The 71,508-nt window shown below is 51.2% G+C and overlaps 1 protein-coding gene across 1 annotated transcript; it reads right to left on the minus strand.

The window, feature by feature from the left end:
• Window positions 1-15,911: 15,911 nt before the first annotated feature.
• LOC139703202 (cAMP-dependent protein kinase catalytic subunit PRKX) lies at window positions 15,912-51,260 on the minus strand. The gene is made up of 9 exons (XM_071606143.1): window positions 51,095-51,260; window positions 37,096-37,264; window positions 28,136-28,399; window positions 24,488-24,607; window positions 23,158-23,253; window positions 22,343-22,400; window positions 21,362-21,439; window positions 20,570-20,720; window positions 15,912-18,684 (listed from the first exon to the last, which is right to left on the minus strand). The coding sequence occupies exons 1-8, from the start codon at window positions 51,258-51,260 to the stop codon at window positions 20,595-20,597; spliced, it is 1,077 nt and encodes a 358-aa protein (XP_071462244.1). The 3' UTR covers window positions 15,912-18,684; window positions 20,570-20,594.
• Window positions 51,261-71,508: the final 20,248 nt, after the last annotated feature.

Below are 71,508 nucleotides of genomic sequence, written 5' to 3' on the forward strand. Positions count from 1 at the left end.
CGTGCAGTTGCACGAAGGTCCTGGGCCAGCTTTGATGGGCTGCCATCGCAAAGCATGTGGATCTGTTTTGGGACCAAAGGAAGTCAAGGGTCTGATTATCATGCTTCCTGTGTGCATATGTTTCTACGGGGGCTGTGGTGCTACGGGGTGATTTTACTGATATTTTTCTGGGGTGGTTGGAGCAATTTGTGTGTCTGATCCAATTGCTTTTTCCTCTGGCTGCGTAGAAAAATCAAAATAAAGTGACTTTCCCCGTCTCTGCCAATGCTCCTTGTGATGGGGAGCAACCTCCGATTTCCTAAAAAAAAAAAAAAAAAAAAAATTATCAACAGAAATAAATCCTATTTTTTAAGCATCTCACATTGGGATAAGGGGGAGTCAAATACTCATTTCATAATTTGCCTATTTTTAAAAAATTTGAATATGATGAAATACAATTGGTAAGAAAAAAATCATAACATTGAATCTTAGGTGAATTGAAGAAAAAAATCAAAAAAATAAAATAAAATAAAATAAGGACATTTTGTGCAATGCCGGGAAGTCCAAATCTGATTTTTCTCTTAAAAGAAAGAAGGCTCGATGATTTTTTTTTTCTAAGTTTAGAAACCATTCAGAATTCATGAGTTTGCTGTTTTGATCATAATTTTAAATCTCTTCCAGATTTCTATTCTTAGGCAAAAGAAAAAAAAAAGTACAGCTTTATGCTTTTAGGGAGGAAAGATCAAAATAGTATATTAAATGGTCTCAGAAGAGTTCTTGTACATGTAAAAAAAAAATTTTTTTTCGAGTGAGTTAATAGAAAATAAATCAGAAACAGACAGCATCTCCCCGAGCTTATGTAAGCTTCTCGGCTCGAGGAAATACACGGAGATAAAAGATGAATGATCAAGGGGAAAAAATAACCATCCACCAGAGGGAAATGTTTAAAAGACCTCAGCGTCGAGATTTGCTCGTCCGGACAAAAGTCAAAACGTGGTGTTCAGAGAAATTATGCAATTACTTATTTTTTTATTATTATTATTATTATTATTATTATTTGCAGTGGACTATGTCAATTTTGGGTGCTTGGTTGGAGAATCCAATCAGGGAGACGGAGACGGTGCAGCCACCATCATGAACTAGTGAGAAAACACCATTTAGTCACTCAAAACTCCAGGAATCCAAAGAGGAAATCGTGTCTGAAACAGATAAATCCCCTTCACGGGGCAGGATCTCCCTTTATTTTATGGGAAATCCCGACACATGCTCAAGATAACCGCTGCCCGGTCCCTCGAGGTACCACATAAAAGGAGGACGTCATCTGCTAAAACTGGGAACCACACACCTTTGGACTTGAGGTCACCTTGGCATAACTCTTGGTACCTCAGAGGGGATGGTTTTGGTGCTCTTCGATGTCGGGATCGATGATAAAAAGGAGGACTGAGGGTTTACAGCATTTCACGGAAATCACCTGTCAGCGAAGGACCATTTTCTGTTATCGACAGCTGCGTAACAAACATCCCCAAAATATGAGCAAGTGTCGGAGCTCAATCTGATTGAAAGGAATCTGAGAGGTCGGAAAAGCGGATTCGAAATCAAGTCCCTTCCAACGGTGTCTTTCTCCGGTTCCCTGATCTCTCTCCAGAAATTGGTTCCCCTGATGATCAAATGTGGCTGCTCAAAAAAAAAAAAAAAAAAAATGTCCACTTTCTCATTGTCCCCGTCACCTACAGGAAAGTGGTAAATGAGCTCAGGCATCCCGTTGTGACAGTGAGTTATTGCATTATGCAATTGCCTCTCTGCGCGTGATAAATATGCGTGTGTTTCCTGCAATTAAATTAGATTATTTTAATTAATATTTACAGAATGAAAAGAAAACCAGTTTGCTCAGCTTGCTCCCCAACATGCGGTAGTTTGGGGGTTTCCTTCTCTGAGCTCCCAAAAAAAGGAAGTGTCCCTCGTGATTGTGGGGAATTGGCCATTCAGGCTGGGCTCAGCAAGGTGGTTCTTCCGTAGGCCGGGTCGAGGATTTCTCCTATGCCATGATGGCTTGCATGGGGAAGGGGGAGTCCAAGCTGGCCTCACCACCCCCCCGTGCCTTCCCATCAGGAATAATTGTCACCTGGGTTTCTCCTTGGTGGCTGTGCATCTCAAGGAAGCTACCTTGGCTTGTGCATGTGGTGATCTCAGGACTCTGGGCTGACGTGTCCATAAATACACATTAGACCCTCGAATCTCACAGATTAGAGAAAGCTATAGGACCATGAGAGTATCACAAAAGGCATCACCTTGGAGGGGAGAAGCAGCCCTTGCAAGAAAGCAAATCTGCGACACCATTATCTTTGGATAAAACCAGCCACAGGGCAAAAATATTTGAAAGACAATTGTGTCTATGATATATGCATTTATTTAATCCTATATTTTGGCCACATGACAATTTTTACATTGCTTGGGTATTACAGAGGGTCTAGGGAGAATTGGAAGAACACAGGTGGATGTGCGCAGATTACGTTCTAGCCACCATTTTCATCTCTGGGACCAAAAGACCTGAAAAGAACAAATTTAGAGGACAAAAATTTTATTTGGGGCTCATGGTTTCTGAGGTTCAGTCCATGGTGGGCTGACTCCATGGCTCTGGCCCAAGGGGAGCAGAACAAGATGGCGGCAGGGCCTGGAGGAGGAGAGCAGCTCAGGACAGGGCACCAGGGAGCAGAGAGAGCTCTGCTCACCAGGGACAGGACAGAGACCCCAAAGGCACAGCCCAGGGACCCCCTCCTCCAGCCACAGCCCACCTGCTGCAGTCACCACCCAGTGAGTCCATCCAAGTGGATTAATCCACCAATGTGGTTTCACCTCTGATAATCTAATCCTTTCACATCCTTGCATTGTCTCACACGTGAGGTTTTGGGGGACACCTTATATCCAAATCTTTACAGAATATACCAAATGCTGCACTATTCTGTGCAAGCTACTTCAGCCTGCCTGGGTTTTGGAATTATGCCACGGTCTTGAAACCAGCCTCCTCATCTGGGAAAGGCTGACCACATACGACCGTCTCCCTTTAAATATATGTTTCCGTCCATTTCCAAAAGCAGAGAGAAAAAAAAAAATCCACAAGACAGAGAAAAGTCCCAAGAATAAACCCAGCACAAGATCCAGAGGGCTCTTGATAGAGAAAAAAAAAAAATGGGAATTTTTTCATTTTGCTTAGATCATCCTACATTTTTAAAAATAGATCAGTCAGAGGAGGTTAAAGAAGAGGCTCTGTGGAGCCCAGGGAGGTTGGTCTGGGTGCATGCAGAAGAGAATCTCCTCTCTGGGCTGCGGAGTCTGCAGATTGGGGTCTGGTGATGAGTGAGCTCATCCCTCCACCCCTCGGAACCCACATTGCTGGCTCCGAGCCGGCTCCCCCCTCCACCTCGAGCTGCAGATGTTGGAAGGCTGATTTCCGCCGTGGTAGCAGATTTTAAAAATGGAAGCTCCGCTGCACATCTGGGCGCCGGGTGTGCAGCCTGACCCTTCTTAAAGAAGGGGTGCGTCAGGAATGGCTGCTGCTGATTTTTGCAAAGACTCTCCTGGTTGCCCCACGACTCGTGTTCACGTGGAGTTCGGGGTGTGTCCGGGGGTAAGGCAGAGACGAGTCCTTCATGGTTTTTTGTTTTTTTTTGTTTTTCATGATGGTGCAAAATGGTACCCGGACTCCGACTCTGTTTTGCCTTCCAGGAGAGGATCCAGTCGATTTCAGTCCTAGTGGACACTTTGGGACAAAGAAGTCTTCCTATCCAAACTCCTGGGTTAATGCAGGAAAGTCCAGAGGTGGAATGAGTGGGTTGTGAGAGGTGTAGACTCATAGTGGATTAATCCACTTGGATGGACTCACTGGGTGTAGACTCATAGTGGATTAATCCACTTGGATGGACTCACTGGGTGTAGACTCATAGTGGATTAATCCACTTGGATGGACTCACTGGGTGTAGACTCATAGTGGATTAATCCACTTGGATGGACTCACTGGGTGGTGACTGCAGCAGGTGGGGTGTGGCTGGAGGAGGGGGTCCCTGGGCTGTGCCTTTGGGGTCTCTGTCCTGTCCCTGGTGAGCAGAGCTCTCTCTGCTCCCTGGTGCCCTGTCCTGAGCTGCTCTCCTCCTCCAGGCCCTGCCGCCATCTTGTTCTGCCTCCCCTTGGGCCAGAGCCATGGAGTCGGCCACCAGGGACTGGACCTCGGACACCATGAGCCCCAGATCGACTTCTCCTCTAATTGTTCTTGACAGGTCAGTGGAGATCCTTTCTACAAAGCTGTGCACATGGAGTCCATGGTGTCATTGGAGAGCAAGGGACATTTCCACTGAGCCGTGCTGGGCTCGGGGAGCACTTCTAACAGAACCGGGAGGAGGCTTGGGGATGTGGGTGGTGAGGGCTGGTTCCGATCCTTGGGTCTACGAGTCTGTGGGACAGAAAACGGGTCGGGAAACTCACAAGGGTCCACACCACCGTGTGTCCTCCATCCGACTAGGAGTCTTGCTCTAGTTAGCTGACCCTTTGGAACGTGTGTCCCAGTTTTCTTACGTCAATTCCGCCAGTTGATCATTCCAACTTCCCAAAGTTGGGTTTCTAGGTGGGACAGGGCGGATTGACACTGGCATGGAGAAGGGGCTCCCTGCTCTACCCTGGATCTGGAGCATCCTCCAAAGAGCATTGTGTTCGCAGGCCCGTTCCCAGCATGGCCCTATTGGTAGGTGGTGAGACCTTTAAAAGGAGGAGCCTAGTGAGGGAGGAAGTGAGGTCATTAGGGGTGTGGCTGGGATGGGAACATTATGACCCCCGTCTCTTCTTCTTCCTCTCTTTCTCCTCCCAGTCGTTAGGTGAGTGTTTTACCCCACCACCCACTGTGATATGTCATCACGAGTCCAATCCAAGGGGACGCACCAGTCATAGGTCACTGGCTCTACAACCGAGAGCTCAAACCAACCTGTGGTATATGTACACAATGGAATATTACTCAGCCATGAAGAAGGATGGCATTATGGCATCCGCAGGTAAATGGATGCAGGGTGCAGACTGGAGACTGTCGTGCTAAGTGTAATAAGCCAATCCCCCCAAAAACCTGACACAGTCTCCGTGTGTTGCAGGGACAGCTGCTGGAACCAGGTGCCTGTGGTTAAGGGCACCGACCACATTGGCACGGGGCTTCGACTTTTTCTGAGGGCATCTGTCCTCGGAGCTGCGTCCTCCCGTTGGACGGGCCCCACTGCCCACGCTCTCCGGCTCCCCGGGGAGGGCGAAGGGGGACAGGGTGTCCATCCAAGGACGATTTCCGACTCCTTCTTTCTTTACAGACGGCATTAGCTGGAGTCATGTCTGCCCGGGTTCTCAGGAGGATCAGCCACTTTTGTCCCAGATGGGGCTGGTCACAAGGGAGAAATGAGAGACCTCGTCGGTAGCCTGATAGGAGGGTAGGCAGAGGGCTCAAAAGTGCCCAGGACCAGGAAGGAGTTGTGGCAGAACGCGGCTCCGTTATTATTATTATTATTATTATTATTATTATTATTATTATTATTATTTTCTAAGTTCAGCAGAGCAGCCTCTCTGGAGGGTAATTTAGGAGGCCCATGCTTTGCAAGAATAATGAGACCGTCGTCCCAGGTAGGTGGGCATTGAGGGTTCAAATAGGATAGTCACCTTGGAAATAGGGAAAAATAAATATAGGTTTTGCATAGTTTTATAGATGACATAGAAATATATTATATTTGAAATATATGTCATATTTAAAATACATTTAATTAGATGTACTTCATTAAATATATTTTTAAAAAGCGCAATTCTTGGCAAAGGGAGCAGGTGGCTGGCCACTGTGGGGTGCTGCTATAGCCCCAGTGATATGGGAGGCTGAGGCAGGAGGATTTGCAAGTTGGAGGCCAGCCTCAGCCACTTAGTCAGACCTGAGGCAACTTCAGGAGACCCTGTCTCTAGATAAAAAATAAATTTTAAAAGGGGGGGTTTAGGGATGTGGCTCAGTGGTTAAGCACCCCCTGGGTTCAATCCCTGGTACCAAAAAAAGAAAAGAGCAGATAAAGTTAAGAAAAATTAAAATTCCAATGGGTGGCCCTGTTTTTTGAGGTTGCAGGACAGTTAAACAGGAAATGTGTCCCCCACCACCGTTTTGCAAGGCAGAGACGAGATGCCAGCTCTTCCCTGGGAACAGTCAACACTTAAAATACTGTGACATCGGATAGAGGCTTGTCCCCTTGAGCGGGACTGAAATGGAGGCTAGGGAGGACGGGGTGATTGACAGGAGGCATGGCTGACGCCGTGGGCTTCCCACTCTGCCTAGTGCTGAAGTCTCCACGACCTGGGAAGGATTCAGACATGCAGGGCCCCGAGACGTCCACTAAAGAAACAGAGGACGGGATTCTCCGCTTTCCAAGGAAATACTGGAAACTCTCAAAGTCCAAGACTCACTATATATATTTTTTCGGTACCAGGGATTGAACTGAGGGGCACCCGACCCCTGAGCCCCGTCCCCAGCCCTATTTTGCATTTTATTTAGAGACAGGGTCTCCCTGAGTTGCTTAGGGCCTCGCTTTGGCAGAGGCTGGCCTCCAACTCAGGATCCTCCTACCTCAGCCTCCCCAGCCCCTGGGAGGACAGGGCACCTGTCACCGTGCTGAAAGCCCCTTCTCCCAGCTCTGGACATCTGGCTTCCCGCCTGTGGCCAATTTAGCTTTCACTGTCCCCCCGGGGGGGACCCTGTCTGGGAAACCGCTGGCCCAGAGCCGGTTCCTCATCAGGAGTCGGGATGTGCCCAGAGGAGGCTGCTTCAAAACCACAGGAAAAAAAGAAAGAAAATTCACCAAAGGCTCAGTTTGGAAAGTGATGTCATTGCACTGAGCGGCCAAAGGTTGACGGAAGTCTGGGTTTTTTGCAATTATCGGATGCTGGGCTGATTTTCTCTGTCCAAGGGCAGGGGAACAAGACAGGCCCCCAACATATATAAAAGCCAAGCCAATGCCCCGGGGCTCTGTGCATTTGTGTCTGCATGGAAATTTATTTAGGAAACTTATTTTTTTTTCTTCTGCATTTTTTTTTCTTCTCAACTGCCCCCCACCCATTTTTCCAGAGGAACGAGCTGTTCACAAGCTGATTTTTTTATGCCGATCTTTAGTCGGGGGGGGGGACACTGACAAATGCAAGTGGCGTATTTTGCAAAAAGACCCTGAAATACACATGCACACACACCCCACAGCTAAAGTTGAGCAAGCACAGGAAGAATCATTGCAAATCGTCGGGAGCAATCATCCGGGTGCAAATAGTGATGTTGCGAGTGAATTCAGGATTCAGCAAGACACTATCATGTCAGCAAAAATAGACACACAGTTGCTTTTCTTTCTTGCAAAACTCGGGCTGCAATTCAGACTCCCCTTGCAAGAGAAGCCTGCGTGCTCCTCTGAGTTCCCAGCCCCTGTCCAGTCGGTTGTAGTTTGAGTGACAGCTGAGCCTCCGCAGCCCCCTGGTTCCCAGATCCTGTCAATTTCTCCTCTGGCAAAAACTTGTTCCCGTTATTTTTACGGGTTGGGGTTTGGGGGGGGGGCGGTTGATTGATTCAGGAAGGCCCGTGACCTTGCACACGGCCCTTGTTGGGTTGCCAGCCGGATGGAGCCCCCTCCCTCGTGGTCCAGGAACCCCCCCCCCCCCCGGGTACCTCCTGGCAGCCGGGGAACCACGCACCAGACCCTTTGCAAGACATTTCCAACTCTGCTGAGGCTGGGGGTGGGCGTGGGAGTTCCTGAGGCTGCTCTTTTTTGGAGGAGAAACCTCATTTTGGGGGCTCAGCTCCGTATCCGAGTCTCAATATCTGTGGCTGAAGAATTCAGGATCTCAGCGGGGCTCCGTGGTGCAGGCCTGTGAGCCCAGTGGCTCGGGAGGCTGAGGCAGGAGGATGGCAAGTTGGAGGCCAGCCTCTGCCAAAGTGAGGCCCTAAGCAGCTCAGTGAAAACCCTGGATAAATGTCTAAGTGCATTGACCGTTCTTAAAAATGAATTTCAAAGGTCATTTTTAAAGGGGTGTGGTCCACCCCCTCAAATTTATAATAGCCAGCATTTAGATTATTCAATCAATTTGCAATTTTAATTTTAGCATTGCAATTTTAATATCGTTAGATATGGTGACATATTTACTTGCAATGAAAAAAAATAATTCAAGTAGAGCTTGCAAAGAAAACCTCCTTCGTGTGCACGTAGAGACTGAGAGATCGGGGACAGGGAGGAAGAGAAGAGACCCTTCCGCCCCTAAGACCCCTTGATGGTCTCTGTGACCGCCACGGTCCTGAGAGGCTGCGGCTGAGGTCCGGTCTCACTTGCACGTTTGCAGAGGATCCTGCTGAAGCCCAGGCTCTGGCCACCCCAGGAGCTGGCCTCGTCCCTCAGGTCCACCGACCACTGAGCCTCCCGGGGTCAGCACCTGTGCTCCTGTGCGGATCTTCCTGCCGCCAAGACACCCACTCTGTGGTCCCCTGGGTCCCCTTCAACACAGGAAAGTGCGCCCAGGGCACAGCAAGCTCCACCCGCAGGAGGACAGAGCTCAGGTCAGCCATGGCGTGTGCAGAGGGGCACAGCGGGGACAGCAGGGGTCCAGTTCTTCCTCAAAGCAAGAGCTCAGTCCTCATCCGTGTGGACGCAGAGGGCTGGGGGTGCTCTGGGGTGGGCTGTGCTGTGTGCTGCAGGAGGTGGAGCAGCCTCTCTGGGCCCCACACACCAGGAGCCAGGAGCAGCCCCACCCAGGGTGTGAGAGCCACCTGGACAGACAGGATGGGTCGATGACAGAGAGATAGATAGACTGATAGACAGGATCGGTAGATGATAGATGATAGATAGATAGACAGGATGGGTAGATGATAGACAGATGCATACAGATAAGACAGAATTGGTAGATAACAGAGAGATAGATAGATGATTGACAGATGACGCTGGATGCACCCATAGGTAGGTAGATCTAAAGAGATGACAGATGAATGAATAGTCACAGGTAGATGATGGACGGATAGCAGGCGGAGGTGGGTGACACATGGGTGGGTGACGATGGGTGGACACACCATGGAGATACATAGGAAGGTACGTAATGGGTGGGTATATATCCAGATATGACATGAATGACCATATAAATGGGTGACAGACGGATAGATGGCTGATATAGATGAATGATGGTGAATGGAGAGATCAGCCACCCCCCTCCAGCCACACCCACTTGCCTGCAGTCACCACCCAGTTAATCCACTCAAGTGGATTAATCCACTTGAGTGGATTAATCCACTTGCTTGGCTACACTCCTCGTCATCTCATCATTCCACCTCCGAACCCTCTCTCAGGGTCCCACGCATGAGCTTTGGGGGTCACCTGCCTTGGGTTAGGCTGGGGATGGAGTGGTCGGTGGTGTGCCGAGAAGGAATAGATGGTGCACGCGCGCACACACACACACACACGCACATGCGCACACACACAGGCACACGCACGCACACGCACATGCCATCATAAAATCAGTGTTCTGTGAAGAATCGGGTCCAGATGATCACACAATGCAAAGAAGAGCTCAAGACGGGTAACAGCAGGAGAATAAGAACGGATCAGCCTCGACTCTTGGCTCACAAAAGGCTGAATGGTTATTTTTTTTTTTTTTTGCTGTGGTTTCGTGATTTCTTTCCTTAAACAGGGCCCAGCAGATGCGAGGTCTGTTTATCATTTCGTCGAGGATCCGGGGCGTCGTTTCACAACCCATTTCAGGTCCTGCTGAGGTGTTTCTGACCTGCCGTAAGCGGAAGGGCTTCCATTTCGTGGCAGGATGTCACACATCCTGCAAGTCGAAGGGAAACTTTGACGTGCAAAATGCACAGCAAGACTCGTGTTTGAAAGACGTGCTCTCGGCTGGGCACAGTGGTCCACACCTGGCATCCCAGCCACCCGGGGAGGCTGAGGCAGGAGGATCAGGAGGTCGAGGCCAACCTGGGCAACTTGGGAAGACCCTGCCTTCAAATAAAAAAAAATAAATGGTCTGGGGATGTAGGTCAGGGGTGGAGGGCTGGCCAGGCATGCAGGGGTGGGTCCCCCAGCCCTGGAGAAAGAAGAGAGTAGAAAAGAGACATTGTTGCAGGAAAACACAGAAAATCCCTAATTAGACATAATGTCTGACTTCCAAAATTGTCTTGTGGAGGCCGATGGTTATTTTTCCAGGACTGTTTGAGAGCAGCACACTATTCTGCTTTCCAGGGCGTAAAACAACCGTAGTTTGAGCTCCTAAAGACAGGGTTCGTGGATGAAATGCAGGGTAAATAATAATTTTTTTAAGTGTCATACTTAAATACCTCGCAGCCTGTGTTTGTACATGCCGAACCGACCACCATCCATAAAGGCCTCTGCTGTCCCTTGTTTGTGGCCGGAGAATAATGTCCTCCTTGTCCTGGGAATAAAAGAGAGGCTGAGGCCGGGCGCGGTGGCCCTCAGCGGCTATTCCAGCGACTCGGGGAGGCTAAGGCAGGAGGATCGCAAGGTCGAGGCCAGCCTCAGCCACTGAGTGAGGTCCTGCCTCAAAAATAAAAATAAAATAGAAATGAGTGCAGATGGGGGTCAGGTAAAGTGCCCCTGGGTTCAATCCCTGATACCAACAACTGAGTAAGTCCATAAATAAGAATCCTAAATAATGACAGAGGACAGACAGACCTGGGGGGTGGGACACGAGGTCCAGGGGACAGTTCTATCAACAGCCCCCGGTGCTGACCCCACAGCTTCCTTCCCAGTAGCCCTGGACCTGCAGCCCTGCCTGGCCTCCGGGCACCTTCCTCACACTCCACCTGTGACCTGCAGGGGACATGCAGGCAGGAAGTCATGTCCCTGAGAGGAGCCAGGTGACCCTGAAGGGGGGACTTCTGGGACCCTGACGCAGACCAGGTTCCAGGACCCAGGGGGACGAGGATCCTTCCTCCAACCCTAAAATCTGCAAGAACAGGTTCCACTGAGAACCAGGCAGCAGGGGCCAGGGTGACCCAGAGTGGCCATGGCCCTGGGGACTGGAGAGTCGGAGGTCACCCTGCTGTCCATCAAAGTCAGGAGGGGACCTGGGAGGGGCTCTCTGGAGCCTTCCCTGGGACCCCCATAAAACTGGAGGGCAGGAGGGGCACGCTGTCCCTGTCCTCTCTGAGAGGACCCCTCTGTCCCTTCTCCACCCCTTCTATAAGCTCCTGCCTGTCACTGTGATTGACAGGTGTGACACTTTTCTGCAGTGACTGCAAATGGCGAGGCTCAGGGTTTGCAGAGGGGCCTTGCAGCGGGGGGCAGGGCTGTGCTCTGTCAGGAGGCCGCGGAGTTAAAGAAGGTAAATCTTGAAAGTCGGAAAACAAAGCTCCATTCATCGCAGGCAGGGAAGCCGCTGTATTTTAAGAGAACCGTGACAATGGCTGCTTTGTCCACCTGCCCGGGGGCCTGGGGGTGCTCTGCTCACAAAGGAATATTCTTCTCTGAATGCAGTTTGAGCCTGGAGTTGGGAAATGCCACACACACACACACACACACACACACACACACACACACACATTAAACTTGTATTTTTCCGGACATTCTCTGAGCTCATCCTTTGCAGGTTAACAATGCACCACACAAACACCACGGATTTCCCCAGGAGGTGCGGAGACCGCTGGGAGATAAGAACCGCTGGTGGTTTTTGTTTTGTTTTGTTTTTTTTTCCAATGCTGCAGGCTGAACCCAGGACCTTGAACACACTGGGAAAGTTCTACCTCTGAGCTACACCGCAGCCCGAGGCCTTATCCTAGTTCTGTTCATTGGGATTCTTGCGTCCTGAAGTTTCAGAGAAGTGAACTATTGTTTGTTTTGGGAAACACACACACACACACACACACACACACACACACACGCAAGCTTCCCCTAATTCTTTACCTTAAGGTCGTATCATAAGAGGTCAGCCACTCTGGACGGCAGATGGAGGATTTGTCCAGGTGGAGCTCACTTCTGTGAGGGAAGGGGAAGCGTCTGAATGAATACGTTCGATGGCTTTTCAATTTTCTGGGACATTTTCTTTCATTCAACAGTGGCCTCGAGGGCCAGAGTCTGACTTGAGTGTGTATCTGGCCAATGAGAGAAAGGCAAATCCACTTTTAATAAGATATCCCTCCCTAGATATGGGCACGGGAATGGCCAAGGGGAGGTACAAGGTACATGCTGTGACGGAGATAATGTAGGCGATTCCTGCTTTAGAGACGTCCTGGTTGCAGCAGAAAAAAAATGTGTAAATTTACAAGAATTTGGAAAACTCAGTTTTTATAGAGATCTGCTAAAAAAAAAAAAAAGAAAGAAAGAAAGAGATAGTATGTCTGTGTTGATTGGCATGTGTCTGTCGCTATGGTTTTGATCTTAAAAATCCCCCCACAGGGCTCGTGTTGAAGGCTTGGTCCCCAAGTTGGAAGGTGGTGGAGCCTTTAAGAGGTGGAGCCTAGTGGGAGTAAGTGAGGTCATTGGGGGGGTGGCCTGCAAGGGGCTATTGGAGACATGGTGGTGGAAGGTGGTGGAGCCTTTAAGAGGTGGAGCCTTGTGGGAGTAAGCTAGGTCATTGGGGGCGTGGCCTGCAAGGGGCTATGGGGGCGGGGCCTGGAAGGGGCTCCTGGGACCTTTGACTCTTCTTCTGTCTGTCTTTCCACTCCTAGACATTACTTGGACAGGTTTGCTTGAGCACATGTTGCCACCATGATGTGACCCTCTCCAATGGAGCCTGAAAAGGAATGTGTCTGCCGTGTCATCGACTGAGACCACGGAAGCTTCAGTCCAAATAAACCTTCCTCTTAATACATGGTCCAAAGCTAGAATATGAAGTTCCCTTGACCCAGACTTGCCAGGTCTCTCTCTGTCTCTCTCTTTATGGCTGAAGGTCCCTACAGCCCGTCGCCATGATTGAAATGCAGAACCCAAGGTATCGTCCCCATAAAAAAAATGGAACAAAGCCACAGCTAATTCCTGTTCTGATGCTGGTCACAAGTGCCCCTCAATCACCAAACACCAGATTGTGTTGAACTATAGAGAAAGAGAGAGAGACAGAGACAGAGAGAAACCACAGGCGTCCCTAGCGACACATGTTCCACAGATGTCCCTGGGGGTGTGACAACGGCAGGGTGCCAGGAGTGGGGATCCGGGTGCAGGGGGAGAAATAAGTTAATGAGGGAGGAGGCACCCTGTCGAAGCCCAGGGCAGGGAACTTACACCCCACGGATGTGGGATCCCTCCAAATGCACTCGACTGTCACCCACGACCAAAGACAAGAAATTTACAGACTAGAATGGACCAGGTCATTCTATGGGGGTGGAGAAGACAGGAGGCAGAGATTGGAGTTTTGTGTCCTTCAGTTTTGTCCACCTGCATCGTCCTCTTTGGGGCCAGCGGATTGGCCTGGAGGACCATTTTGGTGCCCCCCGGGGTGCTGAGCGCGCCCCTGGTCTCTGCCTATTAGATGCTAACCATGTGCACAATTGTGACAGCCCCGAATCCCCCCCAGCATGGCGGGCTGTGTCTTCTGGGTGCTGGACAGGGAGTTGTTCACCCTGAGACCTGTATGGGTGACAGCTCGAGTTCGAGGGAAACCCTGGGTGCACGTTCCCCAGCACCCATCACGAGGGACCCCACTGCTGGCCACCGTCCCTTGGCCGCTTGTATTCACGAGCAACTTCCCCTGGCCTTCCTCTTTAAGGCCAGGAGAGAGTCCACCCCAGGGTTTGCCACTGAGCGTCATCGGCTCTCTGCAGGGTGACAGAGACCCAACAGTTCCTAGTCATCCCGCCAGGCTGCCTGCTCCCCTCCGGGGCCTCCGACTCACACCCTGTGGAGGCCCACCTTGAAGTCCCTTGTCGGGCCTTCCTGCCTCTCTCTTCTGGCCCAGGAGGCAAAAATCTCAGGACATAGAAACAGATGCACCTTGTCCCTCAAAAACAGAAGAAAAGCAACCCGGAAAGACAGGTCATGTTTGCAGGGCGCGGAGATGCACGCCTGTTACTCCAGCTGCTTGGGAGGCTGAGGGAGGAGGCCCAGCCTCAGCAACGTGCTAAGGAACTTAGGGAGACCCTGTCTGTGAATAAAATCCAAAATAGGGCTGGGGATGGGGGTCCGTGCCCCTGAGTTCAATCCCTAGTACCAAAAAAGGAAGAAAAAAAAAATCATGATTTCTGGTTGTGTTTGGGAATGGCTCGGTACAGAATAAATAACTAAATAAGCAAAAACAAAGCAAAATTTACAAAGCATGCTTTCTTATTTCCAGAAAATTTAAGTAGCTGAAGGTCATATTCCCAATAAGAACGCCTTACGCGTCTTGATCCATGATGGTGTGGACATTCACGCTGCAATATGGTTACAGTGGTGCACCCCAAGAATCCCAGCCACTTGGGAGGCTGAGGTAGGAGGATCGGGAGTTCGAGGCCAACCTGGGCAACTTGGGAAGACCCTGCCTTCAAATAAAAATAAAATGGTCTGGGGATGGAGGTCAGGGCTGGAGGGCTGGCCTGGCACGCAGGGGTCGATCCCCCAGCCCTGGAGAAACAAGAAGAAAACAGAAATCCTTGCAGAAGCGGTCACCATGGGTGTGACTCAGGTGGGGGCGTGGCCACAGTGGGGCGTGGCTAACGTGGGGGCGTGGTTACAATGGGGCAGATTATGATGGGGCTGGTTATAACAAGGCGTGGCCACTAGGGGTGTGGCCATGGTGGGGGGCGTGGCCTCACTGGGGGCGTGGTTATGGTTAAGGCGTGGTTATAATGAGACATGATTACAATGGGGCTGTTTATAGCAGGGCGTGGTCATGGTGGGGCGTGGCCTCAGTGGGCGTGGTTATAGTGGCATATGATTAAGAGGAGTCTAATTATGCTGGGGCGTGGCCCACAGTGGGCGTGGTTACGGGACTGATCAGGAAGGTCTCAGTTAAGGGGCGTGGTTATGGGGTCCCTGCTGAGACTGGGAACTTCCTGTGTGTCCCCACGATTTGCTGACGGTTCATGACTTTTTCTGTTGCCTGACTGAGAAAGACTTGTTCACAGAGACAAAGATCAAGATGGACACATTCTTTAAATTTAAAAATGTCATTGTCATCAAGAGTAGCATCTTAACCTTGTTTTCCTGTTCTTTTTTATTTCTCTATTTTTTGAGGGGGGGGAGGTGGTGAACCCAGGGGTGCTTAACCACTGAGCCCCATCCCCAGCCCTTTTTATTTTTATTTTGAGACAGGTTCTTGCTAAGTAGCCTTGGGCCTTGCTAAGTTGCCAAGACTGGCCTCCGACTTGTCATCCTCCTGCCTCAGCCTCCTGAGCTGCTGAGATTATAGTGGTGCACCACTGTTCCCGCCTATCTTAATAATTTTGAAGTCTTTAAACCACTGTGCTTAAGAATATTCTTAACTGTCCTGGCACCATCCCTACCAGAGTTTTATAACTTGTGAAACTGGAATTCATAACTTTCCATTTTCCCTCTGCCAGCCCCTGTAACTACCCAATTTTAGTTTCTGTCTCTGAGCTTGATGACTCTGCAGTGCTTGTCCTTTTGTGTGAGGCTGGTTTCACTGACCGTGAGGTCCTTGGGGCTCACCCATCCTGAACCCAGTTTCCAAATTCTCTTCCTTTTGAAGGCTGCATAATATTCCACTGCATGGATACACCACCCTGTATTTATCTGTTTAGCCAGACACAGACAAATGGGTTGCTGTCTCCTTTGGGCTGTTTTTGAACTTCAGCTGTCAATAAAACTTAGCTGGGACCATCCTTTACAAACCACCTACGGTTCCTTTGTGCATCCTACCCGAAAGAGCCACTGTGTCTTGCCAAGATGAAAACAGTTACCGGCTTCTGACCCCTCATTCGACCCCAGCACCGACAGAACGTGGGTTCTCAGAAGCAGAGGAGCCGATTCAGATTTCTTAAAAGATACAAAGTTTTTATTATTATTATTAAACAAAACCTGGAATCCATAGTATTATTCCATAAATTAGCCGTAAAATTTTCCTAGGGCCTATATATATATATACACACACACACAAATCACAGTGATTTCCTTTGTGCAATGCATCGGCGGGATGAGAAACAGGCTTCTGGAATTCCTCGTGAGGATCTGGGACCCAGCGCCCTGCAGGGTGCACACGCCAGATCTGCAAAGGGTGCACCGAGGACCTACGTGTGCCCAGAGCACAAGACACAGCGCACACACACACACACACACACACACACAAAGACTCAAGCTGTAAGTTGTGCAGGATTGCAAAAAAAAAAAAAAATAAAATTAATATCCAATGACAAGATAGGCCTGAGGGAGGGCTTCCCATCCCACCCACGTCGTAGAGTGATTTTTTTTTTTTTTTTAACTTAAATAACAGACCCCTCCACAAAAAGGGACGAACTGCACGGTGAACAGAGTTTACAACATGAAAACTTATTAAAAAAAAAAAAAAAAAAAAAAAAAAACACAGGGCGTCCTCCTGTTCTCAGGGAAGAGGGTCCCGGGGGACATAAGACCCAGTGGTTTTTGCAAAAGCAAATTCGACAGGAAAAAAAATGTCGACATGCTCGGAAAAGCACTTTGTCAACCCAGTGACTTTGACAGACGTGGGGGGGGGACCCATCTGCAAGTCCTGGGGTGCCCCCCCCCCCCCCCCGGCGCCTCGGCCGTGAAGGCTTGGGGTCCACTATGAACAGTCCTGAGCCGGTTTCACAGTTGAAATGGTCCCAAAGGTTGCAGGCAACGTAGGTGACGGCGTGTGGCAAAGGTGTGCGAAAATGTCACTGTCCCCAGGGGGGCGTTCTGAAACAGTGAGTTGGAATCACCTGATCTTTTAAGGTGCACAGAATGAAACAAACAAACAAACAAACAAAAAAATTGATTTATGATCCAGTGATTGTGCATCTGCTTGCAGGACACGCATGCAAGATTCTGTGGCATTTGGGTGTTAAATTCCCTGTGATCCTTTTATTTCCTTCCTGAATTTCTCCATGCACACGCAAGAAGGCAAGAGGTGAGACTTCTCCCTGGGGAAACAGGGCTCCCCCCGGGTAGTATATATCTCTATTTTTTTTTTTTTCCTTGCAAATCTCTATCTTTGAAGGTCTTCCTGTTGAACAAAATGCTGCCGATTCATAAATCATAAAAGAAAAAAAATAAATAAAAAGCAACATCTCCCCTGGGCCTTTTGCAGATACAAAGTTGCACGTATTTTATTTTGACTCTTGGCACCCGGATGAGGTTGGACGCCTATCGGGAAATTTTGCAAAGGTCCCCACAGAGTCGACTCTTTGGGGATGAGATGAAACAGTGGTTCCAAGTGCGTGATTGGGGTCAACGACATCGGTCTCTACCTGAGGCCACATGCAGTGACCGTGGCCCAGTCCTTAGAGAAGGCACGTGCCCCTGAGGTTTCTGTCAACGTTGGCGATAACAGTGTCCCCTGCTGCTGGATTTCCTCTTAGCGTCTAACTTGCTCTGCATCGTCAGGGGGGCTGACTGCAATCTCATGGAAGAATCCCGTCACCCGTGATTCTGCACATTGGATTTTTTTTTCCAGTATTAAATGGGTGGATAAAAAAAAATAAAAAATAAAAACCTAGCCAGGTGCGGAGGCACCCACCTGTTATCCCAGGGGCTCAGGAGGCTGAGGCAGGAGGATCGTGAGTTCAAAGCCAGCCTCAGCCAAAAGGAGGCCCTAAAAAACTCAGGGAGGCCCTGTCTCTAAATAAAATGTAAAAAAGGGCTGGGGACAGGGCTCTGTGGTTAAGCACCCCTGAGTTCAATCCCTGGCACAAAAAATAAGGGAGCCCCCAGGACTCCTGTGTCCAGGTACCATTTGTTACTCTGCTCACAGGGGACACTCCAGGTATACAGACAGCTGGCTGATTTATTTCTAACAGATTAATTATTAAATGAATCAATAGATCGAGTTTGGGAGGCAAAGGCCAGGAGGAGACATTATCTTCTAAGTCCAGAACCTTCTCTGACGAACCGTTCAGAGATGGGGGCCGAGCGTGGAGCTCAGGCACAGCGGGTTCAATCCCCCAAAGGCATTAAAAAGAAAAAAAAAAAAAAAAAGAGTCGAGATTGTATTCCAAATTTTTAGCACGTCTCCGGCTGCTCCAATCCGCACCATCTCCGTTTTGCATTTCCAAAGTGTAAAGCGTCCAGAGAGAAAGTCCCATCGATATGGAAGGAAAAACTCCATAAATATCTATAAAATGCATAGACGGTGTTAGGGGAATTATTTTTTTTAAATGCACCCATCATAGATTTGAGCTTTGTCTCCGAGGCGACCCATTTCTTTTTCAAAGGATTTTTAAAAACTGAAAAGAATAGGTTTGGCCAAGGAGAAGCCCTTACACGCACACACACACTCACGCACGCACGCACACACACACGCACAACCTGTGGTTACGAGCCGGCGGGTCTGGTTGCAGGTTCGAGTCCAAGAAAACCAACCAACGCACAGTAGAAGCACACCTGCTAACAGGTTACGATTAAAAACCCCCACAACCCGTTTCCTACGGCGCAGGAGAAGGTTCCAGTCGCTTCCATAATGTCCCCCGACCTCTATATACAGTTGGGCGTCCATAAGTGCGCAAAGTCCTCCTCGCACCAAGAGAGAGCGTTTCTTTGGGCCGACGGAGGTGAAGTTCTTGGTCCTGGGCAGGCTGACGTGTTCCTGGAAGGAGAGGGACAAGGGATTGAGTTAGGGTTTGCGCACAGCTGGACACGACTCCTGGTTATCGTCTTGAGAGTCATAGAAACGTCTCCCTTTCATAAGTAACAAGGCAGGACCCCGAGTCCTCCATCTGGGGTACTGTCATCCCAGGGGTGCAAACGTAGCAGTGGAAAATTCCACAAAAAAAAAAAACAAAAAAACAAAAACGTTAAAAACATCATGTGCCAAACTGGGCAGCGCCCTCTTCTGTTCTACCTTGGAACAGCACCTCTGCCCAGTGTTTCCACACTGTATATGCTACCCTCCCTTTAGTCACCTCGTAACTTTCCTCATGACCAGACTGGACGTTGCGGTGGTACGACAGCGCTACTGACCCTCGTTTTAGTTAATACGGGTCCCAAATTTGATACTGACACAGGGAATATTACTACAGTATAATGCTGTAATTGTTCTACTTTACATAGGATTCGGTACTTTCTGATGTTGAGCACCATAGGCCAGTCATGGAACATAGTCCCGTATGCATAAGCAATGACTGATATCTAAAAAGAAAAACAAAAAAGACCTGTAGAAGCTCAATGAAACAGACTTGAGATCATTTTGAAATGATTTGAAATTTTGAGATCTCAGAAATTTTGAAATTTGAAAAAACTCAGCAATTCCATATGGGGTAGTCCCTGGTATTTTAACATTCACTCACAGACACAGAGGACAGGGACTCAAAGAAGCTGTAATGGGTTTGGACACAAAGTGTCCCCCAATATCTTATGTGGGAGACAATATTCAGAGGTGAAATAATTGGGTTATAAGAGGTGTAACCTAATAGTGGATTAATCCACTTGAATGGACTCACTGGGTGGTGGCTGCAGCAGGTGGCTGTGGCTGGAGGAGGGGGTCCCTGGGCTGTGCCTTTGGGGTCTCTGTCCTGTCCCTGGTGAGCAGAGCTCTCTCTGCTCCCTGGTGCCCTGTCCTGAGCTGCTCTCCTCCTCCAGGCCCTGCCGCCATTTTGTTCTGCTCCCCTTGGGCCAGAGCCATGGAGTCGGCCACCAGGGACTGGACCTCGGACACCATGAGCCCAAATAAACTCCTCCTCCTCTAATTGTTCTTTTCAAGGGTTTTGGTCACAGCAGCAAAAAATACTGACTGAATCCTATGATCCTGGGGGTCACACAGTCCTGAGCCAAACACTGTGCGTTGGTTATCATTTTGATGACCCCCAATTAGCCACCGGAGACACATTCCAAGACCCCCTGGGTTCCCTAAAGTCACAAAGAGCACCAAACCCAACGTGCACTATGTTTTTTCCCATATATACATACCTATGAGAAAGTTTGATTTATAAATCAGGCACAGTAAGAGACTGACCATAACTAATAAAATACAACCACCAAACGAACATATTCCAAATATAACATTTATGATAATAGACCCTAATGAAAGTTTCATGCCTGTGGTCTCTTTTTCTTAAAATACCCTACTGGACCGTACGCTCCCGACTTCTTGGGCTGATAAGATGCTACCCTGTAAGAAGAAGTTGGGGAAAGATGCAAACGTTCATTTCTGTCCATCTGATAACCAACATGGCTGCTAAGTGACTAATGGGTAGGTAGCATATAAAGGGTGGATACATGGGGCAAAGACATTTTTCACATTCCAGGAAGTCGGCCCTGAGATTTTTGTCACATGAGCCAAACAGTGTGCAATTAGAAAAAAAAAAAATGATAATTTATAAATTGTCATTTTCTAGAATTTTCCTTTTTACCTTTTCAGACGGGTGGCCCCTGAAATCTCAGAGGGTGGTGTGTCACATGAGGGAGACTTGGTTTGGCTTCTTTGCTTGAGTCCCGACGGATGAAGGAGGTAAGCCACCCCATTAAAGACCTACCTTCCGAAAACGTGAGTTCGAATCCTCAGAAATTCTTGAAGATTTCCAAGTCTTTTTCTGACACGGGCGAAGTCGTGTCACAGTCGTTCTCAGAGTACGTCTCAAAGTTGGAGGTGTCGCCATCGCTGCATAACTTGGGTACGATGGGGGGCTGCGGGAGGTCAGCCACAGTTAGGTACGGGGACACGGGGACACTGAGGATATCGTTTCCCTTTTCCCCTTCTGCTATTTTACATAGAAGTGGGAACGGACGTGAAGAAGATGGACAGGTTTCCAATGTTCATGGACAGGGGCAGCTGGGAACTAAAGCGAGGCCCTAAGCAAATCAGGGAGACCCTGTCTCTAAATAAAATACAAAATAGGGCTGGGGATGGGGCTCAGGGGTTAAGTACCCCTAGATTCAATCCCTGGTACCCACAAAAAAAAGTGGGACTGAAACACTTCACCCCATCCTGGGAAGGTCACTGGCTCTAAGATACCCCTTGAAGACGTGGATACAGCTGTTAACCAACCTAGGTGTCCAGCCATGGATGAATGGATAAAGAAAATGCGATACATATGCCCAATGGAATATTATGCAGCCAGAAAGAAGAATGGAATGATGTCGCTTGCAGGAAAATGCATGGAACCAGAGGACATTCTATTAAGGGACATGAGCCAGGCATGGAAAGACAAGCGCCCCGTGTTCTCTCTCATGTGAGGGATCTGGAATAGTCAACCAGAAACCAATAGAGTGGTTTTACAGAGGTTGGGATCATTGCGTTCTGTAAGAAATGTTCAAAAGAGGGTCACCTTCAACTTCCTCTGGGGGACAGCATCCCAGTCCACAGCGCGGAACCACCGGTGCTGCTTGACGTCATTGGCGCCGTTCTGCAGGAGGAAGGGGCACTGTCAGTGTGTCGAGTGTGCAAACATACACACCTCATTATCCAGAGAGTAAAAGACACAGCAAGGCCCTGAGCCGCTCAGGGAGACCCTGTCTCTAAATAAAATACTAAATAGGGCTGAGGATGGGGCTCAGGGGTCGGGTGACCCTGAGTTCAATCCCTGGTACCAAGCAAAAAAAATATAAAAGAATCGTTGGGGACCTCAAGGTGTAGTGAACAAAGGGGTCTCTTTCTCAAAAAAATTTAAAAAATTAAAAATAAAACCAGCATGTGAGTTTTAATGTAACGCGATTAATTCACACAAATATCCACGTCTATCACGGCCCTGCTCATAGTCGCTAAGAGGTGGTCACGGCAGAAACCTCCATGGACAGACACAGTGCCGTCTATCGAGACCGTGGAATACTACTCAGCCATGAATAAGGAAGACATACTGGGAAAAGTAAGGATGAGGCAAAATCCGGAGAACACTGCAATAAAATAGAATAAGACCCAAAAGGTGACGCTTTCTTTCTACACGTCCACACATTCAAAAGGGCCAGAACAGGGAAATTCTACCAACAAAAGTTAAAAAAAAAAAAAAAAAAAAATCAGGTGTGCGATTGCTTAAGGCCAAGAATGACCAGAGATCACGCAGCAGGGTGATGCGGCGCCGCTGTAAATAATAATCAATAAATTAAACGGCTGGGGTTGGGGTCAGTGGTTCCCCTGATTCTAGGGGAAAAAAAATGGGCACACGGAACTGGATCAATGGGTACATTCAATGGGTTTTGGATTCTCTTCCCATCAATCGGACCAGGATGTCAAAAAGATGAATAATGACAAGAGAGTCGCAATGGCGTGTCCTGGGCCTTGGTTGGTGCCCATTCGTGAGGGAGGTACAGACCTTCATGTTGCCCAGGCGCTTGGTCCTGTCCACCACCAGCAATTTCTTAATGAGGTCTCTGTTTGGGGAACAGAAAACAGAATCAGTCAACACACACCATCTTAGGGCCACAGTGAGAGCAGCTACCTCAAGCGCATGATCATGGGGACCCCATTCTCTGGCACAATTTGTCACCGTCGTAAATTCTTCATGTGCCTAATGATATCCACGTATTTCAGATGTCACAAAACTTCCCCTGGGACTGTTGCACAGGGTGGAGACTGTGCAATCTCCTAACATTAGCTAGGGCACTGGGAGTAGGTCAGAAGAGAAATCTCTGATCCCCGAAGCCCAGAAGGCTTCCGGGTCTAGGCTGCAAATCGCACCTGTCCCTACCGCTGGGAAATGACAGTGGCGGAAGATTGGAGACCCTGGGAATTAGTAATGCTGTGTACCCTCAGTGACGACAGAAGCCCTCTCTGGTTTCAGAACCTGAGACCACAGGATGACCTCATAGAGCACTTGGGTGCTGTAGGTCTCAGATGCTCTCAAGACTTGATTGACAACCTGGAAAAGTATTTAAATCCTTGAAAACTCTGTGGCCATTGGCCTCTAGATCCTTATTCTTATTCTTATGTTATTTTTTTGGTGCTGGGGCTTGGACCTAGGGTCCCTCGATCCCTGAGCCCCGTCCCCAGCCCTATTCTGCATTTTATTGAGAGACAGGGTGTCCCTGAGTTGCTTAGGGCTTCCCCTGAGGTCAATCCCTGCCAGCAAAAACTTTTAAAATAAATAAAAATAAGAAGAAACCACCGAGCGGGGTGCCGGGTACTTACTTGGTGCTGAAATCCAAATACCTTGGGAAATCTATCCTCCCTGCGAGAATTTTCTGATAGATGCCAAATGGGTTGTCGTCAAAAAACGGGGGGAACCTGTTGGAAAAAGAAACGTCTATTTTAGTTATTTTATCTTACTTTTTGCACACGGCAATCATGGTGTGGAAGAGATGATGCGGTCCCGATGGTTTTTCTCGGACAGAATGCTGGGTGCCCATCTGTCTGGGAAGGTCCCCGGCAGAGGGCACCACCTCCCAGGGAAGGTCATGTAAACCAACAGCGCTTTCTAGATGGTGCTCGTGGGCAGCAGAGATCTGGTTTGCAAGGTGATATGTCCCGGCCCCCGAATCTGGTTTTGTTAATAAAGTTTTATTGGTACCGACTTATGCACATTCAGTTAGACAGCGTCTGTGGCCAGGCACCATCATGGGTGGGACCCACTGAATCCATAAGCAAAAAAAAAAAAAAAGAAACCTTTTTTCTTCATAATTCTCGCAGCTTTTTGTTATAGTAACGGAAAGCTGACATCCCGTGGAGGGAGCTCAGCCTGGGACCCGGGTCCAGCCTCTGCCCTGCAGGGTGAGGTGGATCCATTTCTCTTGCTCCCGGGACCCTCGGCTGAGCCAACCTGTTACAGCAGCCGCACAGACTGATACGCACACTTCACCTGCTCAAATCCATTTCAGAGAAATGAAATAACAGGGGCTCGGCGCTAGGAACCCCTCGGTTCCATCCGTGGTACCACAGTTCAAAAAAGAAAGTCCGTCCTCATGGGGGTGGGGGGGTCCCCCAAACAGAAACAGGACTCGGGACCTGGGGACCTCAGTGGGTTGGAAACCCCGGGAGCTGGAGCCTGTCAGGCCACGCGGCCCTGTGTGCATTGGTCAGGAGGGACAGCGGGCTGCACACCTGGGGGACGCGGGAGACCTTTCCTGACTGTGTCCAATGCCCAGAAAGTGACCTCGAGAGGCAGCATGGCCAGCTGCTCCCTGCAGGATGCTGGCCGCGTTTGATGGCCGTAGCTCTGTGTGACATGTGGGCTGCTCGGTTCTGCATGTTCGTTGCAGGTCAGCCTTGGGCCCCAGGTGGACACCACAGTTAAGAAAGCGCGGGCTTCTCACGACATCTCCAGGGTGGACGGTCCCCTGTTCACGGGTTTGCCTTTCCCTCCCCTGCACAGCAGCCTGTCCGTCATCCCAGCATGCATGCACTTTCGAGTTTGGGGACAGCAACGTCCCTTGGACAGATAGACAGCAATGTCTCTTGGACAGACGGACAGCAAGAGGCGCTGCTGTGCCAGGCGCACTGTCTGCGAGGGGGACCCACTCACCCTGCCACCATTTCGAAGATAAGGATGCCCAGCGCCCACCAGTCCACGGCCCGCCCGTGGCCTTTGCTCTGGATGACTTCAGGGGCGAGGTATTCGGGGGTCCCGCAGAGGGTCCACGTCCTGGGAGGGCAACAGAGAGGAGCACCGGGAGGTCAGCTGCTGCAGGGACACAGGGCACCCCACCCAGCTCCTCACGTATCTGCAAAAGGCGAGAAACCAAGGCTCCGGAAGCTGAGGCAGGAGGATGGCTAGTTGGAGGCCAGCCTCGGCAACTTAGGCCCTAAGCAACTCGGGGAGACCTTGGGTTCAATCCTTGGGAGCAGGAAAAAAAAAAAAAAAGAAAAAATTTAGCTTAGCTTCTAGCGCCACCCAGTGGACAAGTGGTGAAAGAGGGGATTGGATTTTTCAGGACCATCAACCACATTCAGTTCCAGCGACTTGGGTGGCCTTCGGGATGCAGGGAGGTCACTCTACCTGGTTTGCTATTTTTTTCCCCTTTTGTTATGTTTTGTTTTTAATCATCAACGCTTTCGCTGCTGCCCAGATCGTCACCTTTCTTGCAAGGAAAATTTGGGAATCTGCAGATTTTAGTTACACACAGAAGCTCTTGTAGAGCATACAGAGAGCAGATTGGGAGGCTGAGGCAGGAGGATGGCAAGTTGGAGGCCAGCCTCAGCAACTCAGTGAGGTCCCAAGCAATGGATGAGGCCCTGTCTCTAAATAAAAATAAAATAAAATAAAATAAAAAGAGCTGGGGATTGTGGCTCAGTGGTAAAGCGGCTCTGGTTCAATGCCCAACACCAGATAAATAAATGGTAAAGGGACCATAATATTCATTTTTTATAATATTCATTGTTAAAACCTCAGTGACCTTCAAAAAAATGAGCTTCCGTGGATATTATGATGGATGAACAGGGAAGCCACAGAATCTGTGCAACGGATAGAAAAATGAACACAGGGAGCACTTTCTTCCTGGTTCCTTTGCATCAGACTTTTAAGGAAAATAACTTTAAGAAAAGAAAAGGGGCGTGGCCTGCGGGAGGAGGCCTCAGAACCCGGATATTCATTCAAGGACCTGGGTCTCCCCGTGTACCACGGGCCGCCAGCAGAGGGCAGCACCGACTCTCCAAAATTTTTGGAGGGAAAAAAGTGACCTCTTTATTAATTATTCTGGGCAAAACGAGGGTCACCGTCTCCTTCAACTTAATTTAAAATGAATTTGAAAAACCAACACTCTGGACAGTTGCAGGAAAACTTTTAAAAGTATTTCACAGCAGCTTGGACAGATGAGTCTGGTCTCTCAAGGTTAAACTGCAGGAAGACATTTTTTTTTTTTTTTTCTTTTTGGTACCAGGGATTGACCTCACGGCCACTCGCCCCCTGAGCCCCCTCCCCAGCCCTATTTTGCATTTTATTTAGAGACAGGGTCTCCCTGAGTTGCTTAGGCCTCGCTTTGGCTGAGGCTGGCTTTGAACTCATGATCCTCGTGTCTCAGCCTCCAGAGCCACTAGGATGACCAAGGCGTGGGCCACAGAAGAGGCCACCATCCAGGACAGAGCGGTGCTAGACACACAAATGCGCAGCCGTGTGAGCTCGTCACTGTGTGGGTGCCTACAGCTGTTCGCGTGTCACACATTGTGCATACGCTGTGAATGTCACCCACGACCATCAATGTGTTCAGTGGGTTACAAAATATCAGTGGATGACATTGACAGAATTAATACTAATATATTCATATATATCCTATGCACATGTGTGTATGTACACACACACACGTATGCACATTAAAACTACATGATACATGTGTATTAAAATGCTAATGTATTAATTGGCAAGATCAATACTAATATATTGATTTATATTATATATGCATGTATATGTACACACATATGCATATTAAAACGACATATGTGTATTAAAATGCTAATGCATTACATCGACAGGATTAATACCAATATAATTATAGCTTATGTTCATAAACACATGTATGTGCATATATATTAACACGACATACATACACCTGGGTATATGCAATGTGTGTATATGGATATAATCTATACATGTATGTATATATGCAAATATATGCATGTAGGAGTGTGTGCATACATTAATCCAATATGATATATTCACATGCATGTGAATATGTATTAAATGCATATCATTAAATATGTATTAAATACATATCATTAAGTATGTATTACATTACACCATTATATAATATAAATGCATCATTAATATATTATAGACATAATTAATGCTAATATATTAATAATGAAATATATATATATATATATATATATATATATATATATATATATATATATATACATGCACATGTATCCATGTGCATGTATTAAGGGTTTGTGTTTGGATGTGAGTACATTAATATGATACTATATGTATACATGCCCATAAATGCATATTAACATAATATAGTATATAATACAGGTATATAGGTATATGCTTACGTATTTCATTAATAAATATATATGCATACAGAGCACTTTAAGTCTATATCAATTAGGGTTTTTCAGACAGGATTATAAGTGTCCTGGTTTTGCTTCTCTGGTGAACACTAAAATCATATATGGTATATAATACAATACACAATGGGAGATGTACAATATTTGTTATTGTACTAAGTATTTACATATATAACAAATATTGTACACCGTGTACAATTCTATGTATTTATATCAGTATGTACTTGTTATATTGTTGTATCGTGTTAATATACAATAGATTGACACGATCAGTCCCGTGTGCTAACACATGCACGTGCACATGGATGTGCACATATTGACACATGCTATGTGCATACGTGTGCACAAGAGGACTTTACGGATCAGGGTTTTCCATAGGGGACCCTCCTCTCCTCCTCCTTCCCCTTCTCTGGAGAACACTCGCGTTTCCTGTAACCTCGTGCGTAATAGAAAACGTGGGATTCAAAGTGCAATACCAGCCAGGCGCGGTGGTCCACGCCGGTCTTCCCAGGGGCTCGGGAGGCTGAGGCAGGAGGATCGCGAGTTCAAAGCCAGCCTCCGCCAAAGCGAGGCCCTGAGCAACTCAGGGAGACCCTGTCTCTCAATAAAATGCAAAATAGGGCTGGGGACGGGGCTCGGGGGTCGAGTGCTCTGAGTTCAATCCCTGGTTCAAAATTTAAAATTGCAGTTGGATCCGTAATGTCGTGTGCAACCTGAAACACCGCTTTCTTACCCTGAGCTTTACGCATCCATGACATGGAAACGCAGCGGAGACCCACGTACGTGTGAGGGACACGCACATGGCAGAGGCCCGTCCAATGGAAACGCAGCCTAGACCCAGCGACAGAGGGTGAAGGACGGGAGCGCAGGGCGCAGTAGCTTTGGAGCGGGATCTGCACCGCGCTCCCCACAGGGGCTCTGCATGCGCCTCGGGCACCTTGGACAGTCTCGGGTCAGCACGGCAGGGCCACACAGGGGCCTCTTCCAAGGTGGACAGGAAGGAGCATGACCTGCCCAGGGACCAGCGCGGACCACAGCGAGCCCCAGGCCTGCCCCTGGACCCCTGGCTTCGCACGGGACAGTGGACGCTCTGCGCTTTCGCTGCACCTGGGTGCCTGGCCTCGCCACTCTCCAGGCGCACGCGCATCCCCGGGGGGTCTCCTACCTGTCCACCAGCTTCTTGGCGAACCCGAAGTCCGTGAGCTTGATGTGGCCGTCCCGATCCAAGAGTATGTTCTCCGGCTTCAAGTCCCTGTAGACGATGTCCCTGCAGTGGAGGTACTCGATGGCGCACACGATCTCGGTGGCATAGAAGAGCCCCGTGCTGCAGGGGAAGCGGCCGCGGTTGCGCAGGTAGCTGAAGAGCTCGCCGCCCGGCACGTACTCCATCAGCATGTAGAGGAAGCGATCGTCGTGGCTCGTCCAGAACCTGCGGGGACCAGGGAAGGGTGACGCTGGAGCACGGGTGACGTTCCACACTGAGATACGCGTCAGGTGGCTGTGGCTCCAGGGGGATGCGCACGGCCTCGCTCAGCTGCTGAGGCTGGCTTTGAACTCGCGATCCTCCTGCCTCAGCCTCCGGAGCCGCAGAGACGACAGGCGTGCACCACGCGCCTGGAGGTGGGTGTCAAGATGCACAGGGACTAAAAGGCGCTTGGGGTATGGAGGCGCCACGATGCTTAGGGTGCAGAGGGACCGGTGTATGCATGGGGCGTGCATACCTGTTAGCAGGTGCAGGTCGAGGAGGCTCAGGGTGCCTACGGACGTACTGCTATCTTGGGGACGAGGACATGTCAAGACACACAGACAGATAGATGCTCAGTGTGTGCATATGCTTAGGACATATTCAGTGAGATGTCCCAGGACGGGGACACACAGATGTGAAGATGGACCCACACAGAGATTTATGGTACTGGTGAGGACCCAGAAGGAGACACCCGGAGCTCAATCATGGAGCCCAGCTTAGCAGGAGCGACCACGGGAGATCCATCCCCGGCACCAAAAGAAGAAAAGAAAAATGTGCGTCCAGTTAGGAGCCGGTGATGCATAGATGTTCAGATCTCGCTGCACCCAGAGGTTTAAGAGGTGCATACAGACGGGTGTCAGCACATGCGCACAGAGGCGGAAATTTGGAGAAATGAGTAGGATGTATTTAGAATATGCTCAAGAAACACGCACAGAGACAGAGACAATCGGGTGTGCTGTGTTCCCCCAAAGTTCAAGTTGGCTCCTGGTGGGGTGCCATTGAGGGACCGCCTACTCAAAGGAGGGGTGGTTACTGAAGGTCCCTGGCTCCTGGTCCTGCCATGAGGTCCCATCATGTCCCACATATTCCCAACCATGAAGCCAAGTGCCAGGTTCCAGTGCAGCCCAGGAGGCCACTGTAACTGGCTTCTCCAACCTCTAGATCTATGAGCTTAAAAAAAAAAAAAAGATCTTTTTTATATATACATTATTAACCCTTAGGTTTTTTGTTACAGCAATGAAAAACTGACCAACAGGTATAGAAAGGCATTCATTAGAAGATTACTGTGAACCCAGTATTCCTTCTCAAAATCCCTGCCTCACAATTCGACCCCCTTGATACAAGCAACTTAGTAACAGTTCGCCATCTGGATTGTTGGGAGACAGGATCGACACACAGGTCTCACTGTCCTGGTGTGGAAGGAGGGCGAAGACCATGTTCTGTCAAGAAGCCAGGGAGTCATGGGCTCACTTCAGTCCCTTTCCAAATTTTGCTGCTACAGCCCTGACCCCAGGACCTTGGGATGTGCCTGTGTGTGGACACGGGTCTTTACAGAGGGGATGGGGATACAGTGTGGTCTCAGAGGGGCCCTGACCCACCAGCAGGACTGGGGTCCCTGTAGAGGAGATGAGGACACAGACGCACACAGAGGGATGCCCCTGGGAGACACAGGGAGAAGACAGCGTCCTCAGTGGCCGGGCAGCAGCCTTACCTGGAGGACAGCAGAATCCTAGGAGGTGCCAATTCCCTTGTTCTTCTCCAAAAAGCCTCCCAAATCCTAACCCTCTCGAGTGCGCCCACGAAGCCCAAATGGCAAGGTCCACATGGCCCACCCTGCGTCCTGCACAGAAGTAGCCAGATCATTATGCAAACCACCCCTTCCGGCTGCCTGTGTATGCAAAGGATTGCTCAGGACTCAGGGGGTGACAGAGATTAGGACCCAAATGTCCCAAGCAGATTCTGTTGTCTCTGTCCCAGTCCCCAAATTTCCAAAGACTTGAGCCCCAGTGAACTGGAATCTGAGCCCAGCAGACAGCAGGCAGCAGGGTGGGGCCCATCAGCTGACCCGATCACTCCCATTAGCTGAGGGCTCCGTCCCTTGGGGACCCTAAAAGTGCCAGGGCGGACGAGAGCGGCTTCTGCAAAGTGCATTGCATGTTTAATGCTTCCTGTCACCCCCCCCCCCCCGGGGTCCCTTGGGCACATCTGTCCATAACTCACAAAGTACATTGTCCCACCCACACAGAAGCGCCTGGCAGGTATACAGTAGGAGCCGATCCCATGCGCACCATGGGCGCTGCAGCTGTGCAGGAATCAGACTCGCCATAAGATGTGTCCCCTCGGGGCTGGGCATCCTCAGTCCGGGTCTCCGAAACCCCAAAGGCTATGGGGTCTCCAAAGTCCCCGCAGGACCACGGGGAGCCCGCAGCGCGAGACTCTGCTCCGCGCAGCTGATCCCGGCACAGAATCACAACTGGAGGCTGACGCATCCTCCACGACGTCTGTGCGATGCACAGGGACTCTGTGGGCAGACTCGGGTCTCATCCCCAAGGGGTCCAGGGATCCGTGGGGAGATTCAGAAACGCAAATGATGTGCAATCCTGAAACACGTGGCACCCCACTAGGACGGGTGGGATGGAGCATAGAGAGATCAGGGTCAAAGGAGGCTGGAAACGGAGGCCCCAATCAACGGAGGCCCCAATCAAAGGCTGGGCTCCGCGGGCAGAGAAGGTGTCTTCTGGGCTCTGTGTGTGTGTGTGCCCAGCTGATGGTGCCCTTGGGATGGACAGGGCAGGGCCGGCAACCGGAGGAGAAGTCAATGGAAAGTAATGAAAAATGGCGGCCACATGGGACCCAGGAGCTTGGAAGGACTCTGGGTAGGTCCCTGGAGAGAAAGGAGGTGGCCCGCAGGAAATCATGTGGCTTCGGTGACGTCAGCAAACACCTTGAGATGTGTCCCAGGGTTGGAGACAGCGGAGCTGGGGCCGAAGGGACCATGACATTGAGAGAAAGGAAGTTGGAAATGGGTGGCCACATGGGACCCGGGAGATTGGAAGGGCCATTTATAAAATGGGGAAGTTGAAAGAAGGAACAGATTGGGGGTGAAGGCAGGGCACGGAGGAAGTTCAAGGTCACATCTGTGCAGGAAATGACCTGAGTGTGTGTGGGGGGGTATCTGAGCTGATTGGTGGGCAGCAGACTGGACACGCAGGCTGGCCAAACTGCGTTCGTAGTATGGTGTCATAACGCCAAGACCACGTGTGTGTGTGTGTGTGTGTATGTGTGTGTGCAGGTTTTTAAGTTCAGAAAAAAGTGTGCAAAGATCCATTCCAGGCTGTGTCAAATGGATATCTGGTATTTAGAGACAGCAGGAAAAAAAGATAATCCCATGTGGCACGATTTAAAATAAATAGCAAAATGCATACGTCTTCTCTAAGTGGGGGAAATTTTATACACACCATTAAAAGCAAATAATTGAACACTACAATCAGGTCCATATCCACAAAAGCCCAAAGGAGACAGCAACCCATTTGCCTGTATGTGGATGAGCGGATAAACACAGAGGGATGTATTCATGCAGTGGAATATTATGCAGCTTTCAAAAGGAAGAGAATTCTGAAGCAGGGTCCAGGGTGGGTGAACCCCGGAAAAATCATACTCAGTGAATTCAGTCACACACAAAAGGACCAGCACTGCATGAGTCCACTCATAAGGGGTCTACAGAGTCATCAAGCTCAGAGACAGAAACTAGAATCGAGTAGTTACAGGGGCTTGTAGAGGGAAAATGGAAAGTTATAAGAGTTCCAATTTCACAAGTTAAAAAATCTCTGGTAGGGATAGTCCCCTGACAGTTAAGAATATTCTTAAGGACACTGTACTAAACACTGCAAAATGATGAAGATGGGTGGGAACAATGCTGCACCACTATAATCCCAGTGGCTCAGGAGGCTGAGGCAGGAGGATGACAAGTTGGAGGCCAGTCTTCCCAACGTAGCGAGGCCCTAAGCAACTTAGTGAGACCGTGTCTCAAAATAATAAAAAGGGCTGGGGATGGGGCTCAGTGGTTAAGCACCCCTGGGTTCACTCCGCCCAAAAAAAAGAGAGCGAAAGAAAAGAGCCAAGAAAATAAATGTTAAGATGCTACTCTTGATGACAATGAAATTTTTAAATTTAAAGAATGTGTCCATCTTAATTTTTGTCTCTGTGACCAAGTCTTTTTCAAAGAGTCAAGCAACAGAGAGAGTCAACATGAACAGTTAGCAAAGTGTGGGGACACTCGAGAAGTTCCCAGACTCAGGAGGGACCCCATAACCGCACCCCTTAACTGAGACCCTCATAATCAGTCCCATAACCACGCCCACTGTGGCCACGCCTCACTGTGGCCACGCCCCAGCATAATTAGACCCATAAATCATATCCCACCATAACCACGCCCATCATAAGCCACGCCCACCGAGGCCACACCCCCACCATGGCCACAGCCCATGGTGACCGCAGCCCCACTATGACCAACCCCATAGTGACCATGTCCCACTGTAACCACACCCTAGTCAAAAACCACGCCCAGCTGTGGCCACGCCCCCACCACGACTCATTCCCATAGCGACCACACCCACTACAACCAGCCCTATCCTGATCCTGTCCCACTGTAACCACACCCCCTAGCCATAAACCACGCCCCAGTGAGGCCACACCCCCACCATGACCACACCCACAGTGATAATACCCTGGTATAAGGAGCCCTATTGTAATCATGCCTCAGTGTAACCACGCCTAAGCCATAACCACGCCCACTGTGGCCACGCCCCCACCTCAATTACACCCCATCGTGGCCACTCCCCCATAACCACGCCCACCACAGCCACACTTTAGGGATAACCACGCCCCACTGTAACCACGCCTCCACCTCAATCACACCCAATCGGAACACTCCCCACTGTAACCACACCCACCAGGACCACACCTCAGCATAACCACGCCCCACTGTAACCACGCCCCTTAGTAAGCACGCCAATAGGCCCCTGTAACCACGCCCCTCGTGACCACACCCCTCTGTGACCACGCCCCTGCAGTAGCTGCCTGACCCTGGCCCTCTCCTCCTGCATCTCTAGCTCAAGGCAGGGCTATGGCGGAGGCTGCGCTGTCCGTCTTTCGTCTGCAAAGTGTGCAGCCACGGCTCCCACTGCAGGTGCTCCTAATTAAACACCAAACCAGCCTGTTTGTGGGCAGTCAGCTGTCTTTAAAAGTTGGTCACCGTTTCCCCACAGCCTGCAAAGCTGCCCTGGAAGGAAGCAAGCGTGACCCCACCCGTTAGCCTCTGCAGCAACCGCTCCCTGCAACCAGACCTGCCTCTAGGGCCACCAGCCCTGCCCCCAGGAGACCAGAGGCTGGCTCTCCCCGCACTGGCTCTGCTGGCCCCTGCGGCTCCCCTAAAACAATGGCCCTGTCCACCTCCTGCTTCTCTTCTGATCCTAGGGGGTCACGGGGGCACCCACCTGTACTCCCAGCAACTCGGGAAGCCGAGTCAGGAGAATGGCAAGTTCAAGGCCAGCCTCAGCAACTTCGCCAGACCCTAAGCAACTTAGCGAGACACTGTCCGTAAATAAACGGCGAAAAAAAGGGCTGGGGGTGGGGCTCAGTGGGTCAGCACCCCTGGGATCGATCCCAGGTATTGCAAAATTATTATTTAAAAAAAGGGGGGGGGGGGTCTGGGGACATGGCTCAGTGGTACCCTGCGGTCCCTGCCCAGCACTGAACAAAAACACTAAGCGATTCCTCCAGCAAAATGTGCCCATTCACCGTCTGAACCCAGCTCCCTCGCCCAACCCCACACAAACACCCCAAAACTCACTACACATCTCCTTATATTTGAGGTTTGGGGACAGGGACGGCTATTCTTGTGCCCAAACTGTTCTTTGCACAGAATGACCAAGGAGGAGAAACCGCTCCTGGCAGGTCTTTGTTTTTAACAAACAGGAAGAGCTCCAAACAGTCAGAACACGCAGATCTTTTCCTCCTTCCTTCAGGCTCAGAGAAACTGGAGGCGGTTCCTCCAACGAACCTCCCCAGGACCCGTGAGGTCAGGAACCAGACCCAGGTGCACGGACTCTAAAGCAAGGTCTTTCCTGGTCAGCAGGGACCCCTCCACTGCCCCTAATGCGCATCAGTGGGCCCACGAGCTGTCATTCAACCGAGAGCAGAAGATGTGTCCTGGGTCAACAAACATCTTGCTTCCAAGTAGATGACAGATTACTGTGGTCTGGATAAATGTCCCCTTAAGGCCATGTGTTCTAGAGCCCAGAGAGGCTGCTCCACCTTCTGCAGTGCACAGCACAGCCCACCCCAGAGAACCCCCAACCCCAGAGGCTCACAGTGCAGAGGAGACTGCAGGACAGAGTCTCTGTCAATCATCCGTCCACCCAGCTGTTGTTTGTCTATCTATCAATCTGTCTACCCATTCTGTCTGTCTATCTACCTCTTTGTCATCTACCCATTCTGTCTGTCCAGGGGGTTCTCACACCCTGGATGGGGCTGCTCCTGGCATCTGGTGTGGGGCCCAGAGAGGCTGCTCCACACCCTGCAGCGCACAGCACAGCCCACCCCAGAGAACCCCCAGCCCCAGAGGCCCCAATTGTGCAAACTCGATTCTGACCATGCTCTCATTGCACGTGGTTATAAAAAAAAATGGAAGCAGAACCGGCTCAGCGCTCCCGGGGAGGGTGGAAATCACTTGCGAGGTGAAGCGACTGACTGTCGGGACAGACCTGGGTGGCACTTTGGAGTCCACGCCTCCTTCGCTAGCGGTGCCACCCCACGGAAAACACGTGCCTCTTGGGATTTGGAATCACGACAGTCACAGCGCTGGCCAGACATGGGGTGCTCAGCCGAGCGACCCGTGGGGGGACTCTCTAAGGCTCTGCAGCACTAGGTGCACCTTGACCCTATTCTCAGACTCCCAGCCTCCACGACCCAGGGGATGCGTCCATTTAGTTATGTCAAAGACATACACAGCCTGAAGAATGAGCTCTGTTGTGCTTTACAGTTAAAAAAAAGAAAGAAAGAAAATCCCAAATTGCCAGGCAGGATGGCCCAGGTCTGGAATCCCAGCGGCTCGGGAGGCTGAGGCAGGAGGATCGAGAGTTCAAAGCCAGCCTCAGCCAAAGCGAGGCCCTAAGCAACTCAGGGAGACCCTGTCTCTAAATAAAACACAAAACAGGGCTGGAGACGGGGCTCAGAGGTCAAGAGCCCTGAGTTCAATCCCTGGTAATCCCCCAAAAAAGAAATATTCCCCAAGTTCCGGAAAGGAATCCCATGGATGTGGGGCAGGGTAGTACCTTCTAGCTATTCCTCTTTTATAAGTGAAAATTGTGCTTCTGGGCAAGGACATTAGTACATTAGGATTTTAAATCACCACATTCTAAAGAGGATGCAGATTCCTATGGAAGGTGTCATAGTATTTCTCCCGTCTGGAGGCAAAGGGTCACGGGCTTTTAACCAAAATTGGGATGTTCCAGAAGATTTGCTGAAGGTGATTTTCCCACTAAAAGGTAACACACCTGGCTGGTGCCATCGGGTGGCCCCGAGACCAGGGGAGACGTGTGTATTCCGTGAAGTCAGAGGAGCACGTGGAAAGAGAATGTGTGCAGAAGACCAAGCCCAGGAGGTTACTGAAAAGAAGAACTGAACCCACTTCAATCTGCTCACCGCCATGAGGCTGAACCAAATGGAGCCTCCCAATGTGAGGCTTGCAACCTCCCAATCAGTGAACGAAGCAAACCTCTTTTCTTTATAAAGTACCCGGCATCCGGTATTTTGCTACAGTAAGAGAAAAATGGACCTAAGACAAGTGCGGAGGGTGCCTATTATGTGGGTGTGCAGGTACATCCTTGGGGAGGCATCTGGGAAAAACCAACATGGCCATTAACATGGCCAATCTGAACTGTCGACTTGATTGGATCAAGAGATGCTGAGGGTTAAGAGGCTTATGGGCGGTCAGTGAGGGTGTGTCTAGGAATGATGGGCGTGAATCAGGATCCATATAATCCAGGAGAGGAACATTACCAACATGGCGGACGGAAGACGTGGTTGCTGGGTGGAAGGCCCCATGGATGGGGAAAGAGAGACACAGGCAGCCTGCACCTTTGGCGAAATCCATGGAAAATACTCTTACCCTGTCCCCATGGTCTGGACGTCCATGTTGGACCCTGATCTGCAATTTGTTAGTAGTAAGAGGTGGGCCTTCAGGAGGTGACTTGGTCACCAGGGTGCCATCATTATGAAGGGAATTAAGCCTTATAAATGACTCCAAGGGAGGTCCTGCCCCTTCTACTCTATGAGGACCCAACAAGGTGGCGCCATCTTGGAAGAGAAGGAACCTTCACCAAATACAAGATCAAGATTGATCTTGGATGTCCGGTCCCCAGAACCAAGAGCAATAAATGAATGCATAATGGTGTTTATAATTAACCCAGTCTCAACCATTTTGTCGTAGCAGCCCATATGGACTAAGCCAAACAGGGAAGGCCAGATTCTTTGGGTAAAGGTTGGACCCATTCAACAGGAAGGAGGTCCAGGGTACATCTTAATGGAAATCTAAAAGATGATTGGAATTAATAAAGCCATTAAGATTTTTTTTTTCCCATTAAGACATAGAATCCTAGGATGCTACATCCCCAGTCCTCTTATTATTTTTATTTTGAGATAGAGTTTTGCTAAGTTGCTGAGGCTGGCCTCCAATGTGCCATCCTCCTCCTTCGGCCTCCAGCCTGGGATTATATACATGTACCACCACGTCCATTTGGCTCAACCCATTTCTTCTAAGACAAGACCCTGGGGAATCCCAGGGTGGGTTAAGGGGGAAGGGAAGGCGAGGAACTCACAGCTTGACGAGGAAGGGGTGGTTGACTTCCATGAGGACCGACTTCTCGTTGTGAACATGCTGCTCCTGCTTCAAGCGGATGACCTCGGGGATGCTCATGACCTTGAGGGCAAAGTAGTTCTTAGCAGCCTTCTCTTTCACCAAGTGCACGCGCCCGAAGGTCCCCGTCCCTGGAGAGGAGAGAAGGAACATAAGCAGTCAGGTCTGTCCATCATGGTGAAGGCCATCCAAGGAATCAGTGGGGGGGATCTGGGACCTCCAAACAAATCCCACTGGGGTTGGAGGCTTGGTATCCTGGCTGATGTACCCAGGTGGTCACTGTCCCATAAAATTTGCAGGTGCATACACATATTACAGAGAGGGACAGAATCACCTGCTCCCAAATGGCTCTTTCACTTGGAGGGAAAGTGGGCGCCATTTTGTAAAAAACCATCCTGGAGAAACCACGCCCTCCCCCAGGTGGCAACAGGAGATAATAGCAAATCATTCCTCCAGCATGGCTTGCTCTCTTTTCCTTTCTTTCAAGAATTGTAGACAAATGCCCTTATTTCAAAAATCAAAAAATGCTCTTATTTCAAAATCAGCCACTTTGACCTTGGGGGCAAAGTAATTCTTAGGTTGGTGACCACTGGGTCACCAACTACGGCCCCACACTCCAACCAGATGCCCCATCCAGCATCCACCGCTCCCTTCCGGAACTCGCCGTGGCCCACCCCATCCAAAAAGAGAACCCCTCCTCTCCCTCCAGCTCTCGGCATCTTTGAGCATGTCCCCAAACTTTGCAGGATGAGGGGGACACGTGGGGTCAGCCTTCCCTGCAGCTTCAACAGGACAATCAGGTGACACAGGGCAGAAGATCGAAACAGGGGTGTCTGGGTAAAGGCAGCAACTCTACAAATGCACCCCCTCTCCTTTCTCCCAAGGTCTGAGGTGTCCAAAATATTAAGTCTCAAGAAGATTCTAAGAAGACACACCGTGGTGTGTCTGTAAGATGGAGGTTGGGGCATGAAGTATCGGCCCCTCAAATCCCTCGCAGGCCTTGGTGGTGTGACTGTGTGTCAGGGAGTCCTCTGATGACCAAACTCAGCTGACCTCAGTAGAAGCAGAATGTCTGGGACCACTGTTGGTGGACGAGAGGTGGTTCTGCACCTGGGGACAATGTTAGTGAGAGTCGCTCCTCACCCAGGAAGGACCTACAGGGCACCATCAGGGATGACATCCAAGCAAGTAAATTCTGCATGCAGAATGTGCCCGAGTCGGTCACACGACACCACGTTCCCAGCTATCTCAATGGATCGGCTTCCTCAAACCAAACACAGGGACCAAGATGGTGCCCAACCCGTGACCTACTTGAATCTACTTAGCTTTAATGCATTTTTTTTTCTCAGTGGAAAAAATGTACACAGAGTGGGATTTACCACCATAGCCCTTTCTCGTATGCGGTTGAGTGGTGTTAAATGCATCTATGCAGGGTAGACACCACGTTGTGGACACCAGTTGTCAATCACAACTGACTGACAGATGTGATAGGTGTGGATGGGTAACTGGTTAATAGATGGATGGCAGATGATAGATTGGTAGATAACTGGTGGATAGAGGGGTGGATGGATAGATGGACAGGTAACGGGTTCATGGGTGACAATATGGTACCATGACTCTTGAGAAAGCATTTGCATTGTATCGAGTGTCCCATGTCATGGAGAGATGACATACAGCACACAGGAAGATGGGTGCAGGTTCTAGGCCCACAGGACACCATCTTAGAGGGGAGCTGAGCACCCACAGACTTTGGGATTGTGACAGGTCCTGGGACCAAAGGCCAAGACTGGAAAGAGAAGCCAAGTCCTTAATTCAGACTCACATTTCTTCAGAGGGGACAATCTCCCTGGTCCCTCCATCCAACCCATCCCATCATCCTGAATCCGCCATCTTGCATTCCTCCCTGTGGCCTCGGGTTCCATTAGCCAGAGTGAGACTTCTAAACCAGGAGGACAGACATCTACATCTGGGTCAATGTCCCCCATGGATAGCCAACTCCTGAATCCACCTGGTTCTCTCTAAAGTCCCCTAAGAAGACCAGAGCATCCTCATTCATGGGAATCCCAAATCCCAGCTGAGCACATGCCACAAACTCAAAATGCAACCCCTGATCCTGGTGGGCACCAGAATCCATTCCTATGACCTTCATTCAACCTTTTCCAAGGTTTGTTCTGGCTCTCACTATGTGGGACCTATTTTTTTGACATCAAAGAACTGGTGTGGTGGATACTTGGACCCAACGCTCGTGTCCACCATTATGTTGTGAGCAGGGTTGGAAATGTCTCTGGAGAGAGGTTGGGAAGCCAAGGTATGACCTGGGTTTCCACCCTGGGGAGACGTCCAACAACCCATAACCCCAGTTGGGTATGATGATAAAAACGAAGACCTTAAAAGGCAAAGAACAGAAAGAGACATTGTCACCCAACACTGAGGCATTACTTCTATCTACAGACGTGAGTCAGTCTTGGCCAGCTCAGAATGCCAAGGAGAAAGGATCACAGTCCTGGTTGTGAATTCAAAATGGCGGCTCTCAAATGTGTTGGTCTTGGGATCCTTTGAACCTCCTCAAAAATGCACCGAGGACCCTCTGGAGCATTTGCTCCTTTACATAGGGGGTAGGTGGAGGTCATCATCGTAGGAAAAAAATTCAAGCAGAAAGAGTTAAGCAAGAGAGGACACCCGGGAAGATGCCATTGGCGTTGGAGGGATGATGTCATCGCACTTCAAGGAAGTTCTGGAAAATTCCAACCAACACACATGGAAAAAAATGATTCCTGGGGATCCCACACTGGGCTAGTTCACTCTCTACTGATAAAAGCAACTCCTTCATGACATCAGTGTATTCCTGCAAAGGACACTGTGTCCCTAGAGTACTGAGAATATGCTTTCATCTCTGCAAACAGGGCAAATGGGTATGTTTAGTTGCCTTTGTTCAGAAAGAAAGAGCAACAATCACACCCCCTTGGTTGGCAAGGAAGTGTTCTGAGATTCCCCAGGGGGTACCTGAAGCCATCAACCATATCAAACGCTATCCCGGCATTTCTTGGAGATAGGGCAGGTGGGGATCCGGCACAAAAATAATTTTTTTTCCCTATACATATAAGCCTATAATTAAGTTTAATTTGTCAATCAGGATTGGTAAAAGATCAGGAACAAATGTGAAAAATAAAATAGAACAACTAAATAAAACAAATCAAACATCAGAACAACTTAACAATGAATGAATTCTGAGTTTTTGGAAATTTCCTGTTTTCGGACCGTGGTTAACGTGGGCAACTGTGAAAACTCAGTAAGGGAAACTTTGCCTACCAGGAGGACCACTGTTCTTTTAGTTTGCTAGATTTGCAAATCTGCCCTTTCAATTCTCAGTGGGAAGTGATTTTTGTTGTCATTTAAGATCCCCAAATGCTCAATGGAAGCATCACACAACTCTTGAACAAATACCACGAGTTTTATCTAGCAGAGGCAGCATGCGTAAGTTCCCTCCATGTCTAGTTATTTCTTTTTTGTTGTTGTTGGGAGGGGATTGGGGACTGAACTCAGGGGTCCTCCACCTCTGAGCCACATCCTCAGCCCTATTTTGTATTTTATTTAGAGACAGAGTCTCACTGAGTCACTTAGCACCTCGCTTTTGCTGAGGTTGGCTTTGAACCTGCAATCCTCCTGCCTCAGCCTCCGCATTCTTGGAGATAACCAATTCCCACACTATGACCCTCCTTCCCCAACTATTAAATGGTTTTGACATCATCCCTAAGTAGGGGTCTGAGGACCCCAGGAAGTTCTCTAAATCACATATCCTGCTCCCCCAAAGTGGATTAAAAGTCTATCACTCACCCTCCCAAGAAGTGGGCAAACACAAACTACACACAGAAGATTGCACAAAGAAGATTCAGAAGCTTTAAATTACATTCTGAGGGGCATGATGCTGCTGCACTCCAGTGGAGACATGAATCATCCCTTTACCCAGTGTATCCAGGCTGTATATGCTACCCTCTCATTAGTTACTTAGACCGTCTCTGTATATGCTACCCTCTCGTTAGTTACTTGGGACCATCTGTGTTGCTGGAATGTCATAGTATCAGAGTGCTTGTGTTCAACTCACTGGTACTTTCCTCAATAAGAGTCCCCAAATGAAAGAGGAGTAAGGCTGCCAATACAGAAAGCGGAGGAGTCAGAAAGCGCTTCCTTCAAGATAAAAAGTAGAAGGACAATATGACATTTAAAGAGACAGAGAACATATTCAGCTACCTTGTAATTCAGGATATGGTTACAAAATCACTCTGCTTTATTATTCATATCACGGTTATTGTTTAGATGTAGTGTCCCCCAAAAGCTCGTGTATGAGACAATGCAAGAAAATTTAGAGGTGAAAAGATTGGGTTGGAGAGGTGTGACCTAGTCAGTGGATTAATCCACTGATGTGGATAAACAGGGCAGTTAGGGTATGAGTGGAGGAGGTAGGTTACTAAGAGTGGCTTTGGGGGACTATATATTGTCCCTGGATTCTCCCTCTCTCTCTGCTCCCTGGTGCCCTGTCCTGAGCTGCTCTCCTCCTCCAGGCCCTGCCGCCATTTTGTTCTGCCTCCCCTTGGGCCAGAGCCATGGAGTCGGCCACCAGGGACTGAACCTCGGACACCATGAACCCCAGATCAACTTCTCCTCCTCCAACCTGTTCTTGTTGGGTCCTTTGGTCACAGCGGAGAAAGAGCTGACTTAAGCAAGCCATCTTGGCGGCCCAGAGGTCACACGCAGCCTTGTTGAGAGAACAAAGGCTCCTCAAGGGATCAATTTGCAGCAGCACATTTGGGAGCAGAGCCTGGGTCTCCCTGAAAGGGCAGCCTGTCCTGCTCACTCAGTGGGAAAGAACATGAGGTGGCCATCTTCAGGGGAGACTCCTCCCCTGGACCATGGTGCCACTGTCTCTGGGTAGACGGTGGTGGGGCCGTCTCTCAGGTTTCATTGCCCAAATCCAAAGAACTGCACTGCTTTTAGTTTAGTGTCACTGAACAAGCTCAAAAACTTCCCAACGGGGAAGTGCGCAAGCCTCTGTGCATTTGGTTATGTGTACAGACAGATTGTAAGTCGTGCAGGTAGGACCAGAAAAGCAAGCTCAGCTCCACAAGGAACTGACCCTTTAAGAAAGCACCACGTTTCCACGTGCAGAGAGATGGAGCTGAAATAAGATTCACAAGTTCTAAATCAGGTGGTATTCTGAGTGGCAAGATGCTTCTCCTCTCCACTCTAGACATGAATCATCCCTTTACCCATTGTATCCAGGCTTTATATGCTACTCTCTCATTAGTTACTTAGACCATCTCTGTATATGCTACCCTCTCGTTAGTTACTTTGACCTTCTTTGTATATGCTACCCTCTCATTAGTTACTTAGACCACCTTTTTATATGCTACCCTCTCGTTAGTTACTTAGACTATCTTTGTATTTGCTACCTCTCGTTAGTGACTTAGGAGCCATCTCTGTTGCTGGACTGACTGCCGTAGTATCAGAATGCTTGTGTTTAAGAGAGAGAGAGAGACCATATTAGGATAGCTTATTTTATAGAATATGGTTATAAAAATCCATGTTAATCCATATCACTGGATTAATCCACTCACTAGGCTACACCTCTCATAACCCATCGCCAGCTCCACCCTGGCCCGGCATCCATCTGCTGGGGGTGGGGTGGGGGGCTTCTTTCACATCCAAGTTCTAAATGAGCAGCCTAAAAATTAGCACCTTGCTTGCACCCAGCCCAGGATGCTCTGATCACATCTGCCCTCTGAAAAGTCCTTGGATGGTACAGAAGGAGACCAGCACCTGGAGCCCACGTCAGCTGCAGGGGCATGCTGTGGGGACGCCTCTCGGCCACAGGTGGAGACCGGGATTGTTTTCTTCCTGTGGCTCGTGGGGCGGAGAGGCAGCTGGTGGTGTTGGTTACACAGAGGAGGAAGCCAAGGCTAAAACCCGGGAAGGAGGGAGAGAGAAACTCGGAGCCCTGGACACGCACAGGTCAGTAGGAGGGATCCGTGGTGGGATCTCCAAACCACAGTGGGCAGCTGGCATGTGGGGGTTTCTTGACCTATTTCTTCCAGGATTGGCCTGCGATATTCTAAAATAGCCAAGGGTACATTGGACACCTTGGGGGCTCAGGTTTCAGAGGTCTCAGTGCATGGCCAGCTAGCGCCATTCCTCAGGCTCGCGGTGAGGCAGGACATCATGGCGGAAGTGGGTGGTGGCGGGAAGCCGCTCAGGACAGGGCTCGGGACAGACAGACCCTACCTCCAGGAACAAAATATAAGGCCAACCCCCATGGCTCACTACACCTGTCTACAGTGTCCACCAGCTAATCCATATAAGTGGATTAATCCACTAATGAGGTTAGATCTCTCTCTCATAATCCAAGAGGGTGAATATCATGGTGGAAGCGTGTGGCAGAGGGAAGCAGAGAGACTCCGCTCTCTGGATGCAAAATATACACCCCAAAGCCCCATCCCCAATGCCACCTCCTCCAGCCACACCCCACCTGCCTCCAGTTACCACCCAGTTAATACCAACAGGGGATTAATTCACTAACTGAGTCAAGACCCTCGTGACGACCCAATCATTTCTCCACTGGACATTTCACCCTGTCTTACAGGTGAGCTTTTTTTAGGAGACACCTAATATCTGAACCATAACACAGAACAAACCTTCTATCCTTATACGTCGATTATCTCAGGCGTGTTGTCACAGTCCCAGAGAGCTGGCTGATGTGCGTTCCAAGCTGGTTCCCGACCTCTGGGATGATGGGCTTTGCTGTTCTCCCCAAGCCCAGGCTGTCCCTGCTCCTTCCTCTTGGGTCCCCAAGTTGCAAATCCCTGACAGAAGCATGCACATGCGGACGCTGGCCAGCTGCAGGGGTGGGGTCACTCTCATCCCGCCAAGCATGGGAAGAGCCCAAGCACCCAAGGACGGGAGAGCATTGCTCCCCTGCCCTGCACCTGCAAGGCCCCTTGGGTCTGCAGGGTGACTCCAAGGCACTGATTCAGCCCGGTGAAATGACCACCCGGATGAGTCACCGAGGATTTCCAAAGTGCCCTCCCTGCAGGGTGACTGATACCTCTCTGGTCCTCACCTGTAAACTATCCAAATAACTACCTCAGAGGAGGGCAGTGCGTCATGCACGCGCTGCAATTCACCCCAGGGACCTGTGCACCTTAGCAGGACTCTGGGGACACAACTTCCTTCCTGTGGGTCAGTGAGGGAGGATTTCTCAGCAGGCACCAGGGCTCTCTGGGAAGATCAGGTCCCATACAGGATTTAGGGTCCAACATGGAATCCCCTGGGATTCCCAGGGTTGGGTGACTGTGGAGTCCCCGTGTGCGGAGCAGGATGGGACAGGAATGAGTTATAGGAGGAGAAGTTGATCTGGGGCTCATGGCTTCCGAGGTTCAGTCCGTGGTTGGTCGACTCCATGGCTCTGGCCCAAGGGGAGCAGAACAAGATGGCGGCAGGGCCTGGAGGAGGAGAGCAGCTCAGGACAGGGCACCAGGGAGCAGAGAGAGCTCTGCTCACCAGGGACAGGACAGAGACCCCAAAGGCACAGCCCAGGGACCCCCTCCTCCAGCCACATCCCAGCTGCCTGCAGTCACCACCCCGTGAGTCCATTCAAGTGGATTAATCCACTATGAGTCTACACCTCTCATAACCCAATATTCCACCTCTGAACCTTCTTGCACCGTCTCCCACATGAGTTTTTGGGGGACACCTCACATGCAAACCAACGCGGGGCACAAATGATGAAGCCAAAAAATTAAAATTTCAATCTTGGTCCAACCCAGCATCAGAGAGACCAGAGAAAGCGTCTCCACCCATGAAATGCACAGGAAAACTGCTCGGGGAACTAGGGACTTCTCAACAGCGTGTGCAGGACGGGTTGATTGATCATCTGCCAGGAAATATTGGAAGACACAGGACCCTCCAGGGTGACCCTCACCTCTGCCTGGGACATAATGGCCAATCATCAAAGGGGCAAGTGTTAGGTCTCCTGGGGTGGCGTTGCAGACAGGTAGGTAGCAAGACTTTGAAGAGGTGTGGCCTAGCAGGAGGTGGCAGGTCATTGAGCAGGATTAGGTTCATGTGAGTTTGAAATAAATATAGGAAAAAAAAGAAAAAAAAAAAAAAGAAGAAACCTGTTTTCCTTATAAGTATCCAGCCTCGGGTATTTTGTTATAGCAATGAAAAAAAAAAAAGAACTCATGCACGTATTACAAATCCATTGACACGCTAAAGAATATCTGTGCTTGAGGGCTGGGGACAGAGCTCGGGTGGCAGAGGGCTTGCCTGGCATGCACAAAGTCCTGGGTTCAATCCCCAGCACCACCAAAAAAAAAAAAAAAAAAAAAAAAAAAATCCGTGCACAAGCCCCCTCTGTGACCTTTATCTGTGTCCAATGTCCCCCGAAAAGCCAGGATCAAATTCCTTGAAGGGACTGCACTTTACCTTCAAGCAGTCATAAAATATGAGAGCTTCTTCTTGTCTAGCAGCAGCTAAGAGCTCGGGAGAGGGGTCATTAGCTCGGGAATACCTTTCCACTGAGGCCGATGGGTTCCAAGGCGTCAATTAAGTCAAATAACCCCTTGCACACCCACGCGTGCGCACCCACACCTAAGCCATGATTTATGGTCGCGTGGGTGGCTCCTGGGCGCCGGCCCTTCCCCTCCTGGGCAGCAACCACAGAGCCTCTTATTGTCACCACGTGTTCTTGGTTTATGTGCATTAACCTCCTTGGACAAGGGCGGAGGCCAGGCTGGAGTCCGGCCTCCCCAGGAGGCCTCCGTCCTTCATAGGAGAACAGCGCATTGAACACAGGTTGCCTTTCAGAAGACCAATGGGGGGACCCTCCCTGGACCCTCCCGTGTCTGTCAAAGTGCCCACAGCGGTGGACGGGACGAAGCTGCAGGTGTCTAATTAAAGATGCCGGCAGCTGGTCTTCAGGGGGGACATCTCCTGTGTGACCAGGGACGGAGACAGAGCAATTGGCGGCCTCCTGCCCCGGGGTCCCTGATTGAAGACTGGATGCTCTTGGACTCTCATGGCCCAAGCGATGGAAAGACCAACCCCCCGTGCATGGCCAGACCACCGCCGTCCACCCCAGAGAATGAGTCCTGCCCACCCTGGACCTCGGGCCTCCAGCCTCCAGCCTCCAAGAATGTTAGAGAAATCCTCTCCTCTCGTCTGTTCCGAGCGCCCTGGGGGAGGAACAGCAGGGCGGGTGCGTTCCTTCCTGCAAGGGCTCCAGCGCAGACCCAGAGTCTGACCCCTCACAACCTGGGGACCCACTGTCCCTCACCACCGCCCCTCAGGTGCAGGTGTCCACCGACTGCTGCCCATGGGCACCCAAGAACGTCCTCAGGACCCTCAGGAGATGCTCTCGGCAGCCCAAGGTCATGCACCATACCCCAAGTGGATCCCCTTGACCAGCCCCACAGGGCCTGGCCAGCAGCATCGTCCAGATGGCCATCTCTGTCCTTTATCTATTGTCACCAGCCAAACCTGGGCCTCCAAAGGGGTTCTAGAAGCTCACAAAGGACCAGGAGCACAGGTGTCCCTTTGAAGCCTGAGAGAAATGCACACTCTCGGGTCCCACCTGCCTTTCCAATGATACTCGCAGGAGCTCCTGGATCAAACCCTACCTGAAGGCTAACATTATGCCTGAGCATTTCAGTAAAGGCTGCCCCCAAAAACCCTCCCACAACACACTTTTTTTTTTCTTCTTAAGCTGGGGTCCAGGTTTGCAGAGTCCCCATGCACAGGACTCTAATGGCACCTAAGGCTGAGAATATCAGCCCCAGTTCTCTTCCGCACAGTCCTCTGAGGTGCACGATCCCCAGGGTCACATCCCCCCTGTCCTCCTGAGCTCTGCGTGAGATCAAGGTTCCCAGTTCCTGTTCCAGTGGCTGCCACAGTCCCGCCCCCTCTGACGTGGTGTCACCCGGGTCCCCGTGACCCTATTACCAGTCCCTTCCCTATGATGTGATGACCCTCTGCAGAACCTCCTGACTCCCTGGTCATGCCCAGGGCTCACTGGGTGCTACCCCATGGGACAGGAAGTGCAGGAAGCCACAGGCGGGTGCTGGGCGATCACCTCCCACATCAGAACAGACCCCGGGTGCTTCGTGGAGAGACAGAGACGGGCGGGGCGCACTGGGGCTCACCTGTCATCCCAGCGGCTCGGGAGGCTGAGGCAGGAGGATGGCGAGTTCCAAGCCAGCCTCCGCCAAAGCGAGGCCCTAAGCAACTCAGGGAGACCCTGTCTCTAAATAAAATCCAAAATAGGGCTGGGGACGGGGCTCAGGGGTCGAGGGTCCCTGAGTTCAATCCCTGGTACCCCCAAAATTTAAAAAAAATAATCCCCCCAACCCACTCCCCATACAGAGAGCCATGAAGTGAGAAATTAAGGGACCTGCCCACCAGATACAGCATGTCACCGAGGTTCCCTGCAGGGCTGGGTGTGGCTCAGGGGTGGACGGCTGGCCCAGCCTGGGGACAGCACATCCCGGGGATGGAGAAAATAAATAAATAAGAGCTGGGGGAATTTCAGAGAAAATTCCCCCGAGGTCCTCCCCAAGAAAGCGAAAGTGCTTGACCTCGAAGTGGGAATGGGTCTCAAGAAAACCAGGGTGTGGCCGGGAGTTTCTTCTGGGTGGGGAAGTCCAGCCCTGTGGCCCTCCACTGGGCACCTTGTTCCCACGAATGTCCTCCTGGGGGCCTCTCTAGTCAGCCTCTACTGTGGACGGATCCACCCTGTATCACCCACAGAGAGCCTGGAACCATCCCCAGGGGTGGCCCAAGTTCCCTGTCTGCATTTGGGGGAAGGAAGTGTCTTGTCCTGGGGATTTCAGGGTGGGACCGGCGGAGCCTGGGCCTGGGGACGGGCTGCCCACCTGACTTCCAAGGCTGGAGTTCAGGAGGCAGAAAGAGGAGGCCATCGGGGTTGGAACGGATTCAAGATGGCGCCCCATGGCTCGGCCACCTGAGATGCCAGCGGTCGTGGTGGGTTTGTCATGAGGAATGGCCAGAGGACAGTGATGTCCTGTGGGGGCCTCGTTTGGCTACTCAGTGGGGGTGGGGGGGATGAGGGGTAGAGACGGATGGTGTCAGCCATGCAGGGCGCAGGCTGGACCAGGGTCCCAGGCTGAGATCCCTCCAGGGCTCCAGGGGGCTCCTCCTGCGTCTCCAGCTCCTGGGTCTCCAGGTGGCCCCTGCTCCCGGGGAAGCCTTTGTGACCCTCCCGATGGAGACTGACACTCACACACCTTGGCCACTGTACCCGACGGCGGCGTCCACGCAAGACACATGAGACTACAGGGTGGGGCTTCACTCTGTGGCTGCTGCTTGGCCGTCAACAGCAGTCCAGGTGGCGGAGGCCAGCCCCACCGCCTACCCTCTGTTGACACACGGGATCCAATGCACCCGGGTGGCATTCCAGTCGTCATTGTGGTGGTACCTGCGGGGGAGCCCAAGTCGGTCCTCTCCATTGCACATGGTAAAATCCGCACCCCTCACCCCGTGGGCTCTGGGAGGGGCTGAGCTCCCAGGTGCAGCCCATGAAGGGGACCAGGGTCCTTATAAGAGAGACCCGAGAGCCCCCTGCCCGTCCACCATGGAGGACGCAGGAGAAGGTGCCCTCTGGGAGCAGGAAGCAGCCTCAGCTGACCCCAGTCAGCCCCACCTGGACCTTGACCCTGGACTTCATCCTCCAGAGCTATGAGCAGTAGCTGTCAATCAATGCAGGTGCCTGGTCTCTGTTAGTTTGTTACAGGGATTGGGTGACAGTCAAGCCTGGGCACAGGGTCTACATCAGGGAACGTGCTCCTCGCGGGGACTGTGGTGGCCCAAGGAGGTCCTCGTGATGTGCATGTTTCACATAAGCAAATGGGGAAAGAGAGAGATTGGCTGGAGACCGTGCTGGGGCTCAGGAGGCTGAGGCTGGAGGATCCGGGAGTTGGGAGGCCAGCCTCAGCAGCTCAGCCAAGCCCTAAGCAACTGAGTGACACCCTGTTTCCAAATAAAAAAATAAAGATATAAGCTGGGGAGGTGGCTCAGTGGGTAAGCAGCCCTGGGTTCAATCCCTAGTATGGGAAAAAAGAGATGGGAAAGAGAGAAAGACAAAGAAAAAAGAGAGAAAAAGAAAATGTTAGAAAAGAAAAATGATATTTGGGCCTCGGAACTGACAATTGGATCAACTTGGAAACAAGTCTCCAGAGCAAATGAGCATTGATTTGACGGCCCTGAGATGAGCCCCTTGTTCTCGGGGTCCTCACGGGGGTAAAAGTGAAAGAGGAGACCCTCAAAGAGGTCAAGATGCTCCCTGGTGACGAAGAGCATCATCGCCCACAAGAGGGACACCGTCCAAACCGAGCACACCTGTGTGTGACAGGGATTTCAGGGATCCTTCCGGATGCACCCCAGAGTTCTGAATGAGCTCCTTGCAAAGTCATTCTAGAAGGTTCCGGGGGACGGGGTCTGGGATGAGGAAAGAATGTTTCAGTGTGGGGTGGGTTTTGCTTGGGGTCCTGTCCTCCTGCCTGCCCAACGCCTGGAACACGGTAATCCTAGGTCCCCCAGGAACACCTGATCGTCCTTCTTTGTGGACAGGCACAAACATCTGCAGCCAAAAATGAGCTTGCAACTCCTGCCCAGCCCCCTGGGTCCCTAGGGGTGGTCCCCAGAGGCAGCCACGTTCTGTTTTTTAAGGATGACGCTCACTAGCGGGCCACCTGGAGCCACCGGTGATGTCAAACACACGCTCTGTGGCCGCACACTCCAAACCCCTCACCTCTGGGGACCTGGCCTGCAGACCCCCAGCCTTTCCCCAACTGACCCTCTGCAAGTGCACCGTGTGACAGGGACAGGCGACCCCGGTGCAGTTCCCATTGTTGACCTGGGTGTGCGGCCACCACTGTTGGATCGGAGCTTGGGGAGCCGCGCCCCGCCCTTGTCCTCGACAGCAAAACAGCTTGGAGATGCGCCCTGCCCGGCCTCCTCCGGGGAGAGAGGGGGAGGGAGGAGGGACAGTCACCCAGGGGACAGGGAGCCACAGGAAGGCGGGGAGGTAGAGGCAGAGAACACAGTGCGGCTGTCACCCCGCGCCCCTCCGCGTCTCCACCCAGCAAGCGCCCGGGAGCAGCCCTTGCCCCGTGGACACGCACAGGACGCCCTGTCCCCTCCTCCGCTGATTTTCCTGGCAAGCGACAAGCCTCGGTGACACCCTTAGCAACACAGTGTCGCTAAAAAGCCACGGGCCGGCGGGTGGGTGCCAAGAGTCCGTCTTCGGACCCGCCAGCCCCTGCCCAGGACCTCGGGGCCCCGGACAACCTGAACCCGACCTTTCCAGCTGCTCGGTCGGGTCCAGTTCCGAGGCCCAGGGCGCAGCCAATAAAAGAACCCCAAATTTCGCACGCACGGGACAGAGAGGCGCACTCGGTATGGAGCAAGGGCCCCCACTCAGTCCCAAGCCGCACCCCGGGTCCCCAGGCGCTGCAGGACACCTGTGCCCCCCACACACACACACAAGCCCTGCGCTTCGGCCACTCGGGGAGGGACCCGTCCACTCCACGCGGGGCTAGTCTCCCACTCAGCTCGGTGACAGGCGGCCCTGGGGCAGTTCCGCAGGTGCCTTCGGTGCCGCCGCCTGCCCCTGGGGGTCGCAGCCTGAGCACTGCGCGCGAGGTCCCCAGTGTCTGGTGGCTCCCAGTAACTTCTGTGACGCTCAGCCGCCCAGTCGCCTGGGTGGCGTTGCTATGGGGAGGGGGGGAGAGGACACCATCAGAAACTTAGGGAGGGAAACCGGGGCGCGGGGGGGTGGGGGGCTGCCTTCCGACCTGGAGGAGCCTGGGTGCAGGGGCAGCGGGGCCAATCTCCGGGGGCCCTTTGTCTGACCTCAGCGTCCCGGGCGCACGGGGGTCGCGCGTGGTACTCACCCACGGTGGCCAGGATGTCGAAGTCCTGCAGGGAGTAGCCGGGCGGCTCGGGCGAGGGCGCCTCGGGGCTGGGGCTGGGCGCGGGCGCCCCGTCGGGAGTGCGCCCCGCGGCTGCCGGAGGCTCGGGGTCCGCCGCGGCCGCCGCGGCCAGCCCCGGCGCCTCCATGGGGGCGCGTTGCCGGCCGCGGGCCGCGGGCCGCCGGGCTTCCCGAGACGCAGCCTCGGAGGGCGGCGCGGCGGCGGCGGCGGCATCAGCGGAGGCCCCCCATGCCCGCCCGGCGCCTCCGGGTGCGCGGCCCGGCGCGGCGGGGACAAAGGCGCCGCGCGGGGCGGCGCTCAGTGCAGGAGCAGCAGCAGCAGCTGGTGGGAGTAGCCGGCGGCCTCCGGGGCGCGGCGCGGGCCGGGCGGTGGCGAGGGCGGTGGAGGCGGAGGAGGCGGTGGAGGCGCAGGAGATGGTGGAGGCGGTGGCGTGGCCGGGGCGCAGGGCGAGGCGGGGTCCTGGCCGCGGGCGCCCCGCTCCCTGTTCATTCCTCGGGTCGCGCACCAGCCACGGGCAGCGCTGGCCCCGCACCGGCGAGAGCGGGGGCCCGGGCGGAAGCGGCCTGGGCGGGGCGATCCCCGGAGCGCGAGCGCGGCCGGGCGCGCGGGGACAGCCCGGGGGCGGTGTCGGGTCCGCGCTCCGCCCCGCGCGCAGCCCCGCCCCGAGCCGCGCGGCCAGGGCGCCCGGAGCTGCCGCGGCCCGTCTGCGCCCAGGGCGCGCCCGCGCGGGGTCCCCACCCTGCTCCCCGGCGACGCGCACGGCCACCACCCAGGTCGCCGCGCCCCAGCCACCACCACCCCCCCCCCCGGCGGAGAGGCGGGAAGCGGGCGGGGCCGGGCGGGCGGGGCGGGGACCCGAGTAAAGTTTAAAAACAGAAGTGAAAATGGAACTCGGTGCTGGTGGCCCGCAGCTCCGCCAACCCCAGGGTCCCCAAGCGCGCGGTGCCCAGCGAACCCCGCGAAGGCTCGCTCGGTGCAGCGAGTGGACAGGCCAGAGCTCCCGCCCCAGGGGGCTTCCTGCTTCTGCCCCCCCCCCCCCGCCCCCCGGACTCCGGGGATGGAGAGATCTCGATCTGGGGGCAGAGGAGGGACAGAGGGACCTCCCTGGGCGCTCTCGGCAGCTTCCTGTGAGTCTATGATAATTTCAAAATAAATATTTTACTAAAAAAAAAGAGAGAAGCATTCAAGCGATACAGCGACAGCACACAGGGCGGGCGGGCCGACGGGCCACCGTTCCAACCCAGGGACAGTCTCTGACCACTCGGGAACAGCTGCAGACATTTTAGTTTCAGATGCACCACGGTCGTTTGCCTGAAAACCTGCCCCCCACACCCCCCCCCACACACACACACACAAACACACTTGGCCACAGGCTTTAAAAGGACTCTTCTGTGCGTGCACTTCAAGTGCAACTGGACGCCGGGCGAGTGGCCACCCCCTTCCCTGGGGATCTAGTTAAAAGCAGCCTGGGTTGGGCGGGAGCGGCCTAGATGTCACCCGCTGATTGACCCTCAGGTCGGAGCAGGGTTTGAGTGGCAGGAGGGCAGAAGTATACATGGTTTTGAGGGACGCCAGGTAGTCTGTGGCTGGAGGGACTGTCCCCAGCCCCGGGCCTCCTGTGTAAGCCACAGAGGAGCATTTTTAAGGAAATCAGGCCATGCCACCCCGCACAGCCAGCAGCGAGGGGGCGACAGGAAGTCTAACCCGGGCTCTGGGTGTGGCTTTCTGGGCCCTGGCTACCATCCCCCACCTGCATCTTATGGGTGGCAGGTTCCTGGGGGGCGGGGCGGGGAGACCGGCTTTCAGCCGGAATGGAATGCAAAAAATGTGCACCGTCTAGTGACACTCTGTGCGCCGGGTTAGGCCCAGGACACGCGCCCCTGCTGAAGGGACTGGGGGCCAGCCGAGGTCTTGCAGATCGAGGCTCCCAAACCCACCTCCTCTGCACTCGGATCTGACCCCAGAAATGCGATGCGTCCAGCGAATCAAGTCTTTGCCACCGAGGCTCGGAATGCACGCAGGCACGCACATGTTTTTTGCTTGCAAAGTGCATTCAGGTAGACACAGAGGGGAACGTGCAGGTCTCAACCCTTCTCGGTGGCTGCCCGGTGGCTCTGATGGGACCTCGCCCACCCTGAGCTGGCCCGCATCCCTACCCCGGCCCACGTGCCTACCCCTTCCTATCAGTAGCACCAGTGTGTTTTGCAACAAAGCAGCTTGCATCTGGGCGGATCTTTAAAAAGGGGGAAAAAATTCTTTGGTAACCACATCCCAATACTTGACAGACTAGAAAAAGCAATCCCCCGAAGCTGGGCATGAGCAGGATTGTTTTCTGGTGGTCAGGGAGCTCTGTCATAGCCAAGGAATGAGTCTCTCCCTGCCCCTAAGCTGATGGAACTGTGCTTGCAAAATAGTCCTAGGAACAGGTGTTGTGCACGCAGTCAAGTCCCCAAGGCCACTGAACACTTCTTACAGGGGATTAGGATACTCGGTGCCTTTGCATGTACCTGCACCTAAGCAATAATTGACAAACCAAGTTAAATGCATGCGCTAGTATGCGTATGAGTATTTGCATATACATGATGTATGCAATATGTACTGTTTTATATATGTGCAAAATACATATAGTATTTAAAAAAGATAATATATGCCGGGCGCGGTGCCACACACCTGTTATGGAGGCTGAGGCAGGAGGATCCTGAGTTCAAAGCCAGCCTCAGCCAAAGCGAGGCCCTGAGCAACTCAGGGAGACCCTGTCTCTAAATAAAATGCAAAATAGGGCTGGGGACGGGGCTCAGGGGTCGAGTGACCCTGAGGTCAGTCCCTGATGCAGAAAAAAATAACAAATAAGAGTGAAAATAGTAAGTGCTTTTACCATATATTTTACATTTTATAAATATATATGCTAATGTAGGGTACTTATTGTACCTTCCATTGTATTTTATGTGTTTTTCTCAAAAGAATAAAAACCCATAAAACACATTGCTGGGTCACAGCCCAGTGGGAGATACCTTGGTTCCAATAATGCAAAAAAAAAAAAAAAAAAAAAAAAAAAAAAAAAAAAAATCTGGAGTTGGGAGACCCCTGTAATCCCATCTCCTGAAGCAGAAGCATTGCAAGTTCAAGGTCAGCCTAAGTCATTTAGTGAGGCCCTGAGCAATTTAGGCAGACCATGTCTCTAATTAAAAATAAAAAGGGTCGGAGACGTGGCTCAGTGGTCAAGCACCCCGGGTTCAATCTCCAGTACAAAAAAAAAAAAAAAAAAATGGGGGCCAGTCCGCACAACTGAGCCAGACCCTGTATCCGGACCAAAAATCTGGATGCAGGGGTACATCTGTGTAATCCCAGCAACTTGGGAGGCTGAGGCTGGAGGATCGTGAGTTGGAGGCCAGCCTCAGCAACTTAGCGAGGCCCTGAGCAACTCAGTGAGACCCTGTCTCTAAATAAGATATAAAAAGGGCTGGGGATGGGGCTCCGTGGTTAAGCACCCCCTGGGTTTAACCGCCAAAGTGAATTAAAATAAAAATTAAAATCTGCAAATGTGAAAAAGAATACAAGTTGGTTTGATTCCGGTTCCAAGGGAGACCTAGAAATATCACTTCTCCCTGCGTCTGTTGACTCAGAGGCTTTTCGTGAGTGATTCCAAAGAAAACTGTCTAGGAAACCGTGGGTCGGTCGGTGGCCTGCAATTAGTAGGCGCCAAATTGACCCGTCACCTAGAGATTCATGAGAGGTTTTATTTCAGGGACGCTGAGCTGGTGGGGGTGAGCCTCCCCAAACCAGGCGTTGATTTCTGCGCCCTTTGCTGTATGGTCTCACTGGACTCCTGAATCTGAGTGGCAAAGATCACAGTTTAGCCAAAGAATAATAAGTTTGTCAACCAGTTGGTGACAGAGGTGACGGAAGAGTAGGGTCACCACGGAGATCCATCTGGCCCCTTCTGGGATCATCCACGGGGTGGGTTTCCTTTAAATATTCAGATTCTCCGGACCTAGATAGAGACCTGCTAAGTGGATGGGAACTGTCCATCAAGTGGTCGCCGTGGGGACACAGGAAACTGCCACATTTGGAATCCATTTGGCTCATCCCTAAATCCAAACCTTTAAGGAACTCAAGAGCATCCCCAGGAAACATTGTAACAACTTAGTGCACCTTGTATCTAGGGGTCGAAGAGCAGCCCAGGGTCCACGCCTGTCACCCCAGCTGCTCCGGAGGCTGAGGCAGGAGGATCGCGAGTTCAAAGCCAGCCTCAGCCAAAGCGAGGCCCGAAGCAACTCAGGGAGACCCTGTCTCTAAATAAAATACAAAATAGGGCTGGGGACGGGGCTCAGGGGTTGAGGGCCCCTGAGTTCAATCCCTGGTACCCAAAAGAAAAAAAAAAATCCCAAAAGACATTACAAGAAAAAGAAAAATGAAATAATCATCTTGAAATGGGGGTATCAAGCTTAACAGAAAGAAGGGGGGCTATTCATTCTCTATACAAATGGAAGGGTCTTCTAGATTTCCTAGAAATGGAACCGGAGATCCCACAGAATAGGAAAAAAAAAATGTCAAGAACCTTGTTGGAATAGAAAGGAAAGATTGAAATGGGATCCAGCCGGGGGTCATTCATATGTAAAGTTGATTTATAATAAATAAGAGTGGCTGGGGATGTGGCTAGGTGGCAGATTTCCGCAGTATGGAGGTCTCAGGTTCGAAGCCAGCGCCATCAAACAAATAAATACATTTTAAAGTAACGCAGCGGAGGCCAGAAGTGGAAGTCAGCCACCTTCGCTGCACCCTCAGAACAAACCCTTGTCACCTGCTTGGGGCCCCTATGTGAATAAGCACAAAAACCTTGGTGGGATACCTAGGATGGCACAGTTGGGGTTCTCCGGATTCTCCAAGGAGCGATTTATTTTTTCAAAGTCAACTTTGCAGCATGCAGAGGAGAAGAAATAAAAATGTGTGTGCAAAGTGACCCCACTTTTTAAGGCAGTTTTGACTATGAAGGAAAGAGACCTCTAGCATCTAAAGACAAGGTGCACGGACACTGTCAGATTCTGCACCACGGTCTCCAAAATGGGAAGCTTCCGGTTGCATTTTGAGACACACAGGGACGTGTGCAAATCCCCCCCAGTCCTTAGGAGAATGGCCCCCGTCTGTCCTGCGGGTGGAGGATGTGTACATTTTTCATTTCATTCCCGCTTACATTTTTATTCTCATTTTTTTTTTTTCCTGGCAGCGGGTCGACTTTTATTGAAACCCAGACAGACTTCAGAACAGGCTCCAACTGGTTTTATGGAGGATTGAGAAACCTGACTCCCTACCCCTGGCTACAAAGCTATGCTGGGTATTTACCTTAATTTCTATTTTTTTATTTTTTGAGGCTAGTGGAGGGTACTGGGATGGAACTCAGGGTCCTCAACCCCTGAGCCCCCTCCCCAGCCCCTATTTTGTATTTTACTTAGAGACAGGGTCTCCCTGAGTTGCTTAGGGGGCCTCCCTTTGGCTGAGGCTGGCTTTGAACTCGCGATCCTCCTGCCTCAGCCTCCCCAGCCGCTGGGATGACAGGCGTGTGTCACTGCTGTGCCTGGCTCTTAATGTCTAAAGAGAGGAGGAAGCAGTTTTTAGGGACGCCCTGGAGCAAGCTCGCTTGCCAGCCCCGCCCACCGGGGGAGCCAGTCTGCAGCGTGGACCAGCCCGAGGTCACCAAGGAAGAAACCGAGTTTGCCTGGGAGCCAGGGAGACGAGATAAATAAGAACCCCATAAGCACCGTGACCTTGGAGATGAACTTGGGCCACTCCGAGGCTTCCGTGGAGGATGACTCAGCGCCCTCGCGTCTCCAGCAGAGGGTGGGGTTTGGAGACAGTCGGGAAGGCCCATGTTGGAGAGAGAGGGCTGGGGAGGAGAAGTTGGATTTGATCAGTGCACCTCCTGTGCGTGTGTACAGATACCACACCGAACCCCATCCACTCTGTACAACGAATGCCTGTTAATCAAAAATATAAACAAATAAAAATAAAAATCATGTTGGGGAGCCGATGACAAATGTTCAGACAACTGCCTAGTGATTAATTTAAAAAAAAAAAAATGGTTGTAAGCTACTTCCTTCTTGGCTACTGGTACTAAAATAAAATTTTGATGTGTCAAAATCTGTGTTGGAGGTCAGGCCCTGAGACACACGTAATCTCAGAGGTTCAAGAGGCTGAGGGAGGAGGATGGCAAATTCAAAACCAGCCTCAGCAACTTAGTGAGGCCTAAGCAACCTGGTAAGACCCCCTGCCTCGAAAATGATAATAATAATAATAATAAATAATAATAATAATAATAGATAATAATACAGAGCTGGGGATGTGGCTCAGTGGTTAAGCACCCCTGGGTTCAATCCCTGATATAAGAAAAAAAAAATCTATGTTGGAAAATAAAAGCATCAAAGATTAGATAAAAAAAATATGAAGGTTTAAAATATAATAATAAGCATTTGTTTACATTATTATGTTATAGTAGGTCTTAGGAATAATGAAAGTACTTCTACGTAATTAATATAAAATAATGTCACTCGGAATAAGGACACTTACCTAAGGAATTTAAAAAAAAAAAGGCACATTTCTGTTCACATCGTCTAGAAAAATATGCATGTTTTTATGTACGTACACAAACTCACACACATATATAGAGATATCTATATAGACACACACACATATATTAAAAAATGGATTTAGACCCCCAGATGCATATATAGACAAACATAAATATATAAACTCATTTTTATATCTGTTTGCAAACTTTTCTCTGTGTGTGTATGTATATAAAATCATCCTTCAGTATCTGTAGGGGTTTGGTTTCCAGATTCCCATACGCTCAAAGAATGTGTTACTGGGCTTTATGTTTCTGTGATCAAAATGCCTGGATCTATTTAAAAGATGGGGACCTTTTATTTGGGCTCACGGTTTCCGAGGTCCAGTCCCTGGTGGCCGACTCCATGGCTCTGGCCCAAGGGGAGCAGAACAAGATGGCGGCAGGGCCTGGAGGAGGAGAGCAGCTCAGGACAGGGCACCAGGGAGCAGAGAGAGCTCTGTCACCAGGGACAGGACAGAGACCCCAAAGGCACAGCACAGGGACCCCCTCCTCCAGCCACGCCCCACCTGCTGCAGTCACCACCCGGGGAGTCCATTCAAGTGGATTAATCCACTTTTAGTCTACACCTCTCATAACAAGATGGATGGGTGGATGGATGGGTGGTTGGGTGGGTGGGTGGATGATGAATGGATGCTGGATGAATCCACGGATGGATCCTTCGATAGCTGGAAATTGAGATGGGGCTGGAGAGAGAAGTCACCACAGAAAGAGGAAGAGCTGGTCGTCCAGGTGACCCACAGACCTTGCATAGATAGTGCATCTGGAAAACAGCCCCAGGGCGGGAAGCGTGAGTCAGAGCTTCTCAGGAAACACAGGGCCCTTGTTTGTGAGCAGGTGCTGCCTGTCCTTGGGCGGCTGAGGAGGGACCTTGACTTCAAGACCAGGGTGTGGCCCTGGAAGCTCTGCTGAGCTGTCTGCCGGGTCCCCTGAGCAGGGGCCAGGGGGAGCCGCAGAAAGAGCAGGAGCCCAGCTAAACCTTAGCTTCCTGCAAAATGAGGCAGATATTCCCAGTGTGCTAGGTGTAAACAGGTTTATCCACAATATACATATATGGTATAAGTACATCTCAAGTAATATCTGGGACCTACTTATACCAAACACCCCTTTGATTTTTTTTTTTTTTTTTTTTTTTTTGGTACAAAGGATGGATCCTACAGGTGCTTGACCCCTGAGCCCCCTCCTCAGCCCTTGTTTACATTTTGTTTCAAGACAGGGTCTCTCTGAGTTGCTTAGACCTTTGTTAAATTGCTGAGGCTGGCCTCCAAGTCACCATCCTCCTGCCTCAGCCTCCCCATCTCCCAGGATGACAGGCGTGTGCACCGCACCCTGCAAGGGACAATTCTTCTATTAAATAAATCATTCCTTCTTTATCCAACATCCCAATTCGACCCGCATTCTTTTTTTTTTTTTAATTTGGCGACTTGAGTTTGACTTTTTTTGGACTGGGGATTGGACTCAGGCGCTCTTCACCACGGAGCTCAAAACATATTTTTTTCAAAGAAGGCGATTTCTAGGTATTTGTGACATAATCTCAAAGTTGGGTTGGAAAGAAGAGGCTCAGGCCCCAGGGTTCCAGGGTTCCAAGAGCGCATTCCATTCCGTGGTCGGGAGCAGGTCTGCGCACTTCGCTCTAGAGGTCACCGGTGCTCGCCGAGGTCCGGAGGGGGTGGGGACCAAACAGAGGGACTTATTATTATTATTTTTCCCTCTCTCAGCTTTTTCCTATGCTGTTCGCATCTCCCACTTGCAAAGGCTGCGGAGAGCATTTGTCTAAAGACCTTGGAGCGCGGACGCGCGTTGGAGACCCGAGCCCGGCCGCCCGGCTCCCTGCGCCCGCGGTCACCAGGGGGAGACGGCGCTGCGCCCGCGGGAGGGCGGGTCCTTGGCCCGGCCAGCGAGGGGGCCGAGTGCCCAGGCTGAGCGCAGGGCGCCCCCCGGGGCTCGCAGATCGGATTTCTCTTCCCTGTTGCTCCACTTCTTTCTGCATCTCTGAGTCCGGTGGAGGCAAAAGGAACTCAACACGCGGCTGGAAAAGCGTGTGCCCCATGGTTGAGGGAGAAGGACATCGTCCGCCTTGAATTTCTATTTTATTTTATTTTATTTTTTTTTTGGACACGGTCTTGCTAAGTTGCTGAGGCTGGCCTCCAACTTGCAATCCTCCCTCCTCAGCCTCCTGAAGTGCTGGGATCGCAGGCGCGCATTACCACGCCTGGCTTCCCCTCTGATTTTCTTCTTCTTCTTTCTTTTGGTGGCTTCTTCGGTATAATTAGAACAGCCCATGAGACTAAAAATGGCCCGTGTGTGACTCTGCCTGCTAATGACTTCTCCTTTTTTTACTTATTTATAAGAACACTTCTCTGTCCCAAGATGCTTTGAGATGCGTCCGGGAAAAGGAAACTCAAACATGTGGATTTTAAAGAGAAATGTTTGACAGGTTTCTATATTTATGAAATAATCCCCAGGTTCTATTTAAAAAAAAAAAAATAGCTTATACGAGAGTTTCTCTGTGTGACAGAAAAGCAATTAAAATTCTCTCAGCTGGGGACACTTGGGTTATCAACCCTGTGGCTCCCGGCAGGGAGGGCCAGCTCCCGGGACTGGTGCCCATAGCAACAGGCTGGAGCAGGGTCAGGTTCCTGATAAGAGTGGGGGAAGGGCTCTTTCAGTCCCTCAGGGGGCAGCCTCCAACTTCCCCGGACTCGCTCAGAACGGGCCTCCTGGATCCGACCTGACTCCATCTTACCTCCACGCCGATGGCCTCCCTAATGCTGGCCTCGCTGGGGTCAAAAGATCCGTCTTCAGAACAAACCTGCCCGTTTGGGGAGGTTGTCCCTGAGACCCTTGGGTGCCTTTGGCACGGCTGAGTTGAGGCTGGACTCTAACTTACCGTCCTCCTGCCTCAGCCTCCCCGATTCCTGGGATGACAGGCAGCCACCCGAGTTGCATTTCCTCCACCCTCATGAAGAAACAGTGCAGACTTCAGACAAGGCCACCACCTTCCTGTTTAGACAGGGCGTATTTCTGTTTGGGGGTGGGGACTGCGGGGACCCAGGGGCTCCGCAGAGCAGGTCCTGTGTTGAAATGGAAACAAACAGGTCCTCAGGGGCCAAGGTCCTCCCTGTGAGTAGACCTAGTCCTGAGCCAAGAGAAGGGGGGTGAGGGTGCCCACTGTGCCAGCCGTGGATGCCCTTTGCAGTGTGTCCGCGCTGTATACGCTACACTCCTGGTGGGTACCCACCAGGAGTGTAGCGTATACAGCGCGGACACACTGCACCAAAGGGATGATTCCTGCAGGGGGCGCTGTGGGAGGTGAACCTGCAAGATTGCATTAGCTGCTCGGAAGGAAGGACGAGTGCTTTTAAGTCTTGGGTTGTTATTTCTGGAAATTTCCATCCGTTATATTTAGACCAGAAGTTGGCCACGTGTAACTCAAGTCCTATTGGCGCAGGAAATCGTCATCGTCTTGCAAAAAAAAATTGCTTGTCAATGTCGGTGACTAGAAAAGTGATGCTGTGTTGGTGCTTTTGGGGATTTGAAAAGCTCCTAAAATATACAGATTTTTTAATCAATTTTTTTTTTTTTTTGCTGCGTGCTTTTTAGCTCTGCTTGCAACATTGTTGCAAAGTAGCTATGGACTCGCTTTCCAGAATCCTTCCAAGGGGACAGAAGCCCCCCGGGCTGGCCACCTCCCCAGCTCATCTCAAGAGTTCCTGAAAAAATGCTCCCAGATGGAGGGACAAAGCACTGAGAACGTGTGTCCTTCACCTCTGGAGCTTCTTCTGCACCCAAGAGGAGTTGAGGCAAGTTTTATATGAAATCAGCTGCAAAAATAAACAGGTCCTCTGAGTTAATAAGAGGAAATTGAATATATTATAAATGTCAATCAGCCAGGCACGGTGGCCCACGCCTGTCTTCCCAGCAGCTCAGGAGGCTGAGGCAGGAGGATGGCGAGTTCAAAGCCAGCCTCCGCCAAAGCGAGGCCCTGAGCAACTCAGGGAGATTCTGTGTCTCTGCACACGGAGGCCCAGAGTAGATCTCTAGGTCCAGAGAAAGGAGTAGGGAGGAGTCGCAGATGGCTCCTTTCTGTCTGATGACACTCACTCTGCTGCGTGTGACATCCTGTTTTTTAATCACAGGGTGCTCAGCCTCAGCCTGGGGGCCTCTGGGGCTGGGGGTGCTCTGGGGTGGGCTGTGCTGTGCGCTGCAGGAGGTGGAGCAGCCTCTCTGGGCCCCACACACCAGGAGCCAGGAGCAGCCCCACCCAGGGTGTGAGAGCCACCTGGACAGACAGGATGGGTCGATGACAGAGAGATAGATGGACAGGATGGATAGGTGATAGATGATAGACAGATACATAGATAGACAGACAGACAGATGACAGCTGGATGGACGGGTGATAGATAGAGCCTGCCCTGCAGCTGTTGTGCCACAGATCACCGGGGACTTGGTTGGAGGCAGCCTCACCCCAGGAGGTGGGAGTTCCATGGATTTGGGGCGGGATCCAGGCCTGAGCTTCTCCCTGGGGGATTGTCTTGTGCAAAGAAGAGTGAAGCCCACCAGACCAGGCACCTGGACCCCGGTTTGCTCCTGGTGACCAGAGGTTTTATCTGCGTAGTTTGTGCTATGGGTTAGAAGGGCACCATCTTGCAGGCTCCTGGGTGACAGGACTCACCAGGAGACAGAGAGGTGACCTTCAGGGGCTGCATTGGACAGACAGCTTGAGGCCGGAGAAACCAGGGTCTCCCTGAGTCTGCAAATAATAATGCCGGAGACTTCGCCTGGCAGGAATGGGGCAGCTCCTGGTGGCCGGGAGCCAATGCACATGGACATCTTCACCCAGGTAGCATTGTGCAGTCCACACCCTGAACACCCAGACAGGGAGGTTACAAGGTCATGACACGTCAACACTAAGCACAGAAACACCAAAGAAGCAGCCTCACGGAGACCATCCAAGCCGTCTCTGTCCTCAGAGGGCTGAGCTGGGGTCTTCCCCCCAACCCCGGCTGTGATTTCACACGGAAGCTCTCAGACACAGGTCTCCTGGGCCAGGAGCAGCTGCGTCCCCAGGGAGCGGGTGACAAGTTCCAGTTCTCAGGCTGTTGTTGAGCCTTGGAAGAATCAGGATCCCTGGGGGTGTAGCCCACAGGGTCCTAGGAAGCCCCCCCCCCCCCCCACCGTGGGGATCAGGTGGCTGCTGTAGGGATAGAGCCCCACCCTGGAGACCAGAGGGCAGAGTACTCAGGACCGCGGAGAGGGCACTGGAAGTGCAAGGTGGGTGACCAGGGAGTCCCCAGAAGCTAAGAGGAGGGGAAATCAGGCCACAAGGGAAGTGGGTCCACAGGGAGCAGAACTGTCAATCACTCACGGCAGGCGGGAGGAGACAGTCACCTTCCAGGGCACAGCCTGTGGGGCCCGTTGCTACCGCAAATTTGTCATTTTGTGCATCACAGATTTTATTTTATTTTATATTTTTGGTACCAGGGATTGAACTCAGGGGCACTCGGCCCCTGAGCCCCGTCCCCAGCCTTATTTTGCAATTTATTTAGAGACAGGGTCTCCCTGAGCTGCTTAGGGCCTCGCTTTGCTGAGGCTGGCTTTGAACTCAGGATCCTCCTGCCTCAGCCTCCTGAGCCGCTGGGATGTCAGGCCAACATGGGGAGGACCACTTGCTACATTGATAATAAAGAAAAAGAAACTAAACTTATGGAAGGAGATATGGGGTCGTCTAAGTTTCTGCCTGTCCATCACAACGGGCAGGAAATGACGCATGTTGTCAATGGGTGGTGACATTTTGGAGCCTGAAGGGTAGAGAGAAGAAATGTTCCAATAATGGGGAGTGGGAGAAATGCAAGGGGGGGGGGGAGAGAGAGAGAGAGGAGGCTGAGAATCAAGTAAAGGAATTGGACTTAAGGTCTCAGCATTGGAAGGTCAAAGACAGGATGACCCCTTCAGTGTTTGGGCAAACAGACTGTGACCCACCACCTGAGAACTGGTGGTCTTCAGGACTCAGAAGGTTCCCAGTGGTCCCTCTCCTGCACTGCGGCTGGGAACGGACTAGAAAACAGCGCACAGGAAATCAAGGGGGACAGTCACCAGCAGACGACGTGGAATTCAGAATCTAAGAGGAAGAGCGCACGGGTTCCTGCAGGATTCTCGGACCAGGGAGCGTCCACCGGGCTCTGTACAGGGCTGTAGTGTATTCCATGCATTTTTAACGGCTCTGTGTGCTGGGCCAGGCGTCACAGGATTTGGTAGCAAGTGTCACCAGATGATACCAAGGAAACGATCCCTCGGTGCAAAGAGGAGCATCCAGTGTCACGGAAACACGGGACCAGCCCTCCGCGGGCAGATCAGGTACCGCTGCGCGGATCCAGGGCGTCCTCCAGGCACCGGTCCTGGGCCTGCGGTCGGGAGGGTGGGTGGCCCTGTTCCAAGTAAGCTCCGGCCCAGTTCCAGCTTCTCGGTTCCTGTAAGAAAGCGAAAAGAGGAACCATGTGGGAGCCCTTCTGTTTAGGGAGAGATTGCTCTCCCACTTCTCGGTAGTTGAATCACCTGGGGTGCCTCCTCCTCCTCCCCTCCTCCATATCCTCCTCCTCCTCCATCTCCTCCTCCTCCTCCATCTCCTCCTCCTCCTCCTCCTCCTCCTCCTCCTCCTCCATCTCCTCCTCCTCCTCCATCTCCTCCTCCTCTTCCTCCTCCTCCTCCATCTCCTCCTCCTCCTCCTCCTCCATCTCCTCCTCCATCTCCTCCTCCTCCTCCTCCTCCTTCTCCATCTCCTCCTCCTCCTTCTCCATCTCCTCCTCCTCCTCCTCCTCCTCCTCCTCCATCTCCTCCTCCTCCTCCTCCTCCTCCTCCATCTCCTCCTCCTCCATCTCCTCCTCCTCCTCCTCCTCCATCTCCTCCTCCTCCTCCTCCTCCATCTCCTCCTCCTCCTCCTCCTCCTCAATCTCCTCCTCCTCCTCCTCCTCCATCTCCTCCTCCATCTCCTCCTCCTCCTCCTCCTCCTCCATCTCCTCCTCCTCCTCCTGGTCACCAGCAGCCTTCCTCCATCATGGTCAGCCCTGACTGACCACAGCTGATGGCAGGTTGGTCCCCATGAACAGGGAGACTCGGCTGCACAGGTCCCAGCAGGACGTGTCAATACCTGACCGGTCAGAGCACCTCTGTCTGAGGACTGCTCTTGTATCTCCTCTAACTCTCACTGTTTGGGCCAATTTACATGATGAAGAGAACCAAACAGACTTGGTGTGGGACCCCATCTTGATGGACAGAGTCTTGCTCTGCATTTTATGGTCCCATGTGAGCGCAGCCACCTGAAGCCATAACTCAGCCGCTGGCCTAATTCTGAATTTCCCACCATCTACCAGTTCTCACTGCTTTGTCTTGTGGATAGAAATGAAGACACACTGAATGGGAAGTTTGCTATATCAGGACAGAAGGCATAGTCACCCTTTATCCATCCACCCACCATCCATCAATCCATTATGTATCCATCCATCATCTATCCATTGATGCATTCATCCACCCCTCCCTCATCCATATATTTATCCATCTATATACCTTCCCATCCATCCACCATCTACCCATCTACCCATCCATGCACCCATCCATCCATCCATCCATCCATCCATCCACCTACCCATCCACCCACCCATCCATCCATCCACCCACCCATCCACCCATCCACCCACCCATCCATCCATCCATCCATCCATCCCTCCATCCCTCCATCCATCTATCCACCCATCCACCCATCCATCCACCCCACCCACCCATCCACCCATCCATCTACCCATCCATCCATCCATCCGTCTATCCATCCATCCATCTGTCCATCCATCCATCCATCCGTCTATCCATCCATCCATCTGTCCATCCATCCATCCATCCATCCATCTATCCATCCATCCATCCATCCATCCATCCCTCCATCCCTCCATCCATCTATCCACCCATCCACCCATCCATCAATCCATCCATCCACCCACCACCCACCCATCCATCCACCCACCCATCCACACACTCACCTAAAAGCACTTGTCAGAGACTCAATGGCCAGTGGAGGAGTGGAAGTCCTCACAGTGGGCACAGGGAAGACCCCCAGGTGCCGCAGCCCGGCTGCAGCAAAATAACCGGGGGGTGACGAACAACTTGCGTAGATTGATACAGCAGGAGTGGGAGCCGTTTATTGTAGGGCAGGAGGGGTATATATACATTCCACACAGCTTATCTAATTAACATAAACTCGATACAGCAGTCAACCAATCAGGAATCTCCACACTTACTGGCTCGCTGGCCTTACTTCACAAACCACTCCCCCTGGCAAAATACCAGGCGCCATCCTGACTTGTCTACAGACCCTAACACCCAGGTGCCCTACCTGGAGACGTGGGCCCAGGGGAGACACAGCCGTCTAAACACCTGGGTACACCCATCCGTCTCAGTTCGGATGCCCACTGGGTTTGTCTAGTTGTTCCTAAGTGTGGACAAGGTATCTTAGCAGTACTTACGGGAATGAGCACACCTGCGTTTCAATAAAACTTTATTTATAAAAGCAGCCCACTGGCCCTTGAGCCATTAGCATAGATGTCCAATGACCTCAGAGCCACTTTTGACCTCTGAGTCCACCCCGTGGCATAGAACAAGGTGGAGGAAAGACCTCACAGGGTTGAGTTGTAACCGCTGTTTATTTAGAACCCAAGTCTGTCAGGTACAGGATTTGCCAATAAGTTGTCTAATCTTGTGGTGAGTTGAATTCTTCCTTACTGGGTGGTAAAAACCGAAATCATGAAATTTAAAATATTGATAAATAGAGGTGATTTTTCTTTCTTTTTTCTTCCTTTATTTTTATGGTATTAGAAAAAAAAAAATCCAGGGCCCTGCAAATGCTACCCAGATAGTCTATCACTCAGCCATATCCCAAGCCACTTTTATGTTTTTCATTTTCAGAAAGAGTCTCAATAAGTTGTTGAGGGTCTTACTAAATTGCTGAGGCCAGCCTCCAACTTGCGATCCTCGTGCCTCGGCCTCCCGAGTCGTCGGGATGACCGGCGTGCCCACAAAACTTAACTTTTGACTTAGAAATTTTAACTTGGAGAAATAATTGAAGGCAACTTTATACCAAATGATATTTTTTCTACTGAATGTGCTGGAGTCTGTCCCCAAAGGGAGAGTCCTGATGTTAGAGAGGAATGACTCAGAAGGAAAGCCACAAAGGTTTTTATATTTTTTCCCCTGTTTAAAATATTGATCCGGATAAATTATTCATCTCTTCAGCACACTCTCCCGGGGACTGTCAGTTCTCATAATCCTCAGAGTCTTGGTTTTGGGAGGACACCGTCGTGATTTCACCGGGCAGAAGGGGACCAAGTGGTTGTAGAACTGACCGTGAATCTCCAGGGAGGACATCTGGTCCCTTAAGAACTCTCTCCTGCCCCTTTAGCAATCAGACCGCTTTCCCCCAGCCCCAAAATGACTAATTTTAGGATGTGAGTCGGCAAGAGTTTATGTCATTTATGAAAGTAAAATGATTTGTACTAAATTCTGCCAAGACTCTGGGGTGACATGCTTGCTTTGTGTTTGAAAACTGAGAATTTAGCATAAAATATACAGATATACATAGACATCTATATTAAATATCTGTAATGAAATAAGGGAGAACTGGTTTGGGGCATTCAATCATTCCTGATGAATGTCCTTTGCTATTTTATGTTCAGAAATAATTTTATCATCCTGAAGAAAATAAGTAATATTAATATCACACATTTTTAAAGAAGTACAGGGAATCTGAAAATGATGATATTAAGATTGCAATTTTCTAAAAATAAAGGAGGGCTTAGAAAAAAAGCGTTTCTACATGTTTTGACTCGTTTTCTACAAATAGAGGAAGCCTTAGAAAAGGGTAATCCCATTGGCTGGGGAGGCTGAGGCAGGAAGATTGGAAGTTGGAGGCCAGCCTCAGCCAAAGCGAGGCCCTAAGCAACTCAGTGAGACTCTGAGTCTCAATAAAATACAAAATAGGGCTGGGGATGGGGCTCAGGGGGTCAAGTGCCCCTGAGTAAAATCCCTAGTACCAAAAAACAAACAACAAAAAACCAGCAAAGCTTACAAAAACAGTAATATTAAGATTTCCTGTTTTCAAAAAATAAATCTCACCAAAAAAAGCGATATGAAAGTGACATGATTATAAAAAACATAGGAAATCTCAGGGAAAAAAAAAGAATATTAAAATTACACATTAAAAAAAAATACAGGAGACGTTAGGAAAAGGGAATATTTAAATCGCTAGGCAGCAGCTGGGATCCCGGAGCCGACTTGAGCGCGCTCTGCAGGTGGCACGCTGCGCTCAGGGTGACTGACAGCTTGGCTGGGCCAGGGAAGCCCCCCACCCCCCTCCACTGGGAAGTCCCATCTGCCGCATATTTTTTCTTTGTCTTAGGAAACATGTCACCACCCCCTGGCATTTTTTGCTGGGTGGCCCTCATTAAGGTAGTCATGACCAGGACGCACGGGCACCCACCGACCTGCACACCTGCTTGCAGGAGGGTGGGTAGTCACTCCCTTTGCAGGGTCCTACGCTGACCCCCAGCTGCAACTGGACCCTGAATAATACTCTGCCCTGGCCACCCAGCGCCCTGCACAGAGGGGACCTCTGACTTCTCAGGCTGACAGACCCTGCGCCATGTGCCCACCGGTCACCCTTTCTTTTTGCCAATGTAGCAGATGCACATCTTGGCTCCCCCCCCCCACTCCCCACTGTTTGGGGTCTTTTTATTGGGGCTGCCACCCCCACGTGGCATGTTGAATTTACAAAGGGTTCCCGATGACATTCTGGACCAACAGGGGACTCGGAATAGGGATGGGCCACCTCTTTGGCACGACAGCTGTGGACAGGAGGGGGGGTGTGGAACACGCAGCGTTTGTCCTGCAATTGGAACATGAGAAGGCTGAACCGGGTGACACTGAGTGACAGCATTCAGAATGCTGGGCACCTCTCTCTCTCCCGTGAGGCAACCCTCAGAGAATTCCTCCGTCCCACCCGTGACCGACGTCCCCAGATACTGACCAAGAGTGATTCACTTTCTTGTATCTGTTTATTTTCTGTATTTTTTTTAATTGGGGATTGAACCCAGGGGTGCTTAACCACTGAGCCCCGTCCCCAGCCCTTTCTATATTTTATTTAGAGACAGGGTCTCCTTAAATTGCTTAGGGCCTCGCTAAGTTCCCGAGGCTGGCCTCCAACTTGTGATCCTCCTTTTTCAGCCTCCCATGTCACTGGGACTATAAGCATGTGCCCAGCGATCCGGGCTGCAATGTATTTTTAGGATCACTAGCCTTCTCTCAATGAGAAGATTTTCTGCATTTTCCTACCTGGTCCTGAGGGTACAGATGACCCACTTCTGTGGGCTCCACTTAGTGGACATGTGTCTGGGTCCCGTGTCTCCTATCTGAAATGCTCGAATTGGAAGTATCTTGCATCTCAGGTTCTGGAACATTTGCATGTACAAAAGGACATATTGCGGGCGGGGGGGGGGGAGATTCTGCAGAAGTCAGCTTGCTGGTACTGTAACAAAATAACCGAGATAAGCAATATTTTTTTTTTAAACGGTTTATTCAGCTTATGATTTGGGGTATCTTTTCCATAATGCAGTCAGGTAGGAGGAGACTGGAGTCTCCACATCCTTTGTTTCCTTCATGCAAAACAGAATTATTCTTATTGCACAGGACACGATTCCCCCCTCTGGCCTCGGTTACGCATGGTTTATTTGGATGTTATATATCTTCAAATTTGCTCATCTTTTTTCTCTGTCGGGTCTGGTGTACTGAGAGCCCCATGCTCTGCATTTTCACCTGCAGAATTTTGGTGCAGGCCTGAGCCTCTCTCCTCTCTCCATCTGCCCCTCTCTCCTCTCCAGGCTACGTCTTGGACACACGGGATGCACGTTCGGGGATCAGATGTCCCTGCCTACGGATCCCCATTTCTGGGGTCAGTGCCCATAGATGGAGTTTGATTGACATTTATCTTTGCTCACCCCACAGCGAACCCCTCACCTGAACCCCTCACCCTGACCCTGACCCTGACTCTTTTATCTGTACAATGCACCAAATACCCCTGCTTTTTTTTTTTTTATATGCATGACCATTGTTTAATGAGATGCTATATATCTTGAAAGCTCTTGGATCCAGAGTACTTAGGAACGTCTTGACTTTTTGCGGATTTGCTTTAAAATGCAAAATATTTTGCATTTTATTTAGAGACAGGGCCTCCCTGAGCTGCTCAGGGCCTCAATAAATTGCAGAGGCTGGCCTCCAACCTGCAATCCTCCTGCCTCAGCCTCCCGAGCTGCTGGGCTGACAGGTGGCACCTGCAGCAGGATGCTGGAACCCGGGCAGACGGGGCTCATAAAAGGGGTGCAGAGAGGAACGCAGTCTCGGGGTGCTGCAGGGTTCAGCAAAGCACCCGAGGGCCTCCTACAGCGACTGAGGTGGCCCCTGGGTCCTCTCTTCTCCCCGCCTCCAGCCTCCCTCCTGCTGGGGACTAGGCCAGCACACGGCGCCATCTAGTGGCCAGATTGGGGAAGAGCAGCGTCTGCTTTTTCTATTTTTTTTGATTTTGTGAAACTGCAAATTTATTTAATCCCATCTCAGACATGCGACACAGCTGTGCAGGGGAGAAAATGTCACCACAGTTGCGCAGGGGAGCAAATGCCACCACACCTGGGCAGGGGAGAAAATGCCACCTCACCTGGGCAGGTGTGCACAGGTAGGTTCCTGGCACCGAGGTCCTGCCTGCGTAAGGTGGGGACCCTGTCACAGGTGACCTGCCCTCAGGGTCCCCAAGCTCAGAGGCGTGGCAGGAGAATCTTAATCCTCCCCAGGAGTGATTTTGCCTTTTCCTAAAGGAAAAATGATGTCATTTTCTTTATAGCTCAGGATATAACTGCGAGGAAGTGCTCAAAAAATAATAATAATAGAGAAAGAAACAAATAAATAAAAGGGCTATTGAACTAGAGGTGCTGTAATCAACTGAAAATTAAAGTACTGAAGCCAGGCCCAGTGGTACACACCCACGATCCCATCCACTTGGGAGGCTGAGGCAGGAGGCTCAGCAGTTGGAGGCCAGCCTCAGCCTCGTAGCAAAACCCTGTCTCCGAATAAAAACTAAAAAGGGCTGGGGGTGCGGCTCAGTAAGGTCAAGCATGGACATTACTTTTTCAATAAGTTTTATTTCAATTTTTGTGCACATTCTCGGAGGTCCAGTCCCTGGTGGCCGACTCCATGGCTCTGGCCCAAGGGGAGCAGAACAAGATGGCGGCAGGGCCTGGAGGAGGAGAGCAGCTCAGGACAGGGCACCAGGGAGCAGAGAGAGCTCTGCTCACCAGGGACAGGACAGAGACCCCAAAGGCACAGCCCAGGGACCCCTCCTCCAGCCACACCCCACCTGCTGCAGTCACCACCCAGGGAGTCCATTCAAGTGGATTAATCCACTTCTAGGTCACAGCTCTGTGACGTGTGTGAGGGTTCGTTTGAGCTGAAACACAGCAATGAAATGATGCGGGTGGGAATCTCTGAGCCTCACCAGACGTCCCCTCCTCTGACTGTTCTTGTCAGGTCTTTTGTTCACACTGATGGAGAAAGCAGAGGACAACAGAGATCAACCACACCCACTATGTGCCTCTCGGACTACTTCCTCCTCACCCTCACCTGCTTGGAGGCCCACCTTGCTTGCTTGGAGCTCTGTGTTTAACTCTCT

This window comes from Marmota flaviventris, chromosome X (genome assembly GCF_047511675.1).
Source record: "Marmota flaviventris isolate mMarFla1 chromosome X, mMarFla1.hap1, whole genome shotgun sequence".
In the NCBI taxonomy this organism is placed as follows: Eukaryota; Metazoa; Chordata; class Mammalia; order Rodentia; family Sciuridae; genus Marmota; species Marmota flaviventris.

What these genes read in the sequence shown, in the direction of transcription:
- LOC139703202 (XM_071606143.1), bottom strand. Translation starts at nt 51,260, where the DNA reads ATGGAGGCGCCGGGGCTGGCCGCGGCGGCCGCGGCGGACCCCGAGCCT. An exon ending in ATCTTCGAAATGGTGGCAGG is followed by an intron (nt 23,254 to 24,487) that starts GTGAGTGGGTCC and finishes TTTTTCCAACAG; the next exon opens with GTTCCCCCCGTTTTTTGACG. An exon ending in AGCGCCTGGGCAACATGAAG is followed by an intron (nt 21,440 to 22,342) that starts GTCTGTACCTCC and finishes TTCCTCCTGCAG; the next exon opens with AACGGCGCCAATGACGTCAA.